The sequence below is a fragment of the Rhinolophus ferrumequinum genome, chromosome 10 (genome assembly GCF_004115265.2).
Source record: "Rhinolophus ferrumequinum isolate MPI-CBG mRhiFer1 chromosome 10, mRhiFer1_v1.p, whole genome shotgun sequence".
Classification (NCBI taxonomy): domain Eukaryota; kingdom Metazoa; phylum Chordata; class Mammalia; order Chiroptera; family Rhinolophidae; genus Rhinolophus; species Rhinolophus ferrumequinum.
In genome coordinates, this window is record NC_046293.1 from 37206896 (window position 1) to 37278984 (window position 72089).

Here is a 72089-nt window from a genome sequence, read left to right on the forward strand (position 1 = left end):
GCATTCTTGAAGAATGGATTTAACTTTTGGAACAATGAACCGTTGTTTGGAGGTGAGCAAAGCCTGTGGCAGGATGGGAGGAATCCAATACTATGAAATGGGCCAACCCAGTTCTGAGTCCCGACACTACCATCGACTAGTAGTAAGACGGTGGGCAAGTGACACAACCCATTCGAGCCTCATCTGTAAAAATGAGGACATGGATTCATTCATTCATTCATTCATTCATTCATTCTTCAATAGAGGCTATTATTGAGCATTCACTATGGGATGCAGAGAACAGGAGTGGAAGGATGAGGTGATTACCTCAGACTCTAAATTTCTGTTTCAAGTTGGTGATCAATCTTGAACGAAATAAAAATAATAGCCTCGGTTTACATAAGCATTAACTAATAAGGAGGATTATCTTGAGTGACTCGTAAATCATCTTTGGTAAAACTTCCCAAAGTTCCAAATGTTTGAGCAACTATAGGGTTGCTTAGTAAAAGTTTAACTTCTTTTAATTGACGAAGATGAAGGACCAGGCTCCTTTCAGATGCATTAGCTGGTACCTGGATTTCTTTCTTTTAAAAACAATTTGGGAAAATTGCTTACGATCTTAGCCATGCACTGAGATTATCTACGGAGGCTTTGAAATATACAGATGCTGTATGCCAACCCACGTCCAGAATCAGAATCTTGTTCTAGGTTATAGGCATTCAAAAAGAATATTATAGGTAATTCTGATACACAGCTAGGGATAAGAACCACTGGCTGATTATAACTCCTCATACTTTTAGAAATCTCTATGTTCATATTGTATATTCTCATAAAATTTTCTTTTAAAAAATATTTTAGTAGCATCTTATAAATGAAACTAAATTCAATTAATGTATAAAGATGTGGTCCATACAGAATTTCTCCATCTACTAAGTTGTAATATCGTTTTAATGGAGTGATACCTAATTCCTTGTTTGTTGTTTAAGTGACTGTAAACTAAATCTAAGACCCAGTGTCTACCCAAAATGACAATGCTAGAAATTGAGGACGATGTTGATAGTATTATAAAAGCGGTGCACAGAGTACTCATATTTACTCCAAACCACAGCCCCCCACCTTTCCTCATGAGTTTCCTGAGGGATGTAAACACTTAGGGAATGTGGTAAGTTGCTAGTAGCTGGACTTTGGAGCCAGACACCATTGCCAACTGCAGTGTGATTCTGAACTGGATCACAAAGCCCAGACTGACACGCATCCTGGGCATTATCACAACTGTTGGTCATCATCCCATACTGTACTCTAGATGGCCCCATGGAAGGAAGAAACTGAAAAAAAAAAAAAAAAAAAAGGAACATGCCCTCATAGAAAGAGCATCAAGGGGCCATAAATAAGCTTTCCAATGAAGCAGCCCATGGCTCAGCCTGCTACCTTCGCTTATAGGTGAAAACTTGAGGAGAGAAGGAGCAAGCAAGCTTCTCCTGCTTCCACCAGTTACGCTGGTGGGTGCTCTGGATTGTAATAAGCCCCTAGCAACTTCTCGGGCATGGAAAATGGGAAATTACTGCTCCATAGCCTACAGACGACAATCTGGATGGGCAAAGAGTAAAGTACTCCCTTTCTGAATTTTCAAAGCACTGTGCATATTTATAAATTGCTGTTATTTATTACACTCTATTCTGCAATCTTACTCATTCGTTTTGTGCTAACACAGTTCTTAGCACAGAGTAGGTAACCAACAATGCTTTCTAAGTGAAATCTATCATATAAAAAAATTACAGAATGTAAGATCACAGAAATAGAACTTATGTGATACATAAAATGCTATAGAAGTTCAAAAAAGAAATAGTTCAATGGCCTGGATAACTGTGAAGAGTGGGCTAGAGGTAAACCTTTATGTAGAGTAAAACGTTTATGTAGGTAAATACCTTGCATTTATACAGAAGACGTCTAACTCATGACCAGGGCTGCATACTCTTTGGATGTTGGAGAAGAGTGACAAGTCAGCTGTCACTTTGAAAGCTGATATAAAATGGAAATCTGACAAAAGACCATAATGGGACAATATATAAACCACTTCATGGCACAATTCATTTCTCTGCTAGATGAGCACCCACAGAAGAAATACTACTATAGAAATTAGTAAATTCATAGAAACTTTTTATCTCATAAAAAAGAAGGAAGCAAAAATGTAACTTGTGCAACAATTGGAGTCAGTTTCTTTTGAAAACTAGGTCTTTTTTTTTGTTTTTGTTTTTGTTTTTCTTAACATTATAATGTAATATGCCCATCAGAGGACAGCAGAAAAATAGAAAGAAGAGGCAAATGCCATTCATGTCTCACTTCCCCAAGCAACCACTTTTGACATCTTGATGAGTTTTTTTCTAGGTGCTAGTTTCATTCTTATTAAATCTCAACAACTTGCTTCAATAAACATTTCCTCCCTTTTCTTCTCTTATGTTGCTTCCCCTGCTTTCTCTAAACAAGATTAAATTATCTTTATTTAAAATAGGGATTATTGTCTTTTAGAAACAAAACTTAAAATAATGTTGAACTTAAAAATAATGCATGATATCGAAAAAACACCCTTTCCAAAAATTTACATGATGAATTAAATATTTATTGCAGATTATCAACAAAATATGACTAAGTGAAAAATACATGATGGGAAAAGTTGCAAATAATTGACAGGCTGGGGTTCATGAACTCCAGTAGGACCTTGGTTCTGCGGTATTCACGGAGCTGAGAGAGAACTAACCTCCCAGGGGCTGGGAATACAGTTGGGTATTCAGAGTCAGTCAGCCTCTCCTTACCTTGTCCTGGTCTGACGATACCCTTATTACCCTGGGGCAGAGAAGCAAAAAAGTGAAACCAGGAAGGATTATCTCCACGGACTAGGCACAGGGTAGGAGCTGTTGGCTGGGTGACATGGTGAGGCAAGTCTGAACCAGCAGGTCTGACCTAACACGTTCCAGAGTCACCTCATAGATGAACAACCACACGGCATGAATGATCGCTCTGCTATGCCACACATTTCCTAACTGCACAGTCTGCACACCTTAGAGTGTGACATGCTGTGGTACAGTTACTTGGCCCTTCGTGCCCTGCTGTACCTTACCCACAAGTCTGTCCTCACACATGTAACTCTTGATTTCACTTCTCTGTTTATTCCAGTGGAATGTGAGCAGCCTGAGGGCAGCAACCTGCCTTTTTACCATCAGTACCTACTGGATTACTCAGTAATATTAGGGACTTAATAAATATTTATTAAATGATCTCAAGAAAGAATGTTGTACCGGTAGCTTACTACTGGAAAGAGGTACCAAGAAGAAATAAATGATAAAGTCATAGTTACCGTTTGGAAAAGCAATGCTTCCTGTTGCCTTAAAGGATGGCAAGAGTGTTGAGCTCAGCTTAGTGTGTCCTGGGCAGGTTTAAGGGTGAGACTTAATCACAAGGGAAGATCCCAAAGTGCCCAGACTCCACCCTGAACATAATGAAATCAGCCACGTAAAAGAAAACATGTTTTAAACGCTCTGCAGGTGAGTCTGACCCCCATTCATGGCTAAAAACCAGTGCACACAAGTAAGTATCTGTTAACATACTACTCAATTTTATGCTATAGGCTAATAAAAGAGTGACAAATGGAATAATTCCAGGTATAATTAACTAGTTGAGCATGCTCTGTTAGCACAAATACACCTAAGCCAAAGGTGGTGTAGATTATAAAATAGCACTTGCTATTTCTCCATATGCCAAATTACAAAAGTATTGCATATAGACACCTCATAAAATGTCTATCCTGCCCTATTATGGCTTTGTATCTTCTTACACAGCTTGACAGAAAAATATCTGTTAGTTTAATATTACTGTCTTTTTGGAAAGGAACTCCTTGATCACTTGTCACTTCTACACGTTTTTCTTCTGCTGCTGGAGGTCTGTGATTGCAGAGATGAAGATTCTTCTGGGCAATACTGAGATTTACCTGGGTGGGTGCATCAGTCATGGTCCCTTCGGTTTCAAGAACTATAGAAATAACACACTTAAACAAAAGCGGTAGCTATTGACTTTTTTTTATTTATTTAACCATTCAGCAGATATTTCTTGAGCACCTACTATCTGCCAAGAATGACGATGCAGTGGTGAAGAAGACCACCTCCTGCCTGGGGATGTTTCAGGAAGAGCTTACTTCAAGCATAATTGTTTTCCAAGGCTCAAATAACGTCATGAAACCTCGCCCCCTTTTGTCTCCCATCTTTTTTGACTCTTCTGGCCTCTGTTTCTCTTTGCTTATTGGCATTATTCTCACTTGTCATAAAAAGACTCCCTCCAAGTTGTGGAAAAGAAACTCTACAACTGGCAGCCTCCCTTCGAAAAGGAAGAGAGGACTGCACCCACCCTCGCATCCTTATCTCATGCCTAATGGAAGGATTCCAAGTCGTCCTGCTCTGGCTTAGTCCTTCGTCTGCCTGATCCTTAAACCCAGGATGGGGGCAGGAATACGATGATTGGCCAGACCAGGTCCAAAGACCCACTCCTGTGGTCATAGGGTAGGCAGCAGTCCCACAAGACCATGTTGGGGTCGGTGAGGGGGTCATTCTTCAACATAAAGAGGGATTTTAGACCCAAAACAATGATATCTACCATACCATGTGTGATATTTGCAGGAGTATAACATTTGAGAAATGTGGCCTTTTTTCTGTCAAGATTTAACTCATTAGCTTAATGTTAGATTATCAAAACTTTGTTTTTAAAGTGCCAGCAATTCAGTAACTTCTGTGAAATAATTTGAAATCAAGTAGGTAAATCAAGTATGAATTTCCTACTGATTTTGGTGTAACCTTCACAAGGTGCATAGCAAAAGATTCTAAATAAAATGGCAGTCCTTTTATGATTGGTTGATGTGGGTGACAGACAGCATTTGAGTCTTGTCACTTCCCTGAAGCCTTGGGTCGAGTCAAAAGTCAAATGGGGGGGGAGGGGTGCATGCTAAAGAAATGCAAAACACTAGAAGAAAGAGGGATGAATCCTCTTTCTCTAGGGGTCTTCTGGAAAATTCCCAATTACAGACTTGGGTGAGAGTACAGAGGATGGTGGTGAGGAAAAATAAAATTATATTGTAGGCAAAGCACTAATTCAGTATCTGAAATTTCAGAGATATCAGGCAGTGAGTAAAAGAGAAGAACAAAGAGGGTTATACTTTTCTGTAGAGGGTATAGGAGGAGAAACAATGAGGACAGAATTGCCAAAGAGAAATTGCAGAGAAAGATAATGCATAGCAAGGGAAAAGTGAATAAGAGGGCAGGCTAGGGATAATAGCTAACAATGGTTGATAACTTATCCATGCCAGGAAATGTTCTCTGTGTTTTCATGAACTACTGTAGTTATCCTTCATATCAACCTTCTGAGGTAAGTACTTTTAATACTCACATTTCACAGAGAGGAAATCGAGGCTGAGGGAGATGAAGGAACTTGTCCACATCATACAGCTGGTAAGAATTAGAGCCGAGATTGGAATTTAGGCAGTCTGAGTCCAGAATTTGCACTCATAGCCACATAAAAATGAGAGAGAATTAATAGAGGAATGGGTAGAGAAAAAGAACACGGCCTACAAGGATTTGTCTTAGGGTTAAAGATATCTTTAAAGAAGGTTGATGACTGTATATGGAACCAAATGCAAGGGATTGTAAATCTATGGAAACTTGCATATTATAAAAATGGTAAAAGATGTCAGTCTGGCTTAGAGTCAAACAATGATTCAGTTAGTGTAACTAAGGAGGAAGATTAGTGGTCAGAGTGAAAATCATATATGAGCCGTTTGCTTCTAATGCAAAGTATATTAAAAATGACTTTGTGGTGATTTTAATGTTATTATTTAGAAAACCTGATTATAATTCACCCAAAGTATTTCAGTTGTATTACACCTGAAGATAACTCTTAAAACAAAAATAAAAATGTACAAACAAAATATGCAATTATAGGATTTTAAAGAAATATTATTGTATGGTGATGGAAGGGGAGCTGACTCTGGGTGGTGAACACACAGTGTGATTTATGGATGATGTGATACAGAATTGCACACCTGAAATCTATGTAATTTTACTAACAATTGTCACCCCAATAAATGAAAAATAAATTTAAAAAAAAAGAAATATTATTTATATCAGAAATGTCCAATTTTAGATGAATCTTGTATGTAAATTGTATTAGGATTTAGGGCCTATAAATATTTATTAAAGCCACACAAAGTCCTTGGCACTGTACTGAGTACTGTGGAAACAATGGTGACTACGAAAGCCTGGGGTCTGCCCTCGTGGGGCTTACGGTCTAAACCCTGGACATCACTTGTTCTTGCTACCCTGGGACTTGGCAGGAATATCGGTGTCCATAGCACTTATGCACTTAACATGTATGATTGCTATATGTGCAATATACTAATGCAATTTCCCTATATGATAAGACATCCAATTTATCAAGATGTATACATCAAATTTGTGCAATTTTTTTTTTTTTTTGTATATCAGTTACACCTCTGTAAAGCTAAAAACATCCAAGTCATTCAGCTAAAATATAAATAGAAAGAACACTGGACTTAAAACAAGAAGGAAAAAAATGTAGCTTTGGGGACTGGCCCGGTGGCTCAGGTGGTTGGAGCTCCATGCTCCTAACTCCGAAGGCTGCCAGTTCGATTCCCACATAGGCCAGTGGGCTCTCGACCACAAGGTTGCCGGTTCAACTCCCACAAGTGATGACGGGCTGCGCCCCTGCAACTAGCAACGGCAACTGGACCTGGAGCTGAGCTGCGCCCTCCACAACTAAGATTTAAAGGACAACAACTTGACTTGGAAAAAAGTCCTGGAAGTACACACTGTTCCCCAATAAAGTCCTGTTCCCCTTCCCAAATAAAATCTTAAAAAAAAAAAATGTAGCTTTGGGAAAATCATTTAAATCACTCTGAAGAAATTTCAACTTCATTGGGTTTTGGTTAGATTTAAAGACATAAGATGCAAGAGTACTTTGTAACGTATATATACAGAGGGTGCCAAAAAATGTATACAAGTGGACACTTTGGTCAAGGTTGCTCAAGCAGTAGTTTGCTGTAATCAGAAGTGTCTGGAAGCTGATGGTAACCACTTTGAGCACTTCTTGTAATTGCAGAAGTCAAACGTGACTTGTATTCATCTTTTGTTATTGGTATATATTATTACAATTTTAATACAGTTTTCCTTTCTTAAAATGTATATACATTTTTTGGCACCCTCTGTATATATGTATGTATATATACATATATATTATATAGACATTCTAGACATTATTCTTATTGTGATTTACACAAAATTATGTTTTTGCTCTTTTAGAGAAATTTTTCAGAAAATGATGCAATTTCATTAAAATTTACCTATACTTAGGAGATAATAGCAACAAAATGTGCTGTGGGATAGGATATGGAAGTAGAATGGCTTTATATATAAAATCTGCATCATTTAGAATTAAAACATTGATACTATATTCATTATATACATATCTTGCAAGAGGCCAAAAGATATGAAGTCTCTCAACTGCCTTCCTCCCACTCCTGCAAACTTAGCTACATTTTATCTTGTCTTACATTCTTTCCTCCTAGCTCTGTTTATGAAGGAACTTTCCTTCCAATTCTCCCACCTCAAGGAACTTTATCTGATCAATTGTCCAAAAAACGAGGCAAATTTCTCCTCGACTTTGTACTATTCCTTTAGCTACAGCCTTTTCTCTTTCCTCCTCTTCACAGCTAAGCTTTGCCATAGATTCCCTTACACATGGTTTCCCCCTTTGTCACCTCCCACTCACTCTTAAACTCACTGGAATCTTGAAACTACCCTATGACATTGCTCTCGGCAAAGGCGACAAATGATCATCTTGCCACTAAAGGCTGTGGACACTTTCTCGGCAGAGTTCAAGGACAGAGGGAATTCGAGGTACACTGGGACTATTCAAATGGAGATGTGAGTAGAGTGACATTTGCAGATCTACAGCTAAGGAAAGAAGTCTGGCTCCTTAGATTTGAGAGTTTTCTGTGAAGGCAGGGAACGTGTCGTGTCAGAAGGAAGAGGACGAAGGAAGGAACCCTGAATCCCAACATTTAGGAGATCAGCAACAGAAGGGCACAGTTCATGAAGAAACTTGAGAAGGAGGGTGTGGTGGTTTTCAAATATGCTTTTGAGTCTTTGATACTTTTTCTTTCATTAAACCGATCTTAATTCTTCTCCCCTTGAATGTGGGCTGGACTGAGTGTCTCCCTTCCGAAGAAGAGAATGTGGCTCAAGTGTTGCTAAGTGACTTCTGAGGCTGTGTCATGAAAAGCATAGCTTTTCCCTTGTTCTACCAATCTCTGAATCGCTGGTTCTCATTGAAGCCAGACACCATGTTGTGGGGACACTAAAATCGCCCTGTAGAGAGGCCAATCCATGGAGAGTTCACAGGGAAAGGAACCAACCAGTTTGCCAGCCAGATGAGTGAGCCATCTTGCAAGCAGATCTTCCTGCCTCAGTCAAAACTTCAGATGATTCTAAGTCTTTCAGCTGAGATCCCAGAGAATGTAAAGAAACAAACCATCCCTGTTTGCCCTGCCTGAATATCTGAACCACAGAAACCATGAAATAATAAGTAATTATTATTGTTCCTAACTATGTTTTGGGGTGATTTATTATATAGCAGTAGATAGTTAATACACAGGAGCCAGAAAGACAGGAGAGAAATGAAGAGAGATTGGTAAGATAATTAAAAACAAAAACAAAAACAAAAACTTTTCTTTTTCTACTGTTAATTACTCTGGATATACAGTGTTCCTGTATTTCTCTTTTTATTACATTTTAAATATTGAAGTACCATTACATACAATAACGTGCACAGAATTTAAGTGTTGTTCAACGAGCACCCAAAGCAAGGTAATAGAAGACTTCCATCCCCAGTGTGTCCCCTCCTGCTCCTTTCTAGTCATTTCTCTCATCCCAAGTCCAAATCATTTTCTAAATTAATTATCACAGATTAGTTCTGCATTTTTATTTTTAAACAAATGTAACTATGCAATATTATTTTATGTCTGTGTTTCTTCACTCAGCAAACTGTGAGATTCTTTCAAGTCATTGCCTATAATCAGTAGTTCATTCCTTCTCATTAGCAAGTAGTATTTCACTGTATGAATATACCACAATTTGTTTATCCATTCTCCTCCCGCTCCCTACCCTGCATTTCTTAATTAAAATAAGTATAATTATTTCTTCTTTATCCTTGTGGACACATCAAAATTATAAGGACAAAACTACATGTTCAAAATTATATGGATAATTTGGTATCATTATAAGTAACATCATATATAAAAGTGGAATGCATTAGGAAATGATTGATAGCTACGATATGTGGAGATTCTCTATAGAATGAGATAGTTATAATCAAACTGTTGACCATAAAAAGTACACTACTCATATGACATTTAACTTGAAAATGCAAGCTGCCATGCCATGCAAAAATCATAACTGGGTCAATTCTTTTGAGAAAAATATTGAGCCAAAGACACATTTAGATATAAATAACATAGAAATAAAGAAAATTAAAAAAATCAATAGTTTATTTGTTGAACATACACACACATAGACACACACACACACACACACACACACACACACACACACATGGATCAGCAATATCTAGAGTAATTTTATGTATGGGGGCCAGTGAGACACATGGGACAACGGTATTGCATATCATAAAGAAGTTTTCAATTGTCCTCTGTAGAATACTTGATATTTCTTTAAATCAAATCTAATTTAATCTTCCAAAATATATTTAATTACACATTAAAGAGACTTGCTACATACCTTGGAACTGTAATATTTTTTCTAGGAAATCTTTTTGTTCTTGGTGAATCTAAGATCATGTGTTCAGAAATGTGTCGGTTTAGAGATTATTTCTAGTTGCATTTCATAAGGACATTTTGTTAACGACACTAGTTTTAAAAAGGATTATCATTTTCCCAGTTCTGAATTTCTGAAGCATAAATACTTCAAAACTATGTTGAATTTGTGATACAGCAAAGATAGCGATACTAAACTTAATTTTATTATTTGCCCCAGAGGATCAAAATAATCTCAAACCACGTATTAACTAATCTCCTGCAGTTTCTAATTTATAATCTCCGTTAGTTTTAAATTATGGGAACAGCCAATAGAGTATCTGAAAACACTTCGTTTCAGCTTTGCCTTTCTTCCCGGTAATATAAATATCTGAAGAGGTTATTGCTTAACCTATAAAACAGAGACATTGTAATTTATGAATACTACTAAAAAAAAAAAAAAACCCTGTTCATCTGTTAAACTATGTGACGAGCTGGAAATGGTGATTTGTTTTTTCCCCGTGGAAAGAACATATTAAAGGAAGAGCTTTCCTTGTTGTATCCTTAGGGACCCTCTGATCCCATTTGAGCCCTGATTATTCCCTATCACTAACCTTTTGACAACTTTTCTCAGCCTGTCCTTGCTACTACTTCCCCATAGCAATTAAGTGAAAATACCGTCCTCATCCCTATCATCTCCTGGTATTGCCAAAGAGCAGGCCCCCTCAGGCACAGATTCAAGCCTGCAGTTGGGAATTTGAGCGGATGTGAGACTCCCTATACTACTGCCTTCTTTGCTGGAAGCTGAAAATTGAAGCTGGCAGTTGTAATCAGACTAGAAGGATTACAATTTATTTGGGCTGTTGTTCACTGCTACTAGTTTGATTTGTAACTTGTCTCAGCTAGGCAATTAAAAGTAAGCCTTTATTATAAGAATTTACGTACAACTGTTTTACAACTGTAAGCCTCACTAGTTCTGAAACTTAGAAGACAAACCTACAGGAACATGCTATTATTTTGTTTGACTACTCTAACTTACATCTAATTTAAGGTTTCCAGGAAAAGGCTAGGGACATTTTGTGCTTAACCAAATGGCTGCCCAGCAGTATGGTCAGCAAATACAGCCTGTATCTAGTTATAAATCTATAATTACAATAATCGTCTCCACTGACGTCTCCACATACATTATGGTGGTGAATCAAGATATTTTTGTAAAGTTCTCAGGTACCTGCAGGTTCAAGGCTAATAGCTAATTCTGTAATAGATAAAATACTACCCAAGATCATTAAATTGTTTAAAATTACAAACAGTGCACTCACTTGTATGCCTATAGGAAGTAATTAATAAAACAGGTAATCCACAACAGTTTACATTTGGTTCCCCGGACCTCGATCCGTAACTAGGCTAGTGGCTTAACAATCTGGTTATTTAATAATTCTAAGACTCCTTGTTTTCACCTTCAAAAGTGGAAACTATAATTATAATGTAGTGCTGAGGTAAAGTACAACAGAACAACAAATCGTTCAGAACAGCAAATCATTCCAGGTAGCATTTAGCTTCCTAAAAATGTTTACTATATTTACATAGAAAAATCAAGTATTGTTCTGTTGTCATTTGGGTTGTTCTCAGTCTGGCTCAAGTCAAGTGGGTTCCTACTGTAACACCAGCTTTTTTTTGTTCTCCCTAGAAATCCTAATGATGCAATGGCCCCCAAAGCTGACAATGACTTTAGCCCAGCCCTCCTACAGTTCTTGTGAGACTGAGGAGGGTTGCTTCTACCGCTTCTAGGTGGAACGCTGAGATGCTTGGCTTGGATTCTGCTTTCAAAGCTACTGCATTTGTTCCATGGACCATATTTGTCTTACTGATCCAGAAAGACAGTAGAAGGATAACACTGCTGTTCATAAAATAAGTAAGACTATATTTTATACCTTCAAAGCTACCTTGTGCGAACGTGGCTGTTTACAAGGAGAGCTGATGAGAATTTGTGTATAATTCTGAGGAAACAGAGCAGGGAGTTAGACTTCCTTTAAATTAGCTGAGAGCGAACAATTAAGGAGTAGGCTTTATCTGTTCTAGCATATTGACAACATTGTTTATTTTTTAATACAGCTTTCTGAATGTAAAAATGACCATACCAAAGTAGATATAAATACTCCAAAGTAAGAGGATCATTTCTTAGTGGTTTCACTGAAATTTGCTCTAAGTGCTACTGAGGAGAAGTATGTGGAGATAAGAATAATCAGTTTTATTGATTTGTTCTGTGACTTTGGGCAGTGACCAAATCTACGAGGTCTGACAATTAAGTTCGCGAATTCATCCTAGAAAAAGTGCTACATACCTCATTGCTGAATATCACTATGGTCACCTTCGAAGTACTCCCCTTGGGAAGCTATGCACCGATGCCAGCGCCTAGTCTACCCTTCAAAGCAATTTTGGAACTCTTTTTCTGGAATGGCCATCAGAGCTGTTACCGTATTACCCTTGATGTTCTGAATGTCATCGAAATGTCTTCCTTTCAGTATTTCCTTTATCTTCAGGTAAAGAAAGAAGTCACTGGGGGCCAGATCAGGTGAGTAGGGAGGGTGTTCCAATACAGTTATTTGTTTACTGGCTAAAAACTCCCTCACAGACAGTGCCTTGTGAGCTGGTGCATTGTCGTGATGCAAGAGCCATGAATTGCTGGCGAAAAGTTCAGGTCGTCTAACTTTTTCATGCAGCCTTTTCAGCACTTCCAAATAGTAAACTTGGTTAACTGTTTGTCCAGTTGGTACAAATTCATAATGAATAATCCCTCTGATATCAAAAAAAGTCAGCAACATCTTTGCAACAAGTTCGCAAACTTGATTGTCAGACCTCGAAGCTTTAATATCCTTATATTCTTGCACACTGTAGGTGCTTTAAAAATATCTCAAATGTGAACTGAGTCAAATTGTCAGAGTCCTAGGTGCATAATAATCCCCCTAGGCACTGTTGTGGAGATTAGTGAAGACAGACTGGGGACCCCATATGAAGGATTAAAAGAGCTTTAAAAAACGAAGACATGTGAGAGAGCTCACAATTAGCCCGGCATCTCTATTTCAAAAGCAAATACCTAAATGGGGAAAATGCCTTTATTTGTCAGCTGGATTGCAAAACTTAAAAATAAAGAGCCTATGCCTTTGTTGGAAAATAAACAATTTATCTTCTGGAAAGGACTTCACAGATTGGAGCCCAGTAATGCCTATTTTGGATTAAATTGGTATTAATTAAACTGAAATGATTTAAACATTCATCACTTTGCGTTGCACCTATCAGAAAACAAAAACAACCCCTGGGGTTTGGAGTGGGGACAACAGACACCCCCCTCCCGCGCCCCACACCACACCCTGTCTAAAATGCACAGGATTTAAGAGGCGCCAAGGGACCCACGCTGGCTCCCCCGGGCGATTGGCAAACCCTGTCCGTTGGCCCAGCAGCCACTGTGTCCCAGCACGTTGGCAGTTGGCGACCCCCCTCGACTCCCCCTCCGCTGCGGGCTCCCTGTGGCCTTTGGAGGCTCGGAGAGTGGCTCCAAATGTTTTCCATATTTGTTCAGCCTCCGTAATTCGAATACCAGGGCAGGCTCACCCCGCCCAGCGCCGCGCTCGGGGCCCAGCGCGCAGTCCACGCACCCACCCACGCAGCCGCCATGGGCAAGGACAAGCAGCCCCGCGGCCAGCGGAGGCAGGGGGGGCCATCGGCCGCGGACGCCACCGGGCCCGACGACATGGGGCCGAAGAAGGGCAAGGGGGCCCCCAAGGAGAGCGGGGAGGAGGAGGCCCGGACGTGCTGTGGCTGCCGGTTCCCGCTGCTGCTCGCCCTGCTGCAGCTGGCCCTGGGCATCGCCGTGACCGTGGTGGGCTTTCTCATGGCGAGCATCAGCTCCTCCCTGCTAGTCAGAGACACTCCATTTTGGGCTGGGATCATTGTAAGCATCAAGTCTGTTTTGCCTAAGCGCGTTTGCCGCACAGGAATGCAAAGCCGCACGGTCTAGTTCCGACTAACCCAGCTGCATGCGCCCTTTCCCAGCTCCACTCCTCTAACTCGCGCTCTGCTTGGTGACTGGTGCCTGCCACACTTGGTTTGCCCGGGGGCCAGGCTGGGCGCTGGAGGACTCGCGCCCCCTGTCCTGCTTGTTGCTCTGAACGCCTCCAATGGGCTTGACTCGAACGCGCTGGAGTTGGGGTAGGCGAGTCAAAGGCTGCTTATTTTGGTCAAATTGAACAGCCTCCTTAACAACAGCAGATTCACTTTGGCTTTTCCCTTATCCTAGGCCCCGCTCTTGTCTCTAAATAAGTGACGAGTAGTGAAGGGGTTCATCTTAGTAAAAGTAGGTTAGGAAAAACCCTGTACGTGGAGTTGCCCCCTTGAGTTGTATTTATTTTATTTTTTTTACATTTGAGGTTCCATTAATAAGTTTTATAAACTAATGGTCTAATACAGGAAATGCGAAAACAGCAAGCAAAGTCTTAATTCGCTGGAGTCTCAAGTGGGATAAACGCAGGGCGCCGGCCGTGGCGGAGGTATTGGGACTCTGCTAATGGATGTACTGTTCTAAGCAGAACACTGTTCAGCTGTTGTGAGTGAGTGTTGAGACACACAACATACTTGGCTTAATTAACTAGATTCTTTAATGTGAAATGGACACCATTTATTGAGCACCTACTATATGCCTGTCCTGCTGGAGGCCTTATATATATTATTTCTAATCCCCACACCACCCTTATGGGATGGTTCTTATTCTATTCCTCAAATGAGAGAACTAAGGGTTCCTCATCCAGGGTCATGAGTGGGCCAAGTTGGCAAATTAGCCAGTTTGATTCCTTTTTGCACCAGACACACAGGCATTTTCTTCATTGAGCCATACTGCCACACATGTGGTTTGTAGTTTTAATGTTGTGCTGTATTATAACTCCTTGTGGTTTATTAGAACCTCATGTGATCCATGAAATAACACGTTGAGGGGGGAACTGTTTTTCCTCTTTGGATATGAGGAAACAGGTTAAGAGAAATTAAATGACATTCTCAAGTCCCAGAGATTAAAAGTGGTGGAGGCAGGAGAGACTAGAATCCACACTTAGGCTCCTAGGCTCATATTGCATCATTCCTGCTATGACTGACCACAGAAGCTATAACTTATAAAACAACCCTCAAAATAATTTTGTGTCAGGGCAGATGTTGAAAACACCTGATAAATATTCATCGAGGCAGGTATTTTGTAATTAAGATTATTTGAGCTCACAAATTCTTGCAGAGTAATTTAAAACTTTTAATTTGTGTACTAAGAATTCCCATGAAATTATCATGATTGGAGTTTTCTAAGTGAAGTGATTTTAAAAATAGCTTTTCACTAAGATATACTGGGTATTTTAGTCACCTCAATGACTGTCAAGATACTAGAGGGAAAAAATGTCTGTCCTTTAAGGCAAGGAGAATTAAAAGAAAAAAAGAACGAAGCTCCTTCATTCAGTGGTTTTGAATATCATTTGTGAATGTGTTTCCTATCTTTTCTTTTATTTCAACTTTGAAAAGCCCAGTACCAAAAAAGCAAATCAGATAGAGAAAATTTTTTTCTCAATGTCTAAGGCATGAATATACAAATTGTGCAACTGAAATTTCATGAGCTCCGATGAGGAGTATCCCATGAAAGCTGCCTGGGTGCAGTAGAAAGAGCATTATTTACAGCCGGGTTTCTGTTCTTTCCAGTTTTCTCGTTTATAATCAAGGATCCACTTGAAATTTGCTTGTAGTGATAAAATCTGTATTGATGCTATCTGTAATCTTAAGTTTTCTTTCAACAGAGAACACATGTAGCATAGATAACTTAGTACAGATGCCATGAGACAAGTGCGGAGGGGTCTCTGAGGAGCCAGGTGAGGACAAACTCTCATCCCTGCTGGGCCAGAGCTGCAGGCAATGGGTCGCTGCCTCCCACAGACACCTCACTTGTCCTCATGTCTCTGTCTGCGGTTGGTCCTGGGGCACTCTTCCAGGCTTTCAGGGAAGGGAAAAGACGGAGGCAGGATGGTGAAGTGCCCAAGTGCAAACACTGCGCTTGGTGTTGAGCCCCAGCCTGGCCATTGTTTGCTGAATAACTTTGGACAAGTTACTGAACCGTTTCTCGAGGTTTCCATTCCTTTATTGATGAAATCAGAATGGTAATAATAATTCCTACCTCCTTAGGGATGTCCTAAGGATAACATAAAGTAAGACATGTTCTGATGCTTAGAAGAGTGCTGGCTGATATAATAGTAAGGATACAGAGAGTTAGCTCTTTTTATGAGTGATTAGTGAAGCAGTCATCGTTAGTGGCACTCTTCAAATGAGACGTGACTCTGGCTTATTTCTAGTGTGGCACAACAGTTATTTTTGATTTGCTGCATTTCCCAGACCAGTTTGAACCTTGAAGGAGATATCAGTTTGTCCATCTCACTTTTTCTGTTCTCAGCCAAGTTACTGTTAGCAATCTCAGTGGTATTAAGTTAGTTCCAGTACTTTCTGAATCTCTCTGTAGGTTTATAAAAATTAACTTGGAGGAAAGGGGTCCCTCAGGGTCATTTTCCCTGGGAATATGGGGTGATTCTGGTTTGGTATATCCTCCAGAGAATGCTGAAAAGTTTGCCCTGTTTAGGAGACCAAAGGAGTACAGGTCAATCCCTGGGCTGAGGCAGAGTCAGACCTGCTTTCAGAATTTATGCTGAATTCAAGCAGGGTCCCCAGACTGATGCACCAACCCCATCGACAGCTTTGCATTCTTCACTCTTCTATTTCTCTTTGTATGGCTGCCTCTTACCGTGTGGTACTTATTCATTTTACAAGGGTTATTATCCCATTTCCTTGGGATTTAGGCATCACCATTTCCGTAACAGAATCTGGGTATATGGACAAATCCACTGAGATGACTTCTTATTGAGCAATGTATGGGTGACTTGGTGAACATTCAGTGAACTTCTGGTTATAGACTGAAGAAACCCTTCGTGATCTATGATCACAGATTTATGTCTGTGGAATTTTAGGAAAACAAATAGGTTATTTCTTGTCTATTCATAAATATGACTCTCCTCACCCTTCATCAGAGAAATGACTGAAGTCTTTTTACTTTAGTTACAAAAGGTTTCTGTAAAGGAAAAAGAGTAGAATGGAGCCACTACGGAGACCAAGTAACGTGTAAAAGTGCCAGTCGTTTCTCAAGATTCTTTATAAATGGCTTGAGGGTTGCAAGTCACACCACAGTGACCATACAAAGTAAAACAGGGTCTTTTAGGATGACCTTGGTTGGGGCAGGGGATCCTAGGTAGTAGAAATTTGCTCTGCATTTTGTTCTATCAATGGCTTGAGTAGCTGGGTCAAATAGGCATTCAAGGTTGCTCGTCATTCCAGAATTCTTACTGATGAACAAATGCGTATGGATTGAAGGAATCAAAGAACTTTGAGGTCTTTACTTAAGACCTCAAATGAATACAATTTTGGTTTAGGTGAAGGGTAACATGTTTGAACTTTGGCTTACTTTTCTTCGTTCAGTAACATTTGTCAGGGGGTGTCCACTGTGCTAGGTATTGGTCTAAAAATAATGAATTAGGTACCAGGCAATCTCCAGAGATCCTGGTGGACACCTGCCCTTACTATATCTGACGGTAATGAATACTTCTGATTAGAAAACTTAACCTACACAAATATTTTTAAAGCCCATTTACTTTTCAAAGCATTTCACTTACAGTGATTTATTTACATTGGCATCTCGACTCTAAAGTAAATTTAAGAGCAAACTCGCCTCTCATCCCCAATGGGGATGCTTAGTATTTGTTAGTCTCTTGGCCCTTGTGGGGAATATTCCCATGGAAAATGGGAATTTCTTTGCTTTATTGTGGTTTTTAGCTTTCTTCACTCTCTCTCTCCATTACTTCCATACCTCACCCAGCTGTAATAAAAATCCTTTGAAATATACCACATTAATCACATTAGAAAGTTTAAGGAAAGGAAGAATATTTCCTTAATGTCATTCATAAAACTCATCATATGAATCTGTCATGATTAAGAGTCCTGCCAAGAATTTCAATAACAGTTTTCATATGTTAACTAACTCGAAGGACTTCAAAATGCAGGTGTATTCAGACCTTAGCAGCCTATTTTTAATTTGACTTAATGGAAGGGAAAATTGGGTGGTTATTTAAACCAGAATATACCCTGAAATTCATAAGTAAATATATGACATATCGCGAGTAAAGAACAGATATTGTGATTATCCATAATTTATAAGTAGAGAAACAAAGAGATGATGATTAAATGATTTGATCATGGTTATAAAGAGAAACTGGAAGTGAGGAAGGTTTGGCATTGGGATTTTAGATAGACCCTAAAACAAGTCAAGAAGCTAACAGTGATGTCAATTTCCTAAACAGGTATGTGGACATTTGAGAAACTTAATCTGGAATTGTATTTTTAGGAATACGCTGCATAATAATACATTATTTTTTATATTGGGACTTTAATATTCTTCCAAAATCTACATTTGCTTGCACCTGTGGTACCTCTGGGAAATAATTTTTATTATAGCAACTGTCACAGGATTGTTAGGAACTGAGGAGTGATAATTATGTGGCCTAACTCAATTTATTATAATAAATAATGGTAGGAAAATTATCTCATAGGTACATGAAGCTCTCCTAACAAGTATAAAAATGGAATGTAATTGAATTAATTGGGCAAAAAATTAATTTTAAGTGTATGAAAGTAAAAGGGAATAGTCAAGAATTTGGTAACATATTTCCTGAAATAATTTTAGGAATACAGAATAAAGAATAAAGAAGGTTAACTATTGAACGAAATCATTTGAGGCTCAGAATATTAGGAAAAAATGTATTTTCACTTCTACTGCTAGCATCATACTAAACCAGATACACAAAGGCCAAGAGAGTGTTGTTATATAATGAAGAAGTTATCCCTGAATCTTCGTTCTCTTTTTAAAATACGGAGAAGTGGCAGGTCCTGCTATTTTCAATCCTGTAATGTGGATATATTCAACTCAGAAAGTTAATCTCTCAAAGTTTTGAAATTTCAATCATCATTTGGTTTTACTGTTTTATGATAGAAATGTTAATGTATAGAATTTGGGGGTAATCAAAAAATAGAGAAATTTATTGTCTTTAATTGTATGATATGTACGTGGGGCTACTGTGTATCTCCTGATACGTAATGGGTACCCGGTAAGTGTTGAATTGAACGGAGCTGCTGTTGGAATTTGTGAAAACCATGTTTAAAGTATGGTTTGCAGGCAAATTTAAGTTTATTGTTAACATGTAAAAGAACTATGAGGTAATAATAAGGAATGTGCTATTATTACTCTCTTCTCGGCTCCTGGGTTCCAGACATATTCAGAACACATTAGCTTAGCATTATGGAGATGTTTATTTCACATTATAAAATACCTGCTGGATTAAAAAAAAGAGGTCATTTGACTTGTACACTACTGTAATTAAAGTAAATTAGGACTGATATAGCTGAATGCTGGATGTCTTCCTTCTGCAAGGAAAGCAATGGCATAGGTTTCCCTAATATGTGGTCTAACAGTTTCATAGATTGCCAATATGATGTCTGTTTTGAATTTGTTGTGAGGATGTCTTCTAGACTTTTTCTTGCCTTTAGCCTTATCTGTTACATTTGTACGAAGGGTATTCTATAACTGGATCCACTTGCCTATGTTTTACCCTGAAGGGTTAGTATCAGCATTAAAGGTTACACACAAGGGTATGCAAAGACTTCAGTTGCATATTTCTATGTCGCTGTGGGACAGGAATGGAATCTAGTCATTAAACTTTAATTGGATATCATTTCACTGCAAAATACAGTTCATTTTTACAGTTTATCAGTTCAAAATACAGATCCTGGCAAACTAGAGAAATGCTGATCAAAAGAGTCCATCAAAATCTAGAGCTGGATGGGACCTCATGATGGATTTTAACCCGATAGTTTTACTTGCTGTGAATATTCAGGTCCAGGTTTATTACAATGAGTTCATAAGCTGACGGTGAACATTTTTTTTTAATGGATGTTGGGAACAGCATTTAAATCATAAACTATATAAAAGCCTTTTTCAGAGGCAAATCTTTCAGATGGTTTGGATGCCGCCTCAGATCTCAGTATTGAGATAAAAGTTGGCAGAATGAGGCAGCTGGTTATCTCAGTTGGTTAGAGTGCGATGCTCGTAACACCAGGGTTGCCGATTTGATCCCCGCATGGGCCAGTGTGAGCTACACCCTCCACTACTAGATTGAAACAACTACTTGACTTGGAGCTGATGGGTCCTGGAAAAACACACTTAAATAAATAAAAGTTAAAAAAAAAGTTTAAAAAAAAGACTTGGCAAGAGCAACTGTCAAATGCCTGAGCGAGGCAGCTGTCTCAATCACCCTGGCTAATTTTAAAATTCGTATGTGTGTGTACCCACACATATGGCAATACCCAAAATATATTTTTCTTTCTGTCTTCGTCTGCTCCAGCATGGTCAAGTTCTGGTGAGGGCTCTCTTCCTGGCTTGCAGGCAGCTGCTTTCTCACTGTGTGGTCACATGGTCTTTCCTTGGTGTATGTGCTTGGAAAAAAGGACAGATTGCTCTCTCTTCCTCTTCTTATAAGGCAACCAGTCCTATCACATTAGGACCCCACCCCTATGACCTCATTTAACCTTAATGACCTCCTGAAAGTCCTACCTCCAAGTTTAGTCATATTGTGGGTTAGGGCTTAAACATGAATTTGGGGGGACACAATTTAGTCCATAGCACTTTCAGTGAGGGATATAAATTCACACAACCACCTCTGTGATTCTTAAGCTCCTTTCTCAGCTTATTTACAAAGGCCCTATGGCTGTCATGGAACATTTACAAGTCTGAATGTTTCTGATGAGAATTCTGAGCCAGTAAACAGAAATGTGGTGATGAAATGTGGTGGGGTGGCTCTTGTGTTCATGCCAGTAGTGAAACATATGGTGGAAGTTGTTTTTACTGCATTTACAGATTGCTGCTTTTGTCAAATTTCTGTAAAAATAAAATCCAGTAGATTTCAGCTAGTGAGTACACTTCTAAGGGTATCCTAGGCATTTCCTTTGCTGCATTAGCTCTTAAGGCTTAGGAACCACCAGTTAGTACAGCTCTGCCCTCCTTTACTGCTCCAGGAGTGTGTTGCTCTCAGGTTCTAGCTAAATGACACCTTGGCTTCCTAGGCAACGAAATGAAGGTGGTTGGCTGAGCAGTGCAGTTGGGAGGTGCTCAAATTTTCAGCAATTAGATGAGCTCTGTGGCCTCGGAGGGGCAGTGATCTCATGCTTGATGTTTCTAGAACTCAAGGGAAGCCACCGTTATTTTCATTCTTCATGGTGATTCTGAAAATCAGATTCACACTCTTTGTTCTGTGGGATGGGTCAGAATAAAACCCTGGAGTGTTTCCACCGTGGGCCTCGTGATAGAACAGCCTCTAGTGGGAGCCTGCATCCCCTTGGTAGATCCCCGCTTTGGCAAAGGCTTCTCATAGGATCCTGTTTGTCCAGCTTAGAAATCCTGAACCGGGCTTTCCTTTCCTCCATCAAGTGCTGCATAAACCCAAACTATCCCAGAGGGGAAGACGAGAGAAGACTGACTAGAACTGTCTAATATGCCTCTTTCAACAGTTCGTTCAATCCCAGTTCCATACTGTGTAGCAAATAAAGGCGTGCCCATTGTTCCAGAGACATCCTATCATATCTCTGGTTTGACTTTCGAGCATATTTAAAGTTGACGCTCTTTGACTTAATGTTGCTATCGCCATATCCCCTGCCTAACACCGTCATGAATGTGCTTCAGTGGTATTTCCTGGGTATTGGCAAAAGGCCAGGAAGTGACTGGACATTAGAAAGCAAAGGGTTTGTTCATAAATAAGGATTCTCAGATTCTCCTGAAGTTGTGTTGAGGCCTGCTTCTGTTGTTGCAGAAAAATGAGCAACTCCCCACTGTTGGCTGGGAGTGCTGTGTGGGGCTGGGCAAAGCTGCCAGGAACCTTGAGGTTGCTGTTTTAGGGGCATCCCATTCAACTGTTGTTTGGAAAGTGTTTGATTCAGCATTCATTGTAACACGCCATTAAAACCCCCTTTAACGTAAGTTATTATCAGGACTTTCTCTTGGGTGGGAGATTAATGACAGGTGACAAGAAAAGAGGGGGAATTGCAAATGGGTTAACTAGACCCTGACTAGGGAGAGACTTTTAGCTTTATGACTAGGGAAAACAAAACAAAACAAAACACTTACCAGCTTCCTTCTAAAGTATCAGGTGTGGCCACTCATATCAGGCCATTAGGCTCAGGCTGAGCTTCATCTCACATTTAGCTGTGCCAGGAAAGCTATGAAGGAGGCCTTTTCCAAGATAAGGGAAATAGCATTTCAGCCTTCATCACTTATGTTTGAGGTTGGAGGGTGCTGCTCGATTAGGGAGAAGAACGCAGGATAACTATGCCCACCTCAGTGAAAGGGAGGAGCATCCAAGGCAGTGAAAGGACAAACTAGGACTCCATAAGGTGAACACAGTATAATCAACGAAAGATAATTTCTCCATGGCTGCATATAGCTCAAAGACAGAATTCGACCATTTTAGTTTACGTGTTACATGTTCACTAAGTTTATTTCTCTCATACTCTCAGCTAGTCAGATTCTGAAACAGAAGGATCAAACTCACACAGGTTGGCTTCATCTCATAATCTTTTCATGAACAGTTTGAGACACCTACTAAAGGGTTTGGATCTGAGTTAAGGGTTTGGAGACCAAATATAATTTAAAAAATGAACATAGGTGACCGTAACTATTGTGTTATAGAAACCTCGAAAATAATTCTCATTCAGTCACTGAATCTAGTGCGTCACAAATTTTTCCACCTCGAGACCTCCCTGAAGCCTCATTCCCCTTCTCCCTGTCCTCACACACACATCACAAAAAGCTCAGTGTCTAGCTAACCCATGTTGCCAGGGAAGGGAAGAGGAGAAATGCTGGAGAGACTGCAGGCGGCTTGGGGACACTGACCTACCTCCTCATGTTGAAAAGAACAAAACACTTTTCAAAGAAGTAATATATATTAATGTTCCGTTATATCCTGGTTTTTTTTTTTTTTTTTTATTTTGGTAAAAACAGCTCTCAATTAGAAAAGCCACTTGATAATATTTTTTAAAGGTTGAACAGGATGGTTCTCTCATTTTCACTTCTGTTGCAATGTTATATAATTGAATTTATGTTGATTTACTGTATAACTTCATTATACCGTAGTATGTCATAAGTTTTTATTTATTGTACAAATTCAGATACATGAACCCAGAGGTATTAATGTAGAATTATCTCTGCAATCATTTCTAAAGTGGGACCTAATTTGAGAACCTACTTAATTATGCCAGAGTAATAAAATCCATCTCATAACTATACCTCTGGAGTAGCCTAATTCCACATTTACGAAATTCCTTTCCCTTCTGAGGACTTTAAAAATCCCTAAGTGAAACAAATGAACTATAGGTTGTTTATTTTTCCCACAAATATGTAGCAATTATACCCCTACTGTTGATTCATAAGAAATGCTGGAACATAATCTTAGTTTCTCTTACATTCTTTGAACATGAATTATTTTTCAAAGTATGTATTTATGGAACTTATTGGCAATTAATTTCTGATAAATCACCACAAGAGTGAGTTAGGTGGTTGATAAGCAACAGAACAGAACTCTATAAAACAAAGAGTACTTATAGTAAGACAAAAACTTTCAACATTTTAACTAGTCTATCTTTGTCTTTCTATATGCCAGGTACAGTGCCCCAGGAGTTCAGTGTCTGGGCGAGGACACACACCTACAAATAATGATAATACAGTTTGAAAAACAAAGTGCTAAGGTGGTACCCCGAAGAAGGTATCACAGTGGAGAGTGTGACTAACCTTGTCTGGGGAGGATCAGAAAAGGCAAGGAGAGGGTATCTGAAATTGTAGGAGGGGCTCCAGATTTGGAATAAAACAAATGTGCGTAGACTCTTGGTTCTGCCAATTTGAAGCCATTTCTAAAAACTTTTGGTTATGATTTTTATTTTCATTTTTGTGTGGGTTTGAATAAGCATGGGTGATTCTATGATTAGTTTTTAATTATGAAAATTTCTAAGTCTACAGTAGCATATAGAGCATAATAAAACAACCTCCTACTTATTCCCAGGTTTGTCAAGTTTTAATATTTTGTTATATTGTTTTAGTTTTTTGTTTGTTTGTTTTAGGTATACAAAGCAACGTAATTGTTAGACATTTAAACCCTTCATAAAGTGATAAACCACCCCCCAAGCTACTACCCTCTGACATCTTACCCCTCTGTTACAATACCATTGACTATCATCCCTATGTTGTACTCCACATCCCGTGACTATATATACCTATATGTTTAGTTATAGTTGACACTCAATATTATTCTACTTCAGCTTCAGGTGTATAGTGCATTGGTCAGGCACCTACACAGTCTATAAAGTGATCCCCCTGATAAGTCCCAGTGACCATCTGGCACCTTACATGATCTTTACGACATTGTTGATTGTGTTCCCCATACTGTATTAACTACCAATTTGTATTTCTTAATGCCTTCACCTTTTTCACCTTGCCCCGAACCCCATTCCCATCTATCACCCTGATAGATCTAGTACCTATCTGGCACCATACCTAGTTATTACAATATAATTGACTATATTCTTTATGCTATACCGTACATCCCCTCGACTACAGTGTAACAACCGATTTGTTCTTCTTAATCCCTTCTCCTTTCACCCATCCTTAACCTCCCTCCCATCTTAAAGAAGTCCCTCTAAGATTCCTTGTAATACTGATTTAGTGGTGAAGAACTCCTTCAGCTTTTTCTTGTCTGGGAAGCTCCTTCAATTCTAAATGATAGCTTTGCTGGGTAGAGTAATCCTGGTTGTATGTCATTGCTTTTCATCACTTAGAATATTTTCTGTCACTCCCTTCTTGCCTGCCAAGTTTCTATTGAGAAATCAGCTGCCAGTTTTATGGGGACTCCCTTGTAGGTAACTAACTGCTTTTCTTTTGCTGCTTTTAAGATTCTCTCTTTGTCTTTAACCTTTTGCATTTTAATTATGATATGTCTTGGTGTTGGCCTCTTTGGGTTTATCTTGTTTGGGACTCTCTGTGCTTTCTGGACTTGAATATCTATTTCCTTCACCAGGTTAAGGAAGTTTTCTGTCATTATTTCTTCAAATAGGTTTCAATTCCTTGCTCTCTCTCTTCTCCTTCTGGTACCCCTATAATGTGAATGTTGACATGCTTGATATTGTCCCAGAGCCCCCTTAAACTCTCCTCAATTTTTTGGATTCTTTTTTCTTTTTGCTCTTCTGGTTGGGTGTTTTCTGCTACCTTATCTTCTACATCGCTGGTTGGATCCTCTGCTTCATCTAATCTACTGTTGATTCCCTGTACTATGTTCTTCATTTCCATTATTGTATCCTTTATTTCTGACTGGTTCTTTTTCATAGTTTCCATCTCCATTTTTGTGCTTCCTATCTCTGTGTTGCAGTTCTCCCTGAGATCATTGAGCATTTTTATAACCAGTGTTTGTTATTCTGCATCTGATAGATTGCTTATCTCCGTTTCACTTAGTTTTTTTTCTGGAGCTTTGTTCTGTTCTTTTATTTGGGACATGTTTATTTGTCTCACCATTTTGGCTGCCTCCCTGTTTGTTTCTATATATTAGGTTGGGCTGCTATGTCTTCTGGTCTTAGTAAAGTGGCCTTATATAGTAGGTGTGTTGTGGGGTTCAGTGGCACAGTCTTTCTGGTCACCTGAGTCACACACTCCATGTGTGTTCCTTGTGTGGGTTGTGTGTGCCCTCCTCTTATAGTTGAGCCTTGGTTGATAATTGCAGATCAGCGGGAGGGACTGACCATTGGGCTCACTGGTTGTGAGGACTGGCCTGACTACAGTAAAAGAGTTGTGCCAGGGCTGACCGTACGGAGCAGGATCTGCCTCAGCAGGACTCTGGTGCCTGCCCAATCCATTGCAGTGGATGGGTAATGCTACAGCTCATTTTGAAGCTGGCCACTGGGGGCGCCAGCCGCAGGACCAGATTGGAGGGGATATGCTGTAGGTCAAGTTCAGCCACAGCCTGTGCCCCACTGGGGGCCACCCAGCAGGAGCCACAAAGAAATCCACAGATGGCTGCCACCTGTGCAGTGTTTGGAAGTGCCGCAAACCAAGGCTGGCTGCCACTATGCCAGCTTAGGGCTGTTCAACCAGAGGTACAGGACAAACTTAAGCCAGATACTGCTTGCCTGGGTTCCATGTTCCTTTGAGAGACCCTAGGAAAGTCTGCAGCATGAACTAAGGCAGGTGCTCTGCTTGAAAAAGCCACTGAAAGCATCCTGGGTGTGCCCGAAAGTTGGGTGGGGCTAGGTCCTGAATCAGCAGGGCGTGGCGAATAAACAATGGAGACTTAAGGTATGGCGGCTCGCTGCGTCTGCACACGGGAAAGGGAGCGGGCTCAGCAAAGAAACAATGGCCTCCACCAGCTTCCCATCCAGGAGAAAGCTGCCTCTCCAGCCCCCGTCCCAAGCCAGACAACTCAATTCCCCACCATATGTCCCTGCTGCCCTTCCAGCTGCTGCCCCACCCCTGGAGCTCAGAGCAAGTGATTCCATTGGTGTGTAAGTCCATGCACAGTCCCTTGAAGAGGAGCACCTGGGAGTGCAGCTGCACTCAGTCTCACTCAGTCATAATCTCTGCTGGTTTTCACAACCAGAAATCGTGGGGACTTCTCTCCCTGGCACTGGAACCCTGGGCTGGGGTGGGCTGGGATCTCTCGCTTCTCTGGAGGTGGGGTGACCCCCATAGAGCCGAAATATTCCTCCTGATCTTTAATGGACATACAGATGTGGGACCAGCCTGTTCCATGTCTCTGCCCCTCCTACAGTCTGGAGGTGGCTTCTTCTGCACGTCCTTAGTTGAAAAGTTTCAGTTCCGCTTGATTTTAGCTGATTCTCAATAATGGTTGTTTTGTAGATTAGTTGTAATTTTGATGTGGTTGTGAGAGAAGGTAAGCACAGTGTTTACCTGCTGCGCCATCTTTGTTGTGTCCCAGACCACCTATTTTTGTTTTTTTTTTAAAGAAAGAAAACATTACAATACATTGAAGCTACCAGTTTCCTTTTTTAATCATATCCTCCTACCACACCTTCCTTCTCTGGAGGTATCTATTATCCTGAATTTGGTATTAATCATACCTGTGTATGTTTTCATACTTTTTAAATAGGTAAATATCCATAACCAATAGTCTTCTATGTTTAAAATTTTATACAAATGGTGCCATAACATTTTTTTCAACATTGTTTTTGAGATTTATTCGTAATAGTACATGGATATGGTTCATTCATTTTTGCTATACTATATTTCATTATAGGAATATACAACAATTATTCATTCTCTTGTTGATGAAAATTTAGGTTGTTTTCAAAAATAATTTTTTTTTGCAAGTACAAACAATGTTGTAATGGACATTCTTTTCCATGGCTCTCTGTGTACATATTTCAAAGTTTCTTTAGGGCATATTCCTAAGAATTTAATTATTGGGTCATAAGATGTAGACATCATCAGCTTATTAGATATTGACAAATTAATACCACAAACCCAAAAGTTGTACTAATTTACATTCCACTAAAAGTAAATCAGAGTTCCTACTGATCTATATACTTGCCAACATTTGTTACTGTCAATTTTAATTTTTGCTATTTTATTTTTGTGCAATGATATCTTGTTTTAATTTACATTTTTCTGATTACTACTCAGGTTGAACATCTTTTATATGTTTATTGGTCATTTTAGTTTGTTTTCTATCATTTATTCAGTAAATATTTTGTATGGGTTGTTTCTCTCTTATTTACTGATTTATAGAATTTATTACCTTTGTTACTTAACCACCTTGGTTTTAGGTACTGTAAATACACTCTCCAAGTTGCTACCGTGTCTTTTAATTTTGGTTATGGTGACTTTGTAGTGAAAGATATTTAAATTTAATATATTTATACTTATCAATCTTCTTTATGGTATGTGTTTTGATGTATTTTTTTAAAATTTCTCCACTCCAATGTCATAAAGATATTTTTCTACATAATTTTCTAAAAATGTTGAATATTTGCTTTTGTATTTATATTTTTAATCTAAGTGGTCTAATTTTTTTGTATGTGTGAGGTAGTGTTCATATTTTGTTTTTTCACTTAGGATTATTAATTGTTTAGTACCATTTAATAAATAATCAATCCTTTCTATACTGCACTGCTATGCCCATTTATCATCTATAAAATTTCCATTTTAGATTTGAGGATTGTGTTTGTGATTCTCTTCAATTCCATTGTTTTATTTGTCTATCACTGTGCCAATACCACATTATCTAAATTAAAATTGAAAAACAATGCCACTATAATGCATCTTGTTATAAAGATGATAGCATAAGTAGCTCCATCTCCATCTTATTCTTCAAAATTGGCTTGGTGGGTTTTAGCCCACCATATTTTCTTTCATATATATTTTAGAATTGTCTTGTGAAGTTACAAGAAAAATACTTGTGGCACTTTGGTTCAGTTTGTATTTTCTGTCCACGAGGAAAGAGTATCTCTCCATTTATTTGATATTCTACAATGTTCTACAGTTTAGCTACGATGTGTTTAAATGTGTATTTTCTTTTTATTTATCTGACTGAGGTCTTGTTATATTTCCTGAATCTAAGAATTTTATCCTTCATCAATTCTGAAAAAAATTCAGAATATATGAAATATTTAAAAAAATTTATTTTTTTCCAAATATCATCTCTCATCTCTTTAGTCTCTTTGAAACTGGTATCAGATATGTGTTTGGATCTTTTTATTTTATATTCCCTGTTTCTTTTTAAAAAATATTTTTTAAAATTTTCAATTACAGTTGACGTACAATATTATATTAGTTTCAGGTGTACAACACAGTGATTAGACATTTATATAAATTATGAAGTGATCAGCCTGATAAATCCAGTACCCACCCAAAAACATATATAGTTATTGCAATAAGACTAACAATACTCCCCAGGCTATAATATACATCCCCATGACTATTTTGTAGCTACCAATTTGTACCTTTTAATACCCTCCCTCACTTCAACCAACCTCCCTATCCCCCCAATCCAGCAATCATCAAAATACTCTCTGTATCTATGAGCTTGTTTCTGTTTTGTTTGTTTCTTCATCCTGTTCTCTAGATTCCATGTATAAGTGAAATCATATGGCATTTGTCTTTCTATTTCTGACTTACTCCACTCAGCATAATACCCACTAGGTATCCCTGTTACTGCAGATGGCAAGATTTCATTTTTGTTTTATGGCTGAGTAATATTCCATTATATATATGTACCTCATTTTTATCCATTCATCCATTGATGTATACACAAGCTGCTTCCATATTTTGGCTATTGTAAATAATGCTGCAGTGAACATATGGATGCACATATTCCTTTGAAGTAGTGTTTTGGGTTTCTTTGGCTAAATACCGAGAATTGGGATTGCTGCGTCTTTCTTTTTCTTTTGTATTAGCCTTTGTTTTAAAATCTATTTTGTCTGGTGTAAGTATTGCTACCTCAGCTTTTTTTGTTTGTTTCCATTTTCATGAAATATCTTTTTCCATCCCTTTACTTTCAGTCCATGTGTGTCTTTCAATCTAAAGTGAGTCTTTTCTAGGCAGTTTATGTAAGGGTTTTGTTTTCTTATCCATTCAGCCATCCTAAGTCTTTTGATTCGAGTATTTAATCCATTTACATTTAAAGCAATTGTTGATAGATATGTAGTTATTGCCATTTTATTCATTTTTGATTCTTGTTCCTGTTCTTCTTGTTCTTCTTGTTCTTCTTGTTCTTGTTCTTCTTCTTCTCCTTCTCCTCCTCCTCCTCCTCCTCCTCCCCCCTTCCTCCTCCTCCTTCTCCTCCTCCTCCCCCCCTTCCTCCTCCTCCTCCTCCTCCCCTTCCTTTTTCTTCAAGAAATCCCTTTAACATTTCATGTAATACTTGTTTGGTGCTGATGAACTCCTTTATACTTTTTCTTGTCTGAAAAGCTCTTCATCTGTCCTTTGATTGTAAATGACAGCTTGGCTAGGTAGAGTAATCTTGGTTGTAGGTCCTTGTTTTTCATCACAGTCCCTTCTGGCCTGCAAAGTTTCTGTTGACAAATCAGCTGACAGTCTTATGGGAGCCCCCTTACTTTCTTAGTTAGTAAGTAACTAACTGCTTTTTTCTTGCTGCTTTTAAGATTCTCTCTTTGTCTTTAACTTCCAGCATTTTAATTATGGTATGTCCTGGTGTGGCCCTGTTTGGGTTCATCTTGTTTGGGACTCTCTGCACTTCCTGGGCTTGTATGTCTATTTCTTTTGCCAAGTTAGGGAAGTTTTCCGTCATTATTTCTTCAAATGGGTTTTCAATTCCTTGCTCTCTCTCTTCTCCTTCTGGTACCCCTATGATGTGAATGTTGCCATGCTTGATGTTGTTCCAGAGTTCCTTTAAACTCTCGTCATTTTTTTGGATTCTTTTTTCTTTTTGCTGTTCTTATTGGGTGTTTTCTGCTCCGTATCTTTCAAATTGCTGATTTGATCCTTTGCTTCGTCTAATCTTCTATTGATTCTCTCTAATGTAGCCTTCATGTCTGACTAGTATTTTTTTTATGTTTCCTATTTCCATTTTTATGTTTCATATCTCTTTGTTGAAGTTCTCACTGAAATCATTGAGCATCTTTATAACCAGTGTTTTGATTTCTGTATCTGGTAGATTGCTTGTCTTCATTTTGTTTTGTTCTTTTTATGGAGCTTTGATTTGTTCTTTCACTTGGGACATGTTTCTTTGTCTCCCCATTTTGGCTGCCACTCTGTATTTGTTTCTATGTATTAGGTAGAGCTGCTGTGTTTCCCAGTCTTAGGAGAGTGGCCTTATGTGGGGCCCAGTGGTGCATTCTCCCTGGTTACCTGAGGCAGATGTTGCAGGCATGTCCTTTGTGTGGATTGTGTGTACCCTCTTATTGTAGTTGAACCTTGGTTGCTGTTTGCACATCAATAGGAGGGATTGACCTTTGGGCTGATTGGTTGTGAGGACTGGCTGTGACTACAGTGAAAGAGCTGTTGTGCAGGGGCTGACTCTACAGAGCAGGGTTCAGTTTAGCAGGACTCGTGCTGCCCTTTGAGTGTATCTTTTGTGTAGGTGGTTGGGTGCTCTGGTGAGGTCTGAAGGTGGCCACTGGATATGTTGGTTCTGGGGCCTCTTGGGAGGGCTCTGTTGTAGACCAAGGTGAGCTGCTGCCTGTACCCTGTCTGGGGCCACCTGGCATGACCTACAAAGTGATCTGCAGATGGTTGCCACTTGTACTTGGCTTGGAGCTGCCTGGGAGAGGCTAAGTTGTGAACTGAGGCCGACTGTCACTAGTAACAGACTTGGGGCTGCTTAGCAAGAAGTACAGGGCATGTGTAGGCCAGATCCTGCTTGTTTGGGGTTTGTGAACCTTTTAGAGATTTTAGGAAAGTCTGTAGCATGAGTCAAAACAGAATTTTGTATGGAAAAGCCACTGGAAATTCCTGGGTGGGCTCATATGTTGGGTGGTGCAGTGTCTTAGGAAATCACCCGGGTGGTGTGAATGGTATTAGCCAGGTTGATGGAGACTGAAATATGGTGCCTGCATGAATCTACATGTTAGGTGGGGGAGGGCTCAACAAGGGAATAGTGGCCTCTGCCATCACTTCTGTCTAGGAGAAAGCTGCCCCTCCAGGCCTCTCCCTACAGCCAGACAATTCAGTTCCTCTCCATATGTCCCTGGTGTTTTTCAAACTGCTGCCCCAGAGCTGGAGCTGAGTGAGTGAGTCTGTCAGCAAATAAGTCCATGTGTGGGCCCTTTGAGAGGAATGCCTGGGACTCCAGCCATCCTCTGTCTCACTCAGCCACAATCTCTGCTGATTTTCACAGCCAGAAGTTATGTGGACTTCTCTCCCCATCACTGGAACCCTTGGCTGAGACCCCTCACTCCTTAGGCAGGACCTCCACAGCCAAAATAGCCCTCCTGATTTTTAAGAGCTACACATAAGTATAGCACCGGCCTGTTCTGCATCTCAGCCCCTCCTGCCAGACTCGACATGACTTCTTCTGTATACCCTTAGTTATAGGACTTCTGTTCAGCTAGACTTCGGGTGATTCTCAATGATGGTTGCTCTGTAGTTGGGTTGTAGTTTCGTTGTGGTCACAGCATTTGCCTACTCCACCAACTTGATTGGACCTCCTACTTAGTATATCTTTCCTGTTTCTTAACCTCTCTTTTATGTTTCATCTCTCCAATTCTCTGTGCTGTATTTTGGGTTATTTCCTCATATCTATCTTTTAGTTCACTGTTCCCATTTTCAGTTGAGTTTAATCTGCCTGTTATTTGTCCATTGAGCTTTTAATTCCAACGATTTTATTTTTCATTTTTAGAACTTCTATTTTGTTGTTTTTGATTTTTAAAAATATATCCCTGGTGTTTTTTTTAAAGTGACCTATTCTTTATTTAATTTTCATTTCCTTCCTTTATGTCGTTAATTATTTTGAATGTGTTTTTAATAGGCTCTATTTGAAATTCATGTGGCTTTAATTCTGAGGGGGGAGAAGAGGGAGGAAGGATGGGAGGGAGGGAGAAAGGGAGAGAGGGTGGGTGGGGGGAGAGAGAGAGAGAGAGAGAGAGAAAGTGCACACACTTATATGCCTGTGAGTGCTGGCCTTCACTAATGAATTGATTCTTCCAATGTTTTCTATAACTGGTTTCTGAATTCATTTTCCAAGAGGCTTTATATGTGGTAATTTGGTGTGCCTATTGGAGGGTGTAACCCTTCCAGATGGTTTGTCTTGCCAGGTGTCCCAGTGGAATCATGAGCCAAGAACAAGTTTTTTTTCCCCTTAACCTATTTATTATGGAAAATTTCAAGCACACACAAAAGTCATCAATCAAATAGTATAATGAACAGCATTTTATCATCACCCAGCTCCAAGAATTATTAACTCATGATCAATCTTGCTTTATTTGTATGCTCATATACTCCCTCCATACCCACACACTACACTCTGGATTATTTTGAAGTAAATCCCAGGTATTATATCATTTCATCCATAAATATTTCACTGTGTAGGTCAAAAGATGATGACTAAAAAATAATCAAAGTACCAATCACACCTAACAAGTTAACAGTTTCTTAATAGGACCAAATCTGTGTTCAAATACCCATTAACTCATGAATATTCCTTCATAGTTTGTCAAAATCAGGATCTCAATAAGATCTATAAACTGCAGTTGGTTCATATATTTTTTATGTTTCTTTATTCAAAGATTTACCCTTTCTAACTAATACAAAATAATATTGAATGTCAACTGTAACTGAAAAAAACAATAAAATAAAAAATAAAAAGATTTGGGTGGTGAACACACAATGTGATTTATAGATTAATGTAATACAGAATTGTATACCTGAAATCTATATAACTTTACTAACAATTGTCACCCCAATAAACTTCAATTAAAAAAAAATAAGATTTACCTTCTCTCTCCTTTCTGTTCTTTCTCGCCCCTCCATCCCTCTCTGTCCCCTACAACGTATCTGTTGTAAAAACCAGGGTTTTCTACCCCCAAGGATTGCTTTCATGATACTTTCTACTTCCTCATTTAAAAGGTTCCAGGACCATGCAAGTAGTAGAAAACCCTCAGAATCTCCACTCCCCATAAGCTGAGACAGAACAATTGTCTTGATGACATTTAGTGCTAGGTGGTTAATAATTTTCTAGTCGTGTAAGTGTGTAGCCATTTAAAGAGTTTGCCTTTATGCTATGGTCTCAGCTCCATCTCTTCACCTGTAGAAGCTCAGAGCATTTTAAAGTGTTGTATAGAAAGGAGAGTTTCATATCATTTAGTCCTTAATATTATGTAGAAATAAAACCTTGCTACTTTAAAAAATCTTTTTTGGATCAATTTGCAAGTTTCTTCACCTCTCTGAGTCACTATTTCCTGTAGATTGGAGTAATATTCTTTACTTATTGCATTGTTTTAGGGAGTAAAGGAGGTAATGTATACAAAGTGGGTAATGCATAAAGGGTAGCCTTTCTGGGTAGAGGAGATTTTTTTGAGCAGGGTTTAAAGAATGAATGTTATTGGATTCAAAATGGTTGAAGGAGGAGTACTATACCAAGAGGATAAAGAAGTGAAAGGACATTTTAGGTCAAAGGCACAACTTGTGTCCTATGACTTAAGCTCCGTTTTCATCCACAATCAACTTTATTGATTCATAATTCTGTTGTTTGTGCTTATTCAGTCTTTTGAGGAAATAATTGCAAAACTACCCAACAGTTCCTATAAAATATGAATCTTAATGTGAATATGCAAATCTGTGTTATAGTATTAAAATAAGACCCAAACCAAAAGGATCCTACTTGAATATCTCCGTTATAAATCATACACTTATGTCAGATTTTCCTGTCAGTTTTCTGAGCTGGTAAAACACTCAGTTGTGAGATTCATTGATTCAAAATGATGAGCTATTTGCAATCGTTTTCAAGCAAGGTTTTGGAACTTATGAATTGGTAGCAATTTTGTGTTGGCACATCTCTTGCAGATCTCTCTGGTTTTCCAGCCTTACTTTGGCAGGAAAATCAAGGAAAACATATCTATAGGATTTGGAAAATTCACATACCCTCATATAGCTGCTGGTCACAAGTTCTAACTCCTTTTATCAATTCCATCAGAATAATTTTCTAATATCCTATAAAGCAACATACAAGATACAAGTGAACCTCTGCAAAGCACAATGTGTGCTGAGAAATAGCAGTTACTTAACAAGCACATTTCCTTCCTACTCTTTCTGTGCTTGTACAACAGATCCATCCAAACTATACAGCAATGCAAATTACAGTGCCACACTGGTTAAAAAATTAAATATATAAAATGCATAGCTGTGGTTCTGCATTTGCAGATTAAACTAACTGCAGATCAAAAATATTTGAAAAAATGTTATGTCATTCCTGATGTGTACTATGTAGTTAGGCCTACAATGGTTGCATCTGTACTGAACATCTACAGATTTTTTGTCATTATTCCTTAAACAATATAGTATAATAACTATTTACATAGCATTTACAGTGTATTAAGTATTATAAGTAATCTAGAGATGCTTTAAGTTCTATTGGAGGATACATGTAGGTTATATACAGATACTATACCATTTTATATAAAGAACTTGAGCATCTGTAGATTATGGTATCTTTTGGGGTCATAGAACCAGTTCCTTACTAATACTAAGGGAAGACTATTTCTGGTTCTGAGATAGTTTCAAATCTTGATAAAATCCACCACTTTGAATTAGAAAGGATGTACCTTACCAGACAAAAGATTTCAGCCTGCTATGTTAAGTGCTCCTTAATTCTTTACCAATCCCATACTTCTTTACCAACCAAAGAGAGCTTTTATCACAACAGAGCTTTTATCACAACAGAGCTGGTGAATCTACTCTCATTGCTGGCAATTACATGAACAATAATTTCCTTAAGAATTGCCTCAGAAATTCTTAGAAATTTTATTTTTACAATTTATTTTCCAGAAAGATCTAGATTTGGCAAAGTTCTCCATGACAATAGGCCTGCTGTTGTTTTTGAGTTTAATTAATGAGCACATAAGTCATTTACTTTGGTTCATTTTGAATGTCTTTGAATACTCATATATGAAAAGTTCCATATACTTACAGTAATTCAGACATAGACCTGTCAGGTATCAACTCCTTAGGCAAAAGGACAATTACAATAATAAAAGGGGAAAAAAAGATTGACTGAATATTATAGATGGGCTAAACTTAGGTGGTTGCGCAAGTATCTTTTCTCTTTAGACCCTGAAAAGAAATAATTTTCTGGGACAGAATTGGTCATCTAGAATTACATTTTCCCTGAGAAAGTTTCACCTGGATCTCTACCAGTTTTTTTAAAAAATAATCTCTTAGGTCATCTTTGCAAAATAAATATTACAAATTGTTCTCTTTAACCCCCATAGAAAAATGTGGAAATGCACATATAAGGATGTGTGTCATAAACCAAACCCTTCCTAGTGGAACTTAGTCCTTGGATAAAGAGAGTATTTCTGTACTAAAGCTCTCTACTAGCAATTTTTACTATAATGAAAAAACCAAAAGAGTAAAACAGTGAAGCTCTGGTGTTGTAGATTCCTAAGGTAAATTGAATATCTTCCTGATATACGATAGGCCAAGTAAAACGCTCCTTTACAGAAATGGCCAGCTATAAAAAGTTGCTAGCCGTAGTTTTGCTTGTAGTGGAAAAGAAGCTACTACTTTGAGCTTGACTTAATGAAAACTAAGAAAAAAAATTGTTTTTCAAAATTATAATGATTGTTCTGCATTTTAATGCCTGTACATTAAGATTTGTAGTATTTAGAGAGAGATAGTTACAGTTTTCCCCCTCAGCTTGACAGTCAACTCTACCATAAACTCTTTGGTTGATTTTGAATCTTTATATTTACATGCCTATCACTTTTGGAATTTCCAGTTAATATCTGTGCACTAATTTTGGCTGAAATAACTTTTTTTTAAGTAATATTAATTTTGGATCTGTTATGGACAGAAAATATTTTTAGCTGAACATTTTTTTTTTTTTTCAGAAATGAAATGCTTGTCTTTGTAAAACCATGATAGTGTAATCAGAGAAACATAAACAGCTTGGCGTGGTTACCAAGATTGGTATTTCCTGAGTAGTAGATAATAAATAGGTTGGTAGCAGAAAGAAAAAGAAGCAAATAAAGAAGTTTTATAACTGTTAAGTGTCTGCAAACTATTTATGTCAACATTATTGGAAAGTTTTTGGAAAAGTGGGTCCTTGTTATGAAAGCAAAGGTAGCCCAAATCACTAAATGAAAGGATTCATTTATGTATTTGACAAATATGTACTGACTGCTTCATATGTGCTGGGTCCTATCCTAAGTCCTTTACATGTGCTGTCTTATACAGTCTTCACAGCAATTTATGAAGTAGGCATTGTTGTTATCATCCTACTGATGATAAAACTGAGGCTCAAAGAGGTTAACTTGTCCAAGGTCAAAAGCTAAAAGTGGTGAAGGTGGATTTTGAACCCAGGTCTGTCAAATCCACAGCTAAGAAACACTGCCTTGGTCTCTGTCTTCAGGTATGCAGCCCATTTTGCTGTAAAATTTTATATAGTTACCCGCCGTTGCCCCTTCTCCTGGGCAGGTATATGTTATCTTTTAGGGAGGCTGTGAGATCTTAGATAACTTACAGTGGATATGTGTTGTTGGAATAACAGAACCAGCAAAGCTCTAATGAAAAACAACTGTGAGTCCACCATAATTTTTAAGTGGTTGCTGTGCATTACCAATTCATTTTTTTGGGGGGGGGCATATCACTTTAAAGACTTATTATTTGCATTTTGCTAATTATTATATGTCATGTTTGTGGGAAAAAGCAGCTATGATGATAAATGCTATGTTCTCCATAACTCTTCTCAACAACTGACGAGTATCTACTTACTTATTTGTTTATAATCTGCCTCTCAACTTCAAAGCATTGACCCCATCCAGGCAGCGATTTTTGTCTCTTCTGTTCACTGTAGTATCTCCAGAGCCTCAAAGAGTACCTGGCACATTGTGTAGGGGCACAATGAATATTTGTTAAATGAACAGAATGATATTATTTCTAAGATGTAATAGAAGGCTACGTTTACATATATTCATTTCAGCTCAAATTTCAGAATAAGTTATACTGCACGGTTTGAGGTCATATGAGATGGAAAAAATAATACCAATTATAATGCCAGGCATTATTTTTGATCCTTAAAAAGCTAAGAATTATTTTCTCCATTTTATACATGATGAGACTGAGTCTCAAAGACTGTATCACCTTCCCGCAACTTGGACAGTTGTTTGGATCTCAAAGACTGCATTTTTCACACCCTGTCTCAGGAGTGATGCTTCAAGCTATTCAGCGCAGAAGGGAGCAGAGGATGGAATGTTCTCCAAATCTCTGCAGTTCTCACTTCACTCATAGTGCTGTCAAAATTCCACCAGGGAGGCAGCCAGGCCACGTAATGGTTAAGAGCCAGGCACTGTACTCTGACAGGTACAGCTGTCAGGTCTTTATTTGCTATGTGGCCTTGAGCATGAAACCTTTCTGAACCTTAGTTACCTCATCTGTAAAATGGGGCTAATAATAGCAATTACCCCCCCATTAGATTTATACGAAAACCAAGTGGGATAATTTACATAGAACGCATAGTTTAATGCCTGGCATATACAGTTGTCCCCCTGATCTGCAGTTTCACTTTCTGTGGTTTCAGTTACCTGTGGGCAACAGCAGTCTGAAAATATTAAATTCCAGAAATAAACAATTTTAAGTTTCAAATTGGGCACCATTCTGAGTAGATGATGAACTCTCATGAGGTCCCGCTCTGTTCCGCCTGGGACGTGAATCATCTCTTTGTCCAGTGTGTCCATGCTGTATATGCGACCCACCTGTTAGTCACTTGGAGCTGTCTCGGTTATAAGATCTACTGTTGCAGTATCACATTGCTTCTGTTCAAGCAACCCTTATTTTACTTAACAATGGCCCCAAACCACAAGAGTGATGCTAGCAATTTGGATATGCCAAAGAAAGGCTGTAAAGTGCTTCCTTTAAAGTGGAAAGGTAAAAGTTGTCAGCTTAATAAGGAAAGAAAAGAACATACGCTGAAGTTGCTAAGATCTACAGTAAGGACAAATCTTCTGTCCATGAAGAAGGTAAAACAAATTGGTACTTGTTCACTGAGAGAGAGAGAGAGATACCACATCCACATAACTTTTATTATGGTGTATTGTTATAATTGTTCTACTGTGTTATTAGTTTTTGTTGTTAAATCTCTTACTGTGCCTAATTTACTAATTTAACTTCACCCTAGGTATGTGTGTCTAGGAAAAAACATAGTATATATAGAGTTCGGTAGTTGCTGCAGTTTTAGGCATTCACTGAGGGTCATGGCAGGGATCCCCATGTGGAGAAGAGGGGAGGCTACTGTAGTTACAGACTAATCCCAGGTAGTAACCAGATGCTTCGGTAAGAAAAGGGACTCTGAGGAGGCAGAAAATGTGGCAGAGGTGCAGGGGTGCTAGGGTATCCCTGATGGGTTTGTAAAAGCTGGTTGTACACAACTCTTCCCAACTCTGTGCTCAGTGACTTCACGTTGGTAGCTTGAAATCAGCCATGGTACAAATATCAGCCCCTGCACCATCAGCTGGTTGTTAGACAGTTCCTAGCATGTACAGGTGGAGGTGGTCTAGTTTTGGAGGTGATTGCCTTGCTTTGGTTTGGAGCAGGAGTGAGCAATGCCTGTCCGCAGTAGCAGACTGCCTCATCACACTTGATGATTTAAAGACGCTTCCCGAACCATCCACCAGACACATGGAGGCTATAGGCTCTGGCATGAAGTCATATTTAAGTAGCAATGAAGACAAAGGGTACCCCCAATTTTAAGGACTCCTACAAGAGCATAGACTAAATTTCTTTATGGGGAAACTATTGTTGTTCCATCTCATTATTACTTCCAATCAACAACCCTTCCGTAGGAAACTCCACTAGTCAATGTATCACTCTAGCCCCCTAACCATCCCGATAAACCCCATGTAAGCATCAGCATTCAGAAGACAGTGTTTTAGCTCAGCCTGGTGGTTCTCAAAGCGTGGCCTCAGGACCAGCAGCGTCAGCATTACCCAGGAATTTGTGAGAAATTCTAGATCCCCACCCCAGACCTATTCGATCTGAGATTCTGGGGATGGGACCAGTTTTTACCAAGCCCTTCAAGTGATTCTGAACCACTAGTTTAGATTTCGTCTTGTCATAAGGCAGTGGCAATGAGAATCCAGTAGAAATGCGTAAGTTATGCTAAAATGTTCTCTCCCATCCATTTGAAATCTTGATCTAATAAACATCCTTTAGTAGATTCTCATGAAATGTTCTTTTGTATATTGTTTAAATCTCTAGCATACTGTGTGTTAATCAGCAGTTCTCCCAAGACTACATTTAATTGACAGACTGCAATATATTTATCATTTGTTGACAATGACTACTAATAGTCTAGCTTAAATTCTATTAAATGAAAATCCATAGAAATTCTCTTAAGAAATATTCAGAGAAACCCTTACAGTTCTGCTGTATCTCTTGTTGACCAATGGGTTATGCAGGCATGAAAAGAGAGTTCATCTTGTTAGTATATTGACTGAATTAAAGCACTTTAAATACAAAGGTGAAAGTTGATTAACGCAGAGAAATAGTCACATTTCAGGTACACAAAGGACAGGGTGGGGATAGAAGGAGTAGAGAAACCTTGAAAGGCATTTGACAGGGGAAGGTTGTATTCCCCAGAGAGCCCTGTCAAGCAGCTCTGTCGACAACAAAAAGGAGAAAACAAATAAATTGGAGGTTGTGTGAATGTCACAAGACCAGAATATAAATACATGTGACACAGAGAGAAGTAAATACCAATAATTCACATTCTCACAAAATGTTTAAGGGTGATACCTTCTAGCTATGCCAAAATGAAAAAAGGAAAAATAGTATGTAGGTAAATCTCCCAGACACTGGTCGAGAATTCACCTTTTATTCATAATGCCAACCCTCAAAAGGCACCACTGTAGGTACAATAGGCCAAATAATAAAAACAAAGACAATGTGTGACAAGACTCAGGACTCAGACATCTAGAAACGGATTTAACATTCAGAGAACATTTCAACTCTGTTTAACTTTCTAACTCACAAGAGAGAATTCAGTCTTTATTCTGAGCAGAAAAAGAAAAGACAGAATGTGGAATTTGGGACTTCGGTTTTCCCTTTACACCCAACAAATTGCAGAAACATGCATCCAAAAATAGGTTAAAAATGATGGTGGTTGTCTTATTCTCTTTTCCATTAAAAATCATTTCAAGCTTTTCTTATCAACATAATTATCTGCGTGAACTAAATCTTAGCCAGCTCTTAAAGGTGAGAGGCCCTTTTAGCACTGGTTTCCCCAGTGCCACCCAGTTCATATTTGGCTTTGAGCTCAGTGACACCACCTGTCTGCCCCAGGTCTGGTTCAAAGAGTGCCTTCTTGAAAACATTACGTAACTGCCTTTTTCCTGCTCCCCGTGCCTTACCTCACCATATCTAATGGCAGCTCTGGCCCAGAATCCAGGAATGTTGCTCCAGATAGGCCTGGCGGGTCTCACTGCTCATTCACACGAGCTCCCCTTTCCCTGCCTGCGAAGTCAGAACACCCTGTCTTTCTGGTCACCCATGTCCTGCCAGCTCAGGAAACAAGACCCTTAGTCTGGCGTGAGAAACCTGGTTTCCTCCCCATGGCCATAAAGCTTTCAGTTTTAAGTAATGAATAAATATTACTTTGCTAGAAGGTGCTTATACTCAACCCCCAATAAACCCTCTAATAAAGAAGTATTGTTCTATCATGCAGAGCTGTAGGTAAGAAAATGAAATGCCCCCTTCCCACCCCCCCACCCCGCTCCCAGAGCCAATTGAGCCCTACCAGAAGGCCAAGAAATGACAATATGTTGAATTATTTCAGGTTTTATAGCAAATACCCGATGCAAAGATCTAGAAGTGAAACTTTACCAAAAACCAAAAGGATGATCAGTTTCATAATATTTAGACATGTCATGATGTACAACCAAAATTATAAGAAGTATATTTGAGATGCTTTCTGTTCAAAAAAAAAAAATCAAAGATTCTTCATAACTGGATAACTTCCTTGGCCCTTTTCTGTTTTCACTAGACTCTGGATGGCACCGTTTTCTGATGATTTCAATTGTTTCACATATGCGGATGACTAACAAATGCTTATCTCAGCCCAGTCCTCTCTCCTGAGCTCTAGGCCCGTGTGGCTGAGCTTTGAGTCTACGTGGGCCTCGTCATTTTCCACTCCCATTCTGCTCTTCCTCGTGTATCTCCTGTCTTATTAAATGTCAACACCATCCACTTGGCAGCTCAAGTCAGGTAGCTAGCACTTTCCTGATCCCTCCCTCTTCTTCAGTCCTCACATCTAGTCAGTCCTTAGAGCCTAGGTATTCTGCTTCCTTGTCACTCAAGCACACCCATGCTCCAACCCTATTGCTTCCTGAGCTCAGGCGCTCACTGTTTCTCCACAGAGCAGCCTCTTAGCTAGTCTTCCCTTCCCAATTCATTGTTCACAGCCAGAAGGACCATTCTAGAAGGCAACGTTGATCATAGCCTCCTCCTGCTGCAAATGAAATAAAAGTCCTTTGTGACTTAATTCCTGTCCATCTCTGCAAGCACATATTTTGCCTTTTCTTCTTTCACTCTCTGCACTGGAGCTGTAGGAGTCCTCAAATGTTAGCTCTGCATTTCTCCATGCTTTTGTACCTATGAGTACTCTCCTTACTCTTCCTCACATCCTTCTCTTAGCTAATTTCTTCTTATCCTTCAACACCCATCTTCCTCCAGGAAGTTTTCCGAAGTCTCCCTTGGGTTAATTGTCCTTTCTATGTATTACAGCAGATCTGGTCCTAGTACTTATACAATATTGTAACTTCATTCTCCTCTCTTTCTCCACTGGACTGAGAGCTCCTCGAAGGCTGAGACTTTCTTTTCACCTGTCAATTTCCAGAGCCATGTGCAGGGTCCGGCTATTGAACGTCTTCAGAAAAGTTCAGTTGATCGACTAGGTGAAATCCTCTACAATGAGGTAGAGGATTTACCATATGCTCCTGTGTAACTTCTTGCTGGAAACCAGCCTAAGTCAAGGCTACACAGAAGCAGACACGACTGAAGTGGGAAAATTTGTTCAAGCAAAGCAGAGTCAGATTTCTAAGATGCTGGCTTGGTCATTGGAGTGTGTCTCTCGTAAAGACAAAGGAGAAAGTCTTAGCTAATGCCAACTTCAGCACAGCAGCCGCGAAGGACAAAGATAGTTACGTGGGAGAGAGTCTGACCCTTATGCACCTGCAGACAGACATAATAAGGGGGCATAGGCACACACTTAGGGATTTAACAATCCCCATAGAAGCAGGTTTCAGAAGGCTCCACCTAGTTTGTTGCCAATAAACAAAAAAAGGAGCTCTTTTTTCCATTGTTTCAGTTCTGTAAATTCTTCTTTTCTTTTCTTTTTTTTTTTAAGGAGGGCACAGCTCACAGTGGCCCATGTGGGGATCGAACCGGCAACCTTGGTGCTACCAGCACCATGCTCTAACCAACTGAGCTAACCGGCTGCCCCTGTAAATTCTTAATGGGATAATATATAGTAAGCCCCTACATGCCTTATTAAACTTACACCTCAATTAGATATTTTTAAAAAAATGACTTTTGAGAAAAAACTTCATCCTTGACCTGGAAATGTCAGCCACAATGTGGACATCACAAAAAAACATCAGTATGACCACTCCCAAATTTGCGCATCTTCTGCGGAGAAGATGCCTCCCTGGGTCCTATCTGCCTTGTTTTCTACCCAGACCTGTCCAGTCCATGCCATGCTCACACACTTTAAGGCTGCGTCTCTCCACTGGGAATGTTACCTACTGCTGTTAAGCCATGCAGCTAGTCCTAATGATGGAAAACCCTGCAAACAGCCCATACTACAGAAGGCTTGGTTTTTGGCTTCAGTTGTTCAGGTTTCAGTGAAACCTGAACAACTTTCACCTTGGGAACCCAGGAGGGTACAAGCAACTTATTGATTTTGTAATCAAGGAGTGAATAGGATAGAGGTGTTACCTTAAAATGCTATGTTGGTTTTGTAAGTAAACAGCTCTACTACCCTAGCAGGGATGGTCTGCGGTTTGAAGCTGGCCCTAGGGATAGGAATTATGAATATTATCATACAAGTCATTTAATGGCTTGTTAAATGATTCTCACTCAGTTACCATTCCAACATCCGTCTCTAGGAAAATTGTGCTTATTAGAAAATGCAATACTGTTGCTTATGTTTTCTATCTTAAAGTAGAACTTAGCAACATTTTAAGGTTTCCAAAATTGAGTGTGAATAGATATGTTTTGATTGAACTTGTTTAAAAAACTCCAGTGCACTAAAAGGAACATCTGTTGTGACGAACCAGTCGAGTATCTTTTCTCTCAAAGTTGCCATTCCTCCTGTGAGACCTTCTTTCAGCCACACACATCCCTTCTCTTTGCATCATTGACACTCAAGAACCTGGAAATCACTTTCTATTTCTCCCTCTCCAGTGTCCTCCCTTCAGTCATGGTATCGCCAAAACTTACAGATTCTGCTTTTGCTACACTTTTCCTCTCTGTCGCTTTCTCTGACTTCGCCTGCCACTGTCTGAGCTCTGGCACACCTGATATATTAATCTTCCCTAGATTAGTAAAATAACATCCTGATATTCTCACTGCCAACCCACCCAACACCACCGCTCATTTTCCTGAAAATGTCATGAATCATGTCATCCCTGCTCAAACATTTTCAAGGGAGCCCCACTACTTATGAAATCAATCCTACAACGCCAAATTTCCAACCTACCTTTCCTGGTAGCTCTATGTTTTGGCTTTTTTTTTTTTCTAGGTAGCTCTATCTTCTGTTATTTCAGTTCTGGGCACATGTTTGCTGTTCTTTGCACACAATTTATGCAGTCCTGCCTCTGTGCTGTTGCTCATGCTGTTTCACTCAAGAGACCTGGTCTGAGTGCTGATTCCATTATTTACTAGCTTTACTTGTTTCCTCGATTATGACATGGGGATCATAATAGCACCGGCTTCATAAGGTTTTGTGATTATTACATGAAGAAATCCATACAAATCCCTTAAAAGTACCCCCCAGCACAGGTAAGTACTTGTATTCAGTAAACGTTAGTGATCGTGATTATCATTACCACCCCTTTCAAGGACCATTTCAAATCCACCTCTTTAGTGAAGCCTTTTTAATTGCCCAGCTCAATTGTTAATTTTCCCCTCTTTTTGTACTTCTCTGAATAGCGTTTGACATATAATGCCCTGCTTCAGAATAATGTGTGTACTTATCTTGGCCTGGACTGGACTATACACTTATTGAGACTGAGGAACTTTTATTCGTTGTTGTATACTCTGCCTTGTATGGCACCTGGCACATCAAGAGGACTTAATACATACTGGCTAGATTGAAATAATTTGATTTTACTATTTTTTTAAACTCTGTTCCACAGCCGAGAAAAAATAGCACATAAAGATAAGTAAATGAAATGAACACCTTGATAACAAGGATGTGACTGGTACAAGACACTGAGATTGATGTCATTAGAATTCACAACTTGCCCCGATAACATCCTTTCATTCCTGTTCTCCGTTGCAGGTCTGCTTAGTGGCCTATCTTGGTTTGTTTATGCTTTGTGTCTCATATCAAGTTGATGAACGGACATGTATCCAGTTTGCTATGAAAGTAAGTTGTCATTTTTCTCTCGCTTTTATTGTCACGTAGAAAGAAACACAAGTACACAATAAAGGAGTGCTTTTTTTAAGGGGTTGCAATATCTGATTTTTCTAGAAATTTTTAGGGAGGCCAAAAATTGTTTTAGGAGGGAATTCATCCAGACGCCAAACATAATGCTAATTTTTTTAAGTCTTAATTTCCATGCAGTGGGTTGGCATGGAACATATGAAGTCTGTCCTTGAATGCCCTTAAAAGGAATATTGAAAATTCAGTGTCAACAGAACACTTTGCCAGAGAAATGATGCCTGTATCAGTGCCCACTTCCATATCTTGGGGGTTATTTAGAATATTTTAATAATGAAGCAGTCTAAGTGTATTTCCTCTTGTAGGTGGGATCACTGAGACAGACAAAGTACATTGGGTCCCTCCAAATGCTCTGTGCCAACAGTCTGAGGGCAAAGGGGAAGGAGAGGTGGGATGTGCCTGGGTTAGCAAGAGTGTGTGTATTTCATGTGCATGTAGTTTTCCTCTGTTACAGACAGTGCATCCAGATGGAGCTGGCTCAAGTACACAGCATTTTCACTACACATAGAATCTACTTTAAATGGAAACATAGACACACCCTTTCAGAGTTTAGGGAGATAAACACCCAAGTCAGCAATCAGAGTTAGTAGAAATCAAATTCCTATATTTTCTTTCAACTGCTGTAGCAGAGAACAAAAAGCTTTCTGTAATTTTTTTTTTTTTTTGGTCCACTCACATCATTCACTTCTCTTCTACAAGAAAACACATAAAAAACTAGATACTCCTTTGTTCACTAAAACAAGAAAGTAGAAGGCAAGAGTAAGTTAACCATATTATGTGGAAATTTGGAAGATGCAGAAAATCAGATGTTAGTATATTCTAGTATAATTGAAGCTGTTGACATAAAAAAACAATATGCTGCGACATATATATATATATATATATATATATATATATATCGTAAAAGAATAATAATTATTAGGATAAAAAGTGTTCACATTATATTAGATAGCAAAACAAGCTAGCTACACAAAATGTATGGCATGATCCTATAGAAAAATAACAGCTCTATGTGGTTAGAAAAAAAACAGTTATCTGTGAGTAGTGCAATTATAACTGCATTGTGTAGTTTTTCTCCAAATTTGAAATGTTCTTCAGTTAGACATTTCCAATTTATAAAATTAATGGATGCTATTTTTTAAAAAGAATGATAGAATTAGAATCTTGGTAGATATGCCTCCATTTGGAACTTACACTTTTTCTAAGGTGTTCCCTAAAAAGCCAGATAAAGCAGACATCAGTCCATGTTTGTTTGTTTGTTTTGTAAAGCAAGTCTTGGGGATGATTTTCTTTTAAAAGCCAGAAAGCCTAGTTAAAAATGGCCTGTTAAATTACTGGAACTTCACTCACCAAGTAAAAAATGCTCTAAACTAGATTCCTGAATGTGTGTGAAAGGCCCTCCTTTCCTCCCCAGATGATTCTAGGAAACAGCAGAGGCAAAAGCATCAGCTTTACAGAGGCCCCCAAAGCCATCTCAACATCTGCGTGTAAAATAAGGAGCAACGGGGGGAAAAAAAAAGAAGTCACTGCCAATGTCAGCCAGTTTGAGGATTCCCCACTAGGAACATCTCATTAGCTGCCTTTTTTTCCCCCACCTGTGACAGACATTGACAAATTCAGAGGTACTTTTCTCCTGCATGTGACCTTTAGTGATGCTCCCTGCCAGCTCTCTAAGATGCCCGCTATATTATCTACAGTTAGAAAATAAGCTTCAGTCAATCTCAAGGTTTTCCAAAGGCACAACAGGTTACAGCAGACTTTCCTTGTGCTTTTCACACCATTTTGGGAGGAAGGAATGAAATGCATCTTTATGTGGTGTTTCTCACTAGCATAACCACATTTCAGTACCCTGTATTCTGGCCTAAGCTTTGTCTGAGAATTTATTTCCTCCTGTTGAACACCAAGACAGCCAGGGAAAGCAATCAGGAGGTGATGGCAGCATCTCCTTGTAACCTGCACACACACACACACACACACACACACACACACACACACGCACCTCCTTTTTCTTAAAGACAATAACCACTGGTGATTGTCTTTTTATCTCAAGCCACCACAGTCTTCCGAGGCCCTTTGGCAGGCCCTAGAGAGCCACCAGAGCAAGGTCCTTCTTTCTCCCTGGGTTCTGCGCTTGGATTTGGCAGGCCATTAGGCTGCAGATTTGACCTCCCGCCTTTCCCTACTTCCTGGGGCTCACCTTGATAATTTTCAGAAACGTGTTCGGTTCATATGCTTGCAGAAGTACTTCAGGGTACATGCCCCCAGGAGGGCATTTAAGGCCCAATTGCCTCGCGCCCACATCCAGGAGGGCCCTGGGCTGCTGCTGCGGCTGCCTCTTCCGGCGCAGCGCACTGCAGAGGGGACTTACCAGCCTGCCACAGGGGAAGGTAATTAAATCGAAGCCGAACCGCCTTCTTCCCGAAATCAACGAACTTTGAAGCTGCAGCAGGGTACCAATTAGAAGCAGTGAGAGAGCGGAGCTGCTCCGGGCGCTCTGTTACATAAGCGCCCGGAGCCACCGCGCCTCCGCCAGCCTGCTGCCCAGCGCCAGACACGGGGGCTGATAGAGGCAAGACAAATGCGTCCCCAGCCGGGCTTTTATCAAGATATATTTGCTTGTATTCCCAAGGTCATCGTAAACACTTTCATTGATAGTTTATTCGTGCTGGGTAGGTAAAACAAGCCACTCGATTTTAAATTGCAGAGTCGAACCCAGAAGCTTGTTGCTGTCAGATGTGCTAAAGCCATGAAGGAAAATTGCTACAGTGCTGCAGATGTAGCCTCCAGGCTTGGGGGATCAAGTATATATTTATGTCTTAAAAGGGATAGGAGATTTGATTTTGTGGTTCACTCCTGTTTACTTGGCCTGATGCTTTCATGGAGTGGGAGAAGCAGAATCACCATGTGTGAGATATGCACCACTGAAAATGGTAAGGGGCATGGCTTTTGTTTGTGCTCTGGCGGGCTTCTAGCACATTTAAGATGCTCAATTAAAATGGAACAACCTCTGTGTTTGTGTAAATGTTTACATCCTTTCACAAGCCAAGTATGCATTTTTACTCTCACATGACAGAGAATAAGACAAAGCCAGTAGAGTTAATATCCTAAGAGTTCTGAGAACTGACAGCTCTTTCCATCCCTACTAATTTGTTTATTTCACAAATACTTACATAGTCCTACTACGTACCAGACACTGTTCTAAGCCCTTACAGATATCAACTCTTTTGATCCTTATAATAATCCTCTGAAGTAGGGGCTGTTATGATCATCCTTCCAAGTTTACAGGGGTATTGCTTAATTTGCTCAAGGCCCATAGTTTGTGAGGGGAGAACAAGGATTTGACCTTAGGCCGACTGGCTTCTTGGCCTGTGCTCATAATCATCACCTGGTACCAGTACCACTGTACACTTGTTAAATGTCTTGAGCAAATCTTTTGATCTCTGCACCAAAGGTCATCTTTCAAAAATAGACAAAAATTCACATTTCAGCAAATGAATTTTTGTGATGGTTATGAGAGAATAATATTTTCTTGCAACTATTTTAATTGTTTACAGATTGAGAATGAGGGATTATCGTCATTACTTCCAGATATTGTCCCAGTGAATACTATAGAAATTTGCTACGTAAGGATGTGTGTGTGTTGAGGGTAAGAGGGTTATTACAGTATAAGACCTTCCCCCCTTCCAGTTCCCTCCGCTGATGGCAATAAACTGTATAGAGAAAACTCCAGTTGGGGCCATTCTACTAAGCAGATGACTCTCAGGTGGGAGATTAGCTCTTTAATTTGGGCTTTCCCTGCTGGTAAAGTCATAGATTTACTCTTGTTTCCAGGGCAAGTAATTCCCAGTTGTGTGCTGGTTGCAGTGGAAAGGCAGCTATGTTGGGTACACACTCACAACACAGGCAGCATGATTTAATTTGGCTCTTGGTATGAAAAGTTTGAAGTCAAACATCAAGTCTGAATATTGCAGAACAACCTAGAATATTTCAAATATTCTGTCCCAATGGCTCCACAAAATAAACCCATACTTTTTAGCCTAAGCACTCCACTTTTTGCAGAAAACATGGCCACTGGAAGTCTTGGGGACAGAACCAAGGCAATGACATTTAATATCACAAATTAAATATTTCCTTTTTAAATTTTGAAATGGTGCAACTTTGTATTTATCTGGTTCTCTTTCTCTAAGGAAGACTAGATGTGCTGAGTATAAGTTATTCTTGTTATATCCCTGTGATATAAGATGTTTCAATAAACTGTCCCACAGGTGAAGAAATGTGGGCTATATTTGATAATCCTTCACATGGTTTGAAAATGAAATATAGTGTGTATGTTTAACATATCTTTGATGAAAACGTACAAAGAATCTATGCACTCCTTGGTTGTCCAGCCATTTTAAGAAAAAATGGCATTAACCAGTTCCACTGTCTTCCTGTGCCTCAGACATATAGTACCTAGCTTCCAGGAAAACCAGATGCATGCTTAGGGCACCAGCAACTAGAGCACGCACACATGCATGTGCACAGGCGTGTGTGCGTGCACACGCGCACACACACACACAAACACATACACACACAGAAAGAGGAAAAAAATAATTTTTTAAGTATTTTATTTTTAAGACTTGAAAACACTTGAAATTGTCAACATGTGGAAAATCACTCATTTGGAGGAGGATTTTTGTACACATATTTTCTAATCATATATTCATATACATATACATACATATATATGTTTTTAATTGAATTACGTATAGTTGGAGGTGGAGGGAGGGTATAAGCTTTTCACAGTTACTTTAATCTGAACCTAGACATGACTGGAACTAATTTTACCTTGAGGATTTCACATGCACCAGAACTGCTTCTTGTAAGGAGTAACTTTTGACTATAGTAATATAAATCTCTCACTAAGAACTGTGGTGAGTATATTAGCCCCAAAAGCTGGGGACTCTTTTCCTTATTTAGACCCTCAGTAGGCAGGACTATTAAGAGAAACATGTTGATGAGTCCAATCACAAGAACATTTCTTCTCCTGTAAAATGGCTTATATTGTGGTCATGTCAACAAGCACTCACAATTTTTGATCAAAATATTTCAGGTGTAAGCTAAATGTATGAATTTTTCGGGGATTCCACATTTCTTTAGCAGCACAATTAGAACTTTAGCCAGACTTTTCCATCCCAAGGCTAACATGTAGGCCAATAGTGTTCAGAACCTTGGTGGCTGAGTGACCATTTAGAGTTGATTTTCATGCTGAGGAACTATATAGTCATAACTGGATTTGGGGTGAGATTTGTAGGTGATGAAGCTCACATCAAATTACTTACCTTCTGAAGCCATAATTGTTTTTTTTTTCTCCCAGCAACCACTTACTGGGAATCTTGGATTCCTGGACACAGTTTGGCAACCACTATACTGAACATCATCTTTTTTGTTAACCTGTGTTGCTAGTTGACCAATTCTTGTCAATTTTGACGAACATAGTATTTACATTGCAGAAATTAATTCTTTACTCTCTATTCGTTTAATTTTTATATCAGAAGTTCTTGAGGTCAAAACAATCACAGCATGCCTTTCAGGAATGGAGCCTGTGTTTGGGATTCATCTAAGCTGCTTGCTACATCCATATACAAACATCCCACAATTAAGCTAATTTGGTTGGCTCAGTTCATGCAAAGCACGCAACATCTGGATGGCAAATGAAAATACGATGAGGGCATAAGGATTTCTCACTGACAGATAAACATGGAGCCATTTCCATGTCTTGGGTACTACGTTTTTGAGGAGAGACAGCCCTTCCATCAGGGAATTTCCTGGGACAGAAGAAAAAGAACAGTTTTTATTAATTAGCTTTCTCCCTAGTCATTCAATGTTCTTTATAACCAGCAAGGTTTTCTTCTGCTTTCTTGCAGCTGTTATACTTTTTGCTGAGTGCCCTTGGCTTGATGGTCTGTGTGCTGGCTGCAGCGTTCGCTACCCACCACTATTCACAACTCACCCAGTTTACCTGTGGAACCGCACTCGACTCCTGCCAGTGCAAACTCCCCTCCTTGGAGCCACTCAGCAGGACCTTTGTGTATCGGGATGTGACTGACTGTACCAGCATCACTGGCACTTTCAAACTGTTCTTACTCACCCAGATGATTCTTAACTTGGTCTGTGGCCTTGTGTGTGCATTGGCCTGCTTTGTGATGTGGAAACACAGGTACCAGGTCTTTTATGTGGGTGACAGGATGTGCTCCCTGACAACTTCCGAAGGCCAGCAGCAAAAGGTCTAACATTCTTGCTCAAATATGGGCGAGAACACAGCACAACGACAAGCTGAGGTTAAGAAACATGAGAGAGAGAGAGAGAGACAGAGAGACAGAGAGAGAGAAAGAAGGAGGAAAGAAAAAAACATTTTCACGATATAATATTCACTGTTCTAAATGAATATTTTTATATTTTTTTCAGGAAATGAAAGAGCATTTCTTCAGGTTTCTATAGTATTTTTCCAAATTCTTATGGAAAAAATAAGATCCAAATTGACTTTTGGATATTGAAAGAACACCAAATAAGGAAAGGATAGCATGGCTCTATCCTGGGTTTATTTCTAATATTCATTTTACCCGTTACTTTTATAATGTCTTTCCTGTTAATTTGATAATGTGAATTAACATTTCAGGCCCACTTGCTAGATTTTGTAAAGTTTTTTCCAGGCCTTTTCACCTCCCACCAGGATATCCTCAGTACGTCTTGGAGAAAGTTGGCGGTTGGGGGAAGAGCTGAATGAACAGGTTGGCTATTTTCCCTGGTAGAGATGTCATCAAGCATGAGACAACTTAAATGAGCAGAGGAGAAAAGGAGGAGACTTTGCAAAAGGCCAAATCATTTATCAGCACCTGTGCTGGGATGGTGGTTCTTCTCTCCTCAGCTTCCTCAGCTTGACTCTGTAAGCAGATCACTTACTAAATGCTTCAGATGATTGTCTGCTACTCAGTAATTGAAAATTGGTGGTGGTTGTATTCTTCATGATGTAGACAGTTTAAACATAATTACATTATGCTTCTATTCTATCATCTAAAACAAATCATTAAAACCAATTTCTGGCTAATTGTTAATTATAATTATGCTCAGAAGTCTATTGAATGAGCCCTGGCTGTACATACGTAGCACAGTTGGTATTAGGAGAAATTATTCTCACAAGAAAGGAGGCTTAAAGGTTCTTTCTTATGAAAGTCAAGCTTTATAAGGGAGAAAAAACATTTTTTTTATTAATAGCTCAGGTTAAATATACTCATTTAAGCAAAAAACAAGAGCATTTGTAATGGGAATGTTTATACAAATAGCACATTTGTGATATGTTGTGAAGTATCTCTCTTGGCAGCTAAGTACTTTTGAGGAAGAGTGGGTGATGCCAGTGTGTTCCATTCATGAAATTGTATCTCATAGATAATCCTAATATTGATTTGTATACACAGTCAACTGAGAGACTGAAATTAATGTTTTGAAGTCTTTATTTGACCATTTACACATTGACTAGGGAGGAGTTTGTTTTTAGGTGATTGTGACTTACAAAAGCACAAGTGCCTTATGGTGGAAGACTTTTTTCTTACTGTTATTAGTAAATTTGAAACAATATCAGTGTTTTAAGGAAGGAGCTCAGAATGCAAATTAATGCAGCATAAATGTTATCAAGTAGCTTTCTCTCTTAGTATTCTCTGTTGAAAGTAGAAATTCAAGAAATTCAATAATTGAGCTCAGTTTGCCTCTCCACATTGTTTATTGATATACTTTACTCATCATGAAATTCTACGCTAAAAATAGAAAACATTTTCTTGTTTGCCTTAGAAGATAAATGAATAGTTCTATTGACGGTGATAATAGTGGCTATTTCTACACAATATTGATACCCAAATAAAAAGGAAAACGTTAAGTCAGTGAGTTAGAGGACTATAAATATCTTTTATGTTCTCCAGATAAAACACCTGATTAACAGATGTTAAAATCTTTTTACGTATTGACTTGCTATAAAAATGGCCTTCCTACACACTAGCTCAGGCCAAGAAGGCACATTGGCGGGCTTACAGGACAGGGCTCAGGAGCAGACATTTGATCTCACACAAAAAGTACATCGCCGAACACCAAATATCCTGATGATAACCTGGAAAGTACTTTGTGCTCTGTTAAAAAAAAAAAAATATCCCAATAACTGAGTCTATTTTGATTTGGACAGTTTTCTACACAAAGAGGAAAATGACCAAGAATCTGAAATGTTGTAGGCTGTTCTTTAAAGAGTGAGAAACTAGTGCTTTAATGCTAATTACTGTGAACCAGTCACCACTGGAAAACACAGCCTGAATACCTTTAACAACTTTTTACAGAAAACACTACAGATTTTTCTATTAGAAAATTAGAATTCTATACATCACTGAGGTTCTCAGTGCTTTACAAGTGATTCACAGGGTATTTTAAATAATAGAATAACTTTAGCTGATGTGCTTCCTTTTTCTAAATAATGCAACCAGTAAGAACTGACATGGTGATAAGCTTAATAATAATCAGGATAGATCTATCTATCTATGATATCTATACATATCATGGGGATTTTGCTATTGTGTAATTGAATCATTCTTAAATGCCCAAAGAACAAAAACATCGTAAGTGAAAGAAGGAACAAAAGAGAAAAAAAAAAGAAAGAAACAAAGAAAAGAGTCCTGTTCTGCAAACTCACTGTGTATTGACATATGTAAGAACCATGTTGCTTGAATAACAAACTGCTTTGGGCTGGATTTGAAGTATTTTGAGTTTGTGTTTTGCAAATATTGAAGTTACAATAGTGGCAACAGAAAAGGAACAGATACACAGTTTTACTCTTAGCAAAATGTTACATTTAAAATCTGACAAGGAGCCAAGATGGTGACTGTCTCCTCTAAACCATAAAACGGTAAGATTTGCGCAATCTTCCTCCACTTCCACCTCCTCCAGGAGAATGAAATGAATCAAGACTTTGGAAAGCAGGGGAACAGCCGGGACTTGGCAGTACTTGAAATAGGAGGAATACAGCAGCCTAAATGTACAGACTTTGTAACCAGGCCCACTCGATCTGTCTGTGCCTTCACGTGATCACCATCTGTGCCTCCCTCACTCCGTCCAAATTTGTGTAGGCAGCTCCTTGGAGCCATGCCTAACAATATAGCTACACCAGGCCCGAGAAACTGTAGTCAAGTAAGAGGCCTCACTTTTTCCCCCCTCTTTGGATTCAAGTCTATAGGATCTCTTTTAAGGGTTTCCAGCCGCACACATCAGTGTGTTGTTCTGACAGTGAGAACCCATTATATATGTTTTCTATTCATGTCTAGAGCATTAGAATCTTTTAATATTATTGTACTCCCTCTCTTGCATGCACTATATCTGGAATATGTTTTTAGAGTTTTAGTAAAGAGTAGGGTAGAGGGTATATAAGGGAGATTCTGAGGGACAATGGTGAGCAGTTATTCAAAGATAATCAGAAATGAACTTAAAAGTTGTCCTAGAAATCCAATCATATTCTATCATGCAGCATACCTTGACATTTTCTAGGTCTTGTCTCTGAACTATTGCTATGTAGCCATAAATTTCTGTCAATCATGTTGGCTCTCAGTTTTTACTATACTCAGAGAACTCTACCATGTTTTTAGATGTACACTGTATATTCAAGATAGTGTTAAAAGGAGCTGATGGCCGAGTATATTGACTCACAGTGGAAACATTCATTTGGATGAAAGGTCAGTGGTGCAGCCTATGAAATGAATCCCTTGATTCATTTCTTCTGATTTTCTAGTACTTTATTATCTCAAACGATTATCCCCTTCAAAAATATTGGTCTGTACTTTGGTGTTGGTGGTTTCATTCTTCTGGCATTGATGAAATAGTGAATAGAAAACAGTGTTTCCTATATGTTTGAGGTGGTTGTTTTTAAAGGGGATGTGTATCATGCAGATTTTCTTTGTTAATAAAATTTTCATGATCTCTGAAAACACCATGTTTGGATGTACTTTAAAGTGATGGGACATCGCACGTGAACTGGTATACGTAAAATCTCTCAGCTTCATGTTTACTTCAAAAATCTGGTTTTGGAATAGATGAGAACTAATATTCATTTTTACTCCTTTGTTCCAGTGACTGTCTCTGTTTTGGTACATTGCACTCATGTAGAAATCACGGTGGTAAATACTCCCGGGCAAAGGGAGCCTGAGCTGGAAAATATCTTGTGAAAGGTACTTAGAATGCTGACCTTAATTTATATCCATTAATGTCAAGTAAAGCTTGGCCTAAGGAATAGGATACATGTTGAGTGTCACATGTTTGATCACATTCTACATTTAATTAGATAGAAAATCAGACAGCTTATTCCATTTCAAATCGGAATGCAAGGACTCCTTTTTACCAACTTTGAGACAATTTAAATAATTGATTATACTGTAAAATGCAGTGGTTCTTTTTGTTTAATTTAGTTAGAAAAACTTGGAGAATGCAAAAGGAAAGGGATAAATAATAATATAGGACACATGCTCTGAGCTGGGTTTCCTATCCTTTTTATTAGGGCTGTAGGTCTTAGGGTTGGAAATCTGCCACTTTCTCTCTGTGTGACTTTGGATAAACCATTTAGTCTTTAGATCCCTCATTTGTAAAGTTGAGAAACACGTCACTGCCTCACAGCATCATGGGAAGTTTAAATGAAGAGCACTTAGAAAAGTGACTGGCTCGTAGAGGGAGCTTAATAAACATTTGGTTTCTTCCTTCCTCAGCTGAGTTTTACATAGCTTGTGACACTTCTCATTGATGTAGGCTCCTGTTTCCATATCCAATTTGAAAAGTAGCTCTGCTTTGGTATTCCCTCTGTGACTTCCTTTTTATAAACCAGAAATAATGTCAAATAGGCCACAAGCAGAACTTGGGCTTTTATGGAACTATGTGCTGGCTGGATCCCCATATGTTGGTTTACACACCTGGATGTTTCTTGCATGTGGCCATCTTCTCTCAGTTCTTCTCCCAGGCAGAAGTAGAAGCTGTGACATCTCTCTTGATTTTCATAGCACTTCTGATTTACTGTAATAGAAGCATGTTTAACCCCAACTTTTAAAAAGAAAACTTTATTGAGCTTTGGTAAATGATCAGTCCACTTGTAATATATAAGCTCACATTTATTTAAAAACCAACCATCAAGCCTCTTCAGTATGCTTGACTGTGTGGGTCACTAATTCTCACTCGAGAATCATAAAAAGATTTATTTTTGAGTATAGACAGAAAATACCACCGGAGAGTCATTCTCCAGGCTGGATATGAAAACACTCACATGAATCTTTAAATCTGTGGCAAATTAAATTATTGAAATTGTATAGCCAGGAATCTACTTCTTCCCTTGATAGAGTATCTATTTTTATAGTTTATAATAAATTATTGTAAATTATTTTTTCATTGGACATATATCTTTTATCAGTTAGTCTTTATGAAGTACAAGACTAATATTGGCTATTGTATTTTTTGAAATTCAAATTATAAGCAAATGAAAATAAAACTAATGTATGGGGATGCTAGCTTGTAGATAATTCATTCTTTCATTTCTTTCCAACAAATTTTTATATGTTTATTGATCCTCTCCAAAGGAAGGGGTTTTAGGGGAAGTCTGACCTTGGGGAAGGTCGTCAGAAAGATCCTTTAATAAAGGGATGTAGGACATACACTCATCTGTTATTCTTGGGAAAAAACAGATACTAGAGTAATAATCCAAATACAAAGATTTCAACTGAGACATGAAGTCTTCTGTTTAACAAGACTATCTGACTGGGGGGTGGGCAGATGATGAAGCCCTGAGATCCGTTTGTGGGACCTGTGCTTGTCATTCCTCTTCCATGTGGAAGGCTGCTGGAGAAAGAGGCAGAAATTTCTGAAATGGAGCAAAGGCCCACCTGCTGTTGTCAGGAACTTTGGAGGAGGCTTGGATAACACCTGATGAGGGGGGCTGAGCAATGAGATTTCACCAGGAAATTTGGGGTCCCTAAACTTGGTGGGGCATTCCATTTACTCTGTTTGACTTCCTGTGTAGACACTTCACCCTAGAAACTCTCACTGAGTCATCTTTGCCTGATCAGGTGTGATTGTGGAGAGCAAGAGGATGGTTCTCAAGGACCACAGAGGACAGAAACACTTGTGGCAAAGAAGATGACTTTAATTTCATGAAACGTATCCAAATTTGGTCTTCCTGCATCTTTCTCAGTGTGCGTTTATTAGACCATTGGTTATCCAGGGCAGGCCTGAAAGTGATGTGCTGGACACAGTGTATTGTCAGAAACAGACGAACCAGAGTCTGAAAAGTATGTGATTAAAATTGACACTGACCTCAATGGATGGGTTTATTCTCTTTCACACAATGTAGAATTCACGCACTCTTACAGAATAGACAATGTTCCCTCAGATACCTTTATGGACAAGAGTAGACTTTTATGTTTTTATTAAGGTTTTTTTTTTCTAGATTTCAACAAAGTGACCAAAAGAATGGTTATACAATTGAAGAAGGAGAGAGAGCCTACATCATTTTAATATAGAGACGCTTAAGACATGATATATTGAGCTTGGCTATTTAACCAATGGCTGGGTGTGTGCACTTAGACAAATGTAGGGAGAAGTGACTTCATGAGTATATTTGAGGGTCTGGATAAAGTGATCACAAGTGAAAACCTGAATTCCATTTGGCCTAGCTTGGGTTAGAGTAAGAGCAATCAGCCTGCTGCAATCCTCGAACCCACCAACCCCCAACTTTTATAGTCACTGTGGACAGCTCTTGGTAAAATGACCAAGAAGGCCGCCTCCACCTCTGGGATTTATATTATCTCTCTCCTGGGGTCTCTCTACTCTTTCAGAGAAGAGACTTCCACTCTTCCGTCCCCAACCTCATTCCACAGCAAACCCTGCCCCTCCTTCATCCCCTGTCCCATTTGTTTGAGACTCTACTATGGGTTGTAAACTCAAGCACTGGGGTTAAGGCCTTAAATACAGAGATCTCTGTAAATACTTCATTTTTTAGAATGAAGTTTTAGTTTTCATTTTAATAGAATATTCCTAAAGATCAGAAAACTTTTCAGGCCCAGAGAAATGAGGCATGATACCAGAGAACGGGGGCCTGCCCAGTGGTCCTTCAAACCCAACCATGTAGGTATCCACCTACTCTGTCTGATCAGAAGAATCAGTTTCAGAGGTGGTAGGACCAGGGGAGCATTTCCCATCAGCCCCTGCTCCGGCTGTGGCTTGGAAACCTATGTGGGTCTGCCACTGAACAGGCTGTTGGTTACAGCTGAGCACGTCTCTGCTCAAACTTGTTGAAGAGAAGCATCCAGAAGTCTGAGGGAGGGGATTTTTCCTCCCACAGATTCAGAGGGCATTTTATTGTGGAAGGCAGAATGAGTAAGAAAAGGGAGGAATTCATGCAGAACCTCTTTGCCCCTGGTGTCGGGCTCCCTCAGCATTACTTGTGACAACTCACCAAGGTTGACTAACTTTGCTCAGAACCCCAGGCTTCTCTATTCATCCCACACAGAACACCCTCAGAGACTGGCTTGGCTTCACATTGCTGCCCCGAGGAGGACGTGTCGGGCAAGAAGCAGAAAAAAATACTCAGAAAACTCCCAAATTGTAACTTAACAGGATGATCTTTTTTTCTTTTTTTTTTTTTAATTTCCAAAATGTGCTTTTCCCCCAGAGTCCTTGAGCACAGACCTGCGGTTTTTCTCTCTCCTGGGTTTTACAGTCTATCTGCCTCAAGCCAAGAGACTTGGCTCTGCTCCACCTGAGTCAGAGTCTCGGTTGGTAGCTGAACCCAGGAAGCCCTGGCCCCATGTCTCTCCCTGGAACCACCAGACCACACAGCCTCCTGTACTCAATCCTTTGGCTGGATGTCTTGCCTCCTCTTTGTTTGGAAAGAGATGTCTTACGTAACTGCACAACCTACTAAATGCTCCATTGTCTTCCACTTGGGAGAGCTCAAAATAACCCATTAGTGACTTATGACTTATCACAAAGATAGACTCTATTACCATATATCCACAGCCCCCATGGAATGAGCCTCACCTGTCTTATTTAGATCAATAATTAGTAATGACTCAATGACTGTGGGCTTTGGGAAATTGTGAGTTCAGGACAAAGTGCAGGAAACACAGAGCCTAGTTCATCTATAGGCCATAGTACTTTCCTCAAGAAACACATGAAAGTCATTTGTAATTCAAGATCAAGACGGGCATAAACAATTCTGATCTGATTATTCTTTTATTAATCTGATTTTGATAAAGAGCTGATGAAAATGGAGGGTATCTGGTCACCAGAGGAGAGATACCCAGGCAATGAAATCAGTTTCTCTTATCTCGCTGGGCAGGGATTTATTTTGAGCCTCCTATTAATAGCCCACAATGCCAAGAACAGTGGTCATTGCCCTGGACTTCAAGAGTGTTCTGAGCAGAATGACAGAAACACACTGGGTAAGGTCTTCTCTTCCATCCTTATAGTCTATGAATCTCTGATTAGCCCTATTGGGACTTCTAGTAATTACTTTAAGCTGGCACTTCTAGAAAAAAAATTATACCTCTTAGGATTCAATTAAAAATGAAAAGAACTTCTGCATGGTGTTGCCAAGGAGCTTTCACTGTATGAAGCAGGGTGTAGACCAGGAGGGATAAAACACTCTGCATTAGGTGACATTTCCATCTGGTTCTGCTACCAAAGCAGCCCTGGGGAGAGAAACTGGAGAGAGGGAGGGGGCCAGCCTGCTCCAGCCTGTTCTCTCTTCCCTATGGACCTCATAGTCTTTCAAGGATCCCTCAAGGCTCTTACTTATTTCTTTCTGCAAGAGACATTTTCTCATCTGGGACAATCTACGTGATTAGTTTCAGGTAGAAGCACATTTCTTTCCCTGCTCAGTGACATGTGAGCCCTCAGCCAAGCTTTCAGAAAGGTTTTCTCCCTAAACTTGGTGAAGTGCTGCCATTTTACACTGCCTTGTGAAGCATTCCAGAGCAGCATGAAGAAAAGAGGTGAGGCACTGTATCCTTTTGCTATAGCTACCCCTGTCACTTCCCTACACATCCATTTCATGTATCAATCCACCAAGTTCAATGCATGGATCTTTGGACAGTAGCAGCCATACTGCGCCTGTAAGAAATTTTGCAGTGCTGAGTTTTGTGTGCAAATGTGGCTCAGGTTTCACTATATTTAGCTGACTGAGTTAGAAAAAGCTGAAAGTAGAAGGGGGCTTTCATTCTGACTTTAAATGAATGATTCCCTCAAGGATCTCTGCACCCTAAGCTTCTTGCAGGAGCTACTTACCTACGTTACGGGGCAAAATTGTAGGGCATGTAATTTGAAAAACTCACGAACTTTGAAATACTAGGAAGAGAAAGAAATCTACGTCTTTTGGTTTCTTATTTCCAGGAGACAAGGTGGAGTACAACTCTACCTCAAGTGAGAAGATTGAATAGTTTCCAATTTATCTGAATACAATCTGCATCCCAGAATGGCTGAGGACGACATATATTGTAGGAGCAACTTCAAAGGCACTACTCAATGTAGCTCATGGGTGTGTCCTTAGAAATCCATTTTCCTTTAAAATGATCACTTGCTATGTAGGAAGGGTTTTGAAGAGATAGCAGAGTTTCCTAACTATAAATGTGTAAGACACAGAAGAAATCGTCAAGGGAACTTGTAGAAACCTTACCGTGCAGAACGTTAAATAATCTTATCTGAAGATTATTAATAAAATACTACACAACTCTTTTGCTACAGTGGCTTCATTCAAATCCTACCTAAAAGCTATAAGAAAAAAAAAATTCCTCCAACTGGAAATCATGGGGATTTACCAAACCAACAGATTTCTAATTGTGTCATGATCCCTTTTTATGTATCCCCTGGCCTCTTTTATGTCTAAAAATACTTCTGGCTTAGGGAATTTTGGAGACAGGGTCAAAAATAGGGAAGTTAAGGAACAGTGGGAAGAAGTAGAATTGAAACATTAATAAACTATCACTTTAAGGTGGCAATAAAAATAAAACTTTTAGAAATTCTTAAGAATAGACTATATACATTAAGCACATCCATAAAAATATGCAAAAATATGGTCCTCTTTACCTAGACTTCAGAAATCCTGGAATGTTATTTTAAGGACCATTTGAATTTAGTGTCTACATGTATTTGAGAGGCCATATATTATGGTCATTAAGAATATGGTTCTGGAATTAGACTGCCTGGGCTTGAATTCCAGTGTGTGGCCTTAGGCAAACCACATATGCTTTCTGTGCCTCCCTGACTCAGTTTCTTCATTTGCAAAAAGTAAGGTTTTTTTGTGAAGAATAAATGAATGAATGAATGAATGATTATCTGTAATAGATTTAATTCAGTGCCTGTGGTAAGTGTTTGATAATGATGACATTGATGAGTATAAGCTGTGAACAAATTGAAATTCCGGGGCACATCAGGAAACCAGGTAAACAGTGGTAGCACCTAAAATTCCTGTAGTAAATCACACCGTAAAAGGACACAAATTAAGTTTTTATCTTCTGGAGCTTAAGAACAAAACAGGAGTACGTCTGCCCTGGCAAACACTGGAAGTGCAATACAGATGATTTTCTTGTGTGTCTTCCCCAGCCATGATTTCTATTTGGTGGACAAACTGGATTAGGGCTTCAAAGTCCTGGCACTGGAGAGCTCTCTGGGACTCTCTGACACAGGGAGATGAGGTGCCAGGGCCAGAGCAAGACTTTTACAGCCCTGAGCAATCCTGTGGGCCATTCCCCTACCCTCATAGATACCGGTGACTCCAGATTCAAGTAGTGGGCTGTATATACTTGGAAGGGCAAACCCTCCATCTCTCCTTTGGAGACACTGGTGGGTGTATGAATTCAGTGCTTGCACAGATACATAGGGCATTTATCTTCAAACCTAGCTGGCAGAGTTATAATTTTCCCACCCATGCATCAGCTCTGAGCTCCTGCCTAGTAACAGCAATTCAGGCTCCATGCAGAGGCAGAACCTTGGCCATGCCCTGGTAGGGACCTATGTGTGACAATAAGATGGCTCATTGCAAAATGGATTCCTTGAATTTTATGGATCTGTGTCCAGAGAGCCAAGGTCAGCACTAGAATCCAAGAGATAAACTCCACAGAGGACTTTTCCAAAGCTGTTCTTAACAGGTCATGTTGCCTGGCCCAGTGGCCCCCCTAGGACTGGTGCCAGAGTAGGCTTAAAATACAAACCTCCCCTGGACAAATCTAAGGCAGAGTTCTATAAATTGACATCTTGGGTACTCTGAAGAGCTTAGATAAATGAGACTTAGATTTGCAACATGCCTGTGACTTAAAAATAGAAATTAAATACAGACATGAGCAAACTATTCTATTGGGGGTGAGGTATCTTCCTTGCCTTTAGGAGAAATGTAACAGGATCTGATCTGACCACCAGCAGACACTCCAAGCTACATCCATTGCTCCAACAGTAGTAGAACTAGGACGTCAAAAAAGACATGGCCAACACCATACTCGACCTCAAACCACCTCCCCTCTTGCCCCAGGTTTTTTCTCTTTCTCTGCTTTTCTTTTATGCAGAGGAAGAACCACAACTTCCTTGAAAGGACCAAGGAGATATTAACATAAAAGTATTTGGCTAACTGCCTGCAGGGGATTGTATTCTGTCCTTCTATAACACAAAAGCAGTTCGGGATGAAAAAGTGGTGGACTGTCAGAGTGAAGAAAATGTGTAGTACTTAGCGATAAGTACCAAGGTTTTCACACTGTGTCCTGAGGAATCTAGGATTTACTGAAGATTCACGTTCTCTTTTGTAAAAGGAATTAAGCTTCAGTTTTTTTTGTTTTTTATTTTTGTTTGTTTTAAGTAAAATTATCATATTTTAAAATATTTTTTAGAGATAATATTTCTCTTTTACCCCCAGATTTTATTCCCATCCACACTCTACATCTGTGCATTTTTCTCCAAGTGCAATCATGCCTTTGACATAAAGCAAAGGGGAGAAATGTTTTTCTGCTCTTAAGTTTTACATTTTGAGCCTTATTATTTACAATTAAGGTTATTAATTACATTTGTTTTACTTTAATAAGGAAACATATAAAAAGGAAAAAGATAATGTTTTACAATCTCTCTTAGTTTTCTGTCAAAGCTTTCTCTTTAACATTTACTTGTGTGTTGAAACCATTGTGTTAGGGCTAGAAGAAATCCTTCTCATCCAACTTGCTCATTTTACAGAAGAGCAAAGAGTGAGTGACTTGCTCAAGGTTAGTTGGTTCAACCTCTCGCTTTCTTTTCTTCCTTTTTAACATAAATGTTTAGCATAAATTTTTCTTTCCTTTTTTTCTTTACTCTTTGCTATATGAATTAAAATATTTTACTGTTTGATTGTGATCTGCAATTACACACTTGGAAACTCCTGCTCAATATTTTCAAGGAGGCTAAGCAAGGTCTTGTTTTTTTTCTGGAACAGGGAGAAAACTTCACATTCATTTTGCTAATATATTCCAGGACATTTCTTCTACTGTGTTTTTTTTTTTTTTTAAGAATAAGATAAAATAATAAAATAAAAGTTACTCATCCGCTACCAACCTCAATGACCCAAGTGGGTAGAGAAATGGAAAAGGTGATTCAGGGGACCCAAGAGCCTGTTTGAAGCAGAGTAGTTATAAGTGTGACTAGGAAATACTGAGGGACAGAGCAAAGCAGCCTCTTGGAGAATGTGCAATTGTTGGTGATTATATGACACTGGTGACTGGAATTCCCAAGGGAGTTTCCTGTCTGCCTCTGTTTAAAACACAGACTCTGCAACCAGTCTGATTGCCAGCGGTCCAAGTCTAGGTTTTGCTACCATTTACTAGCTATAGATACTTGGAGGAATCCCTTAGCTACTCTATACCTAAGTGCCTACATCCATCAAATTGCAGTAATAAGAGTGCCTACCTCACAGAGTCATTGTGAAGATTACATGAGTTCATATCTGTAATGTGCTGGAAACAGCGCCTGAATTATACGGCACTGTACGTCACACTACACTCCACATTACCTATTATCAACTCCGACCCATATCAACATCAAGCCCATATTTGAATCTGAAAATATGGGCCAAAGATGTAAGAGGAAAGGAATTGTTTTATTATGTTTGATTAAGTGTTCAGGAAAACAACACAATATGACTTGACAATAAAGAACCCTTTTTTTCTATCCCTAAATCCAGCTTTAACCATTAAGGCAAACTTGCTCACAATTAAATTCAAAATAGAGAGCAGTTTCCAGAATATGCTTTCTTAGAGACCTCTTTGGCAGACTTCAGACTTTTAGATTAAAGTCTTATCTCTGGTTAATATAACAAGCCTCTCTGTAACTAATACGCACCGGGTTTTCTCATCGTAGCCTCAGACCTGCAACAGGGAATGATAGTCCCACCTATTCCAAATCCTCAAATATAGGATTACTTTTAGACTCTGCCCCACCTGTTCCTATTGCCAATAAGCATTGGGCATTCCTTCCCAGTCACCTTTCTGTGCATTTAGTGATGTTCTTTTCAGAGCTGAATTTGTCCTTTGGCAAGCTATATGCTGGTACTTCTAAAGAACACTAAGCTTTCAGAACCAGTCCTTCTAGATGCGTGAAAAGGTTTGGTGTGTGTGAGTAATGAGACATTTCTCATCAGATCATCAATCGTTCCAGTGTTGTGTCAATCCTTTGGCCTTTAGTGGGGTTGCAGTGGACCTCTCAGGAGGTGTCACACAATTACCAGCACACAGGAAACAGTAAGAAGGGGATCTAAAGAAAATTTCCAATGGCAATTAATTGGCCTGACACCAATACATTCGGAAGACCGTTTTATGCTGGGAAGAAAAATGGTGATCTGGGAGTCCCTGACAATACTAATGGAATCATGCTGTAGGAAATCCTTCCACTGTTTCCGATTTTTTTTTTAACCTGTTTCCTTTGTACAACCGCCAATGTAAACATACAACACACACAATAATTGGAGAATCTGGTGGATTGTGTAAACTCCTTCCAAAGCAATCAAGTCTTGTCCCTCCCTACTGCATTAGAGGGAGGCATAAAAAATGTAACCTAAAGCTAAAAAACATTGCACTTTGGAGTCAGTAGGTAAAACAGAAATAAGCACCATCAGTGGCCATGCCGCCAGAACAGTTAGAAACATTCTTCACCCACTCAACTTGAAAATAGGACTGGGCTCCCGCTTATCTCTTGCCCAGCAAGTGACTAATGTGAAATCAGCTGTGGGGAAAGCTGCCATGGCCTCAGAACAGGCTCCGCTGCTCCGTGCGGTGCCCTTGGCAACATGACAGAAGGCTAGAGGAGATGGGAGAGGCCTGACCGAGGCAAAGGAAAGAATGGCATGAAATATGATGCAGCTGCTGAACTTTCTTTTCATTAACTTTAAATTATAGCAATTTCTAGACTTTTGGGTACCTACTGAAAGGAGAAAAAAAAGACGAAAAAGACAATCTGTCTGCTTTTAACTTAACTCAAAATGAGCAATAATGAAAGTAATTCAGCCTGGAGCAGAAAGACAGGACCACCACTCTCTCTGCTCCTTGCCTTCCAATTCTATTTAGCCAGAAGTTTCCATTTCAGCTCTCCTCCTTTGAAGCAAGAAAAACACAGAGCCAGAAGGAGGCTGTCTCTGCAGCTGTCTCTTCTGCCCAGCCTTACCCCAAACCCAGACTGATTCAGCAAAGCAGCCCCTTGCAGGGTAGAAACAGAGCAAAATGTTTGTAATGTGGCTGTAGGAGTTTGTGCTATCTTTCCAGCTTGCTTATTCATGCTGTCCTGAAGCACATCTGTTAGAAATGGCCAGTAGCACAAATTATTTGTGTACTTTGTATTCAAATGTCCTTTGGGGGAAAAGTGACCAAGAAGATGTTTCTTGGCTGTGCTAGAGCAGCTAAGACTGGGATAGGTGGATGGTATGTGATGGGTATAGGGGCAGGTACCCTGTTTCCCCCAAAATAAGACCTACCCCCAAAATAAGCCCCAGTTAAGATCTCAGCCAGATGGACGCATTTAGTATGTTATGACAATATTCCAGAAGATGACATGACTATAACTGAATAAATGTAGATTGTTGTACATGAAAAAAACAAGACATCCCCTGAAAATAAGCCCTAATGGAGCAAAAATTAATATAAGACCCGGTCTCATTTTCGGGGAAACACGGTATTAGATCTCATCTCCAAACCTCCAAGTGTTCAAGACCCTAACACTCCAATCCCTTCTCTGATCTCAGATCTTTGAATGCTCTGAGCTCCTCCAGAAAGCCTGTACCTCTTGATCACAAGATTAAAAAAAAAAAAAAAAAAAAAAAAGGAAAGGAAAAACGAGGGTGAGAGGGAAAGGAAATGTAAAAGGTTCAATACATGTTTATTGAATACCTACTTTGTGTTAGTCATCATTCTAGGATCTGGATGTATAGAGATCAATAAAGTTTATATTCATGTGGGAGAAACAGACCATGAAAATATAAGCAGAAAAATAGAACATTTTAGATAGTGGTTTAAGTATATGAGGAACAGAGTCTTATGGGAAAGAATGAAAGGTTGGGATGATAAGAAAAGGTCTCTTTCAGGACATGCCATTTGATCTGTGACCTAAGTAATGAGAAGAAAGGAGCCATGCATTGATCTGGGAAAATAAGCATTCCAGGCAGAAGGAACAGTGGGAGCTAAAGCTCAGGAATGAGGTTAGGCAATTAGAGGAACAGAAACAAGATGAAGAACTTGGTCAGAGTGTCGGAGGGGCAAGCTGCCTACCAGATAGGGATGAGGAGATAAGTGGGGTAAGATCATAGAGGGGTTAAAAGGCCGTAGGAGGGAGTTTGGGAGCCACTGAAGTGTTTGTAAGTAGTGGCGTAAAATGAAGTTTATTCCCTCTGTTTCCCATTCCCACATCACACACACACACACACACACACACACACACACACACACGAAAACAGGGAAGATACGTGATTAGGGTAGAAACGGAGTTTGGATTGTGAAGATATTTTATGTTTTTGTAATTGAATGTTACTTCAGATTTGATATTTAGAAGGATAAACAATTTCTCAAAAATGCAACAGGAAGGGCGAGGTTGGAAAGTAAGGCAAACGTTTCCTCGAAGCTCTTTCCTACAATTAATACCTGAAATGGAACAGCGTCATCCACACACAAGTTATGCTGGACATTAACCTTTCAAAACCAACGTTTCAGATGTTTTGTCATGGCTAGAACAGGGACACAGCAGGGAAGAGCAAGCTGATGGTTTTCTCGCTAAGTCTGTAGGACTTATATATCCATTAAGAGAAGGCACGGCTTAATTTAAGAAACCAATAACCAGTCATTTACAAGTAGCAAGGTTTATCCATATTTGCACAGAGTACCAGGTCTCCCTCTGAGATCCAGAGAGAACCTTCAATTTTACCCACTTGTTTAACCACAATAGTCTCTCTTTGTTCCAGGACACCCCTCGGGAAGACCCAGTCAGTGAAAGGACTTGGACAAGTAAATGTTTGGGGGTTTTGACCTATGAAATTCCTTCAACTATTCCTTTTCTATGTGACTTTCTTTCCTTCCTTCTTTCTTTCATTCTTCTCTTTTCTTTCTGTCTTCCTTCCTTTCAATAATTTTAAAAAAAGGAAAATCTGAGAAAAAAAAGGAGATGATTTTTATTATGAACTCTGTGATTATGTCGAATATGGCTAAAATTTCATAATATGATTCTTGTAAAAGGATTGAGTTTTAAGCACCTAGTGATTAGAGGTGTTCCTTCAGACTATAAGTAAACAGAGACTGCGTATCCACAGAATTTTTTGTTGTTTAAAGCAAATATGTACAAAAGTCAAACAAATACCTTTTTTAAAAAAACAAAGTTAATGTCTGAAGACTATGATGGACTTAAGCAGAGTAGTTATCAATAAAGAATAAATAAAAACATGAATTACTTGTAGGTATATTTTTATTCAGTTCACATGTTATCCTCTGCCAATTTAAAGATATAATGTAAGACAAAATATTTAAAAGAGTAAAAAAGTCAAATACTAAATAAGGGAGAACATACATAAAATAGTAGGAGAAGCTACTATAATTAAGCAAAATACTTAACTCTGAAAAACGTCATACTTTCTGCCATCATTTATTTTACTTTCACAGTAAATTCCAGAGCCCTAAATAAGTTAGATTTTAAAATTTCATTCTTACCTCAGAGATAGTTCCTTCATTTGAATAGACATTGGGAGTTAGTTCAATGATGAAAAATCTAAAGAATAAAATTATGGGAGACTGAATACTGGCCCCCAAAAGATATCTATGTTCTAATCCCTGGGTCCTGTGAATGTTTCCTTATGTGGCAAAAAAAGACTTTGCAGATGTGATTAATTTAAGGATCGTGAGGTGGAGTACCCAGGTGGGTTCTAAAGGTAATCACATTGTCAGGCAGGGTGTCAGGCAGGGTCTCTGGTCCCACTCCCTGCATAAGAATGTAGGATATGGTGAGGCCAAAAAGGAACCCCAACGGAGCCATAGATAGGGGAGTCATACCTCTATATTCTCCCTGGCGGCTGGGTTGGAGACACAGGAAACAGCAGCCACAAGATCTGCAATCTGCCATCCGCCTCTCTGCCAACCGACCCCACTTGCTAACTGCAATCTGCACTTGCTAGCTCAGCCACGGCAGTTGTATCAGTGGCCAATGGCTAACCGGTAACAGCTGATGGCCAACTAGTCACAGCTGATGGCCATCTACTACCTGAGCCAGCACCTTTCCACATGAGGCCGAGAGCTTGGAAACTGCTCTCTGGGACTTTGTCCCCACACATATGAATTCTTGAAAGAGAGAGGCAGAAGGAGGTTTGACACAAGAGGAGAAGATGTGACCACTGAGGCAGAGACTGGTATGATGTGGCCACAAGCCAAGAAATGCTGACAGCCACTAGAGCTGAAAGAGGCAAGGAATGGGTTCTTCCCCCTAGCCTCTGGAGGGAGTGTGGCTCTGCCGATACCTTGGTTTGGACGTGGATTTCAGACTTCTGGACTCCCAAACCATGAGAGAATCAATGTCGGTTGTGCAAACCATGCAGTTGATGGTAACTTATTACAGCTGCCCTAGGAAACAAATACCAAAAGTTATTCTGAATTAGTAAGTACTGACATCTTAAAAAGAATAAAAATAGCTATGAGGGGGCAGGAGAACTGTTTTTTTTTAAATGAGATAACATTGAAAATTATCTGTATTTCTCTATCGGCAGAGTAATGCACAATACTTATTTCATTGTTTAGCACACATGGTTTTTAAAGAAAAGCAGGTAATATCCAGTTCATATTGGCTGGTAAAGTCTTAGTACAAATCGTATAAGAAGCATTGCTTTTTCACTTGTTGAAAGAACTATAAGCTCTATTTAAACATTTTTTTTACAGGTCAACATAACATGCACATAGCAAAAAATAAAATAAAAGACAAATAGTACAGAGAGGTTAGACTGAGAGCTAATTCTACTCCCCTAGTCTTCACAGCCCCACTCCCTCTCCTCACAAGCAGCCATGTTAACCCTTTCTGACTTCATTGCTTCCACTGATTATGTCCGCAACATGGTTATACCTCTATTATTTTATTTTATCAACTTTAGGGCAAAACAAAAATACAACTAACTCTCCACTGAGAAAGATAAAAATTTAGCTCAGCATTTTGCTACCTGGCTGCATATTAAAATCACATGAGAAGATTTAAAAATATGTCTATAACTAATCCCCACCTGTAGAGGTTCTCATTTAATTGGTCTTGAGCAGGACCTAAGCAGCACTCATTTTTGAAGACATTCAGGTGATTCTGTGGCAGTCAGGACTAAGAAATACTAATTTAGCTCACATTCCCCCCCCCCATTTTTCTTCCCTCCTTCCTCCCAATATTTGCTAGCTATAGGACATATTTTCTTTTCTTCTTTTTTTTTGATCATTCTTACAATTATGCACTATTATGTGTCTTAATCTTTATTAATTTAATGTTTATTTTAAATAATATGGTTAAATATCTATTCTTGACCATCAACTTTGGATGCTATTTTCTGATTCCTAAGTGTAGGAGGTAGAATTCCAAGACGGTTTCCAAAATGTCTACCCCTTGGTATATACACCCTACGTAATCTCTTTTCCTTGATTGTGGGCAGGACCTGTAAATATGAAGGCATACTACTCCAGTGATTAGATTACTAATTGGTTGGGTTTGAGTTAATCAAAAGGGAGCCAGCAGGGTGGGCCTGACCTAATCAGGTCAGTCATTTAAAAGAAGGTGAAGCAACCCAGAGATGAGAGACGCTTTCCTGCTGCCCTGGAAGAAACCAGAAAGCCTTGGTGTGAACTGCCTGTTGAATATTCCATAGAGAACACCAATCCTACAGCCAAAAGGAACTGAAATCTGCCATAACCAGTGAGTTTGGAAGAGGACCTCAGCCTAAAATCAGATCATAGACTGGCCCACTCCTTGATTTCAACCTGATGAGACCCTGAGCAGACAACCTAACTAATCTATGCCAAGACTTCTGACCTACAAAAAATACGAGAGAATAAGTGGGTATTGTTTTAAGCTGCCAAATCTGTGATAATTTGTTATGCAGCAATAGAAAACTAATAGACAAGCAAGATGAAGGTAATAGTCACCCTTACTAGTTCCTTAACACAACTTCTCTATTTCCTAAATCTTAGTTTCTATGAACCATGTATTTATTTTCCCCTTTTCAAATTTAATAATGTTTACATTCTGTTCTGTAACAGTAATAGTATTGTGGTTATGAGAACAGAATCTGTTGCAGACTAGTTACATTTGAACCTGGTTCTACTTAACATTAGATAATTACATTTGGGTAAGCAAAATAATCTCTCTATGGCTGTTTCCTCATCTGTTACAGAAACAAAAAAATAGGTCCTACCTCATTGTGTTGTTGTGAGAAATTAATAAGTCAATGCTTTAAAGTGCTTAGAAAAGTGACTACTAGCATACTGTCCTCATCATCAGTACTCAATAATTATTGCTATTTTTATTACTATTGTTATTATGTTTACAATTTTTATTTGAATACATGTGTTGTAAAAGTTGAAAGCCAATAAATTGCATTTATGTCAATAGGACTGAGTATCTTTCACGGCAGTGCCAAACAACATCTTAATATTAAGTATCCTTTATCTATAGGTCTAGTGTCCTAATTTCTGGACTGTTTGAAGGTGGGTGTTCTATCACCAAGGTCAAATGGGTACAATCTTTTCTTATATGTCATCAATTTCTCAAAAAATCGTCATATTTTAGTTTACTTTATAGTGGACAATAACTTGCTAATTTTTTTATTTTGTCTTCCTGACAAAAAATTTTCTGTTACAATATCTCAAAATAACCCAGTGTTTTAATAATTCCCCAAATTGCAAGAATCTACTTTCTCTTCAGAGATATCCTTCAGCTCCAGTCTGGACTAGTTCTTGAAGCTGTGAAAAAGCAGTCAACCTGGGATTTCATGGTAAATACTTGAATGCTTTTTTTTCTATTTATCAGGAAAAATAAAGCAAAGGTGGTTGTATAAAGTACATTTCCCTGGGAAATTCTGTCATTATGATAACCACAAATTGGTAGCAGTCCCATAAGGAAGAGGACCAGCTTGGAAATCAGACACTCCTGAATTCTTA

The 72089-nt window shown here is 39.1% G+C and overlaps 1 protein-coding gene across 1 annotated transcript; it reads left to right on the forward strand.

Annotated features, from left to right (window-relative positions):
* The first annotated feature begins 13438 nt into the window (after positions 1-13438).
* Positions 13439-51721, forward strand: SSPN (sarcospan). The gene is made up of 3 exons (XM_033118388.1): positions 13439-13793; positions 45235-45321; positions 51303-51721. The coding sequence occupies exons 1-3, from the start codon at positions 13515-13517 to the stop codon at positions 51666-51668; spliced, it is 732 nt and encodes a 243-aa protein (XP_032974279.1). The 5' UTR covers positions 13439-13514; the 3' UTR covers positions 51669-51721.
* Positions 51722-72089: the final 20368 nt, after the last annotated feature.

What these genes read in the sequence shown, in the direction of transcription:
- SSPN (XM_033118388.1), top strand. Translation starts at nt 13,515, where the DNA reads ATGGGCAAGGACAAGCAGCCCCGCGGCCAGCGGAGGCAGGGGGGGCCA. An exon ending in CATTTTGGGCTGGGATCATT is followed by an intron (nt 13,794 to 45,234) that starts GTAAGCATCAAG and finishes TCTCCGTTGCAG; the next exon opens with GTCTGCTTAGTGGCCTATCT. An exon ending in GTATCCAGTTTGCTATGAAA is followed by an intron (nt 45,322 to 51,302) that starts GTAAGTTGTCAT and finishes GCTTTCTTGCAG; the next exon opens with CTGTTATACTTTTTGCTGAG.